General features: G+C 43.0%; 1 protein-coding gene across 2 annotated transcripts; it reads right to left on the minus strand.

Moving 5' to 3' along the window:
* Positions 1-23529: 23529 nt before the first annotated feature.
* Positions 23530-59918, minus strand: TAF4 (TATA-box binding protein associated factor 4). 2 transcript variants are annotated; one of them, XM_017815347.1, is made up of 16 exons: positions 59558-59918; positions 56536-57621; positions 38629-38795; positions 37776-37895; positions 35977-36096; positions 35122-35244; positions 34379-34468; positions 33029-33283; positions 32700-32844; positions 32072-32186; positions 31258-31427; positions 30488-30618; positions 29740-29865; positions 28285-28341; positions 28081-28200; positions 23530-24499 (listed from the first exon to the last, which is right to left on the minus strand). In XM_017815347.1, exons 1-16 carry the CDS (start codon positions 59871-59873, stop codon positions 24332-24334), a joined length of 3309 nt encoding a protein of 1102 aa, XP_017670836.1. In that variant the 5' UTR covers positions 59874-59918; the 3' UTR covers positions 23530-24331. The 2 variants fall into 2 exon arrangements, 1 of the variants encoding a protein (XP_017670836.1); XR_001874896.1 differs by lacking the exons at positions 23530-24499; positions 28081-28200; positions 28285-28341 and having other exon boundaries at positions 29759-29865; positions 30488-30616; positions 31255-31427.
* Positions 59919-72089: the final 12171 nt, after the last annotated feature.

Genomic DNA, 72089 nt, shown 5'->3' on the forward strand with positions numbered 1-72089 from the left:
AGGCTGGGTAATCCTGCCCAGGCAGTGCTCAGCTGTCTGCTCCAGGACAGCCTAATGCTGCTCCTTGCAGACAGAAGGTCTTTTGGACTGATTGCATTATAATTTAATCCATCCTTCAGCGATTTTAGTTCTCAAGATTGTTGTTATTTTACACCTCAGCAGAAGTTCATGAGGAACAAAATGAGGTTGCAATCCTCTAGGGGAAGCTGGCAAGAGTCATAAATCCATCTTTGTGGATACAGATTTAAGCTTAGGTCCAAATAATTAGTTCTTTACCCAGGCCTTAAGCTAAGGAGACAGTGAGTTCATCTGCAGAGGCTGTAGAATTGCTTCCTGGGAAGCTGCATAATGCTCACATTTCTTCTGCACACTCATTTATAAGGCAGAGGTTCCAAGCAAGGCTGGACGTGGCTCATGGTCAGGAGCCCCAACATGCTATGGGCAGGATGACCCAGTGCTTCTGCCTGCTTTGCCAGGAGGGACTTTCCACAGGGAGCAGAGAGACCCCCCGGGTCTATGTTGAAGCTCACTTGGCTAAAAAGCCTTTTTTCCTGCCTGTCTTCTCCGAGCAGCCTCGTGCTGCTGTAGCACTGACAATGTCCATGGCTGCTGGTTCATCTTCAGAAAGTCCAGCAGGAAGGGAGGTGGGAGGCTGCACCCACCAGGGAGGTCCTTGATCCAATCCTGCAGTGGTTCCCAGACCATGGCACTGATGCCACATCCAGTCTCACCTTAGAAACCTCCAGGGCTGATGAATCCACCACCTCCCTGGGCAGCCCATTCCAGTGGCTGATTACTCTCTCTGTAAAAAATTTCTTCCTAATATCCAACCTAAGTCTCCCCTGGCAGAACTTAAGACCGTGTCATCCACCCCATAGCTGGGGTGCCACCGGGAGGCATTAGGACACCCCGAGCCTCCGTTCTTCCAGCCAGGAGGAGAAGGAGCAGAGGCCACATGTCTTGGGGGCCACAGGGACACTGTGGGGACATATTTCTCATGCTACTGCTGCTGAAGCTGCACTGGGGAGGAGTGATGGCTCTGTCAGCCTCCCTCTGCCTGCCTGAGCCTTCCCTTATTTATTCCCCACTTTGAGCTGCGGCATGCAGCTGCCGAAGCATTTGGAAGTTTGTGTAAAGGTTTTATTGCTTCATTTTTAACCTCTGCACAAATGCCTACATCATTAGCTTGTTTTTTTTTTCACTCTGTATCACTCTCCCCTCCGCACTTTTCTCCTCCTGGGCATCCCTGTGCTCCTGCCCCCTGTCAGGCAGAGCAGGATGGGGACCTGAAGGGAGAGATTTATTAGTACTGAGGTTATTTTTCCGAGGGAGGGAGTTGGTCCAGAGTTTTTCAGTGCCATATACAGAGATGTGTACACACAAGGTCCAGTTCTCCACCACTCACTTATTCCCATGTCTTGACTCTTCAACTGCAAACAAACCCACCTCAGTTCCCCTCCCATAGCCCATGAGTTGTCATAGGGGCAGCAATGCAAAGGCATTAAACACACACAGCTGTCTCCAAAACCTGCCCACTGAGAAATACCTGGCACAGGCAGCCCCATTTCACCATGAAAGCACCAAAGCCTGGCCTGAAGAACCAAAACTGTGACCAAGATCGCAGCCATCATTTCCCTCACCCCCCTGGGACATCTGCTGGACAGCAGACTTGTGATGGACCATAGCTGAGTCCCAAGGCTAACAAACTGTGCATTACCACTTATTTGTGACACTGCTTTAAATTCCCTCCAGCATGAGCTTATCCACCACCCCATGCCACTTGGCTAATGATCATGATAAACCCTAGAAGAGCAGTGAGACTACCCTGGAGTTGGGCTGTCCCACCACTGAGGTGTCACCAACAGCCCTTCCCTGAGGAGGAGCTGTGGGAGGTGCAACTTCACCTTGGAAACAGGAACCCCTTCACCACCTTCATGCATTTCACATCTAAACCCGCCACAGCAAAACATCTGATCAATCCAGTGCAACCAAGGGGTTAAGAAAGCTCAGGTGCTGCAAAATTTATCGTGCCCTGGCATCCCTGTCTGATCTCCGTGCTCATCCGCAGGCGATAAAGAAGCAGCACAGATTTTATTTTTCTTTTTGAAGATGCACTCCTGCAGCCCTGGGTACACACATTTGCCGTTTCACCCTCGCCCTGACTGGGCTTGGCAACACTTTCTTATTATGAAAACGTGCCTTGTCCTTGCAGCATGTCTAACCCACAGCCGGGCACGCAGCACAGAGGGACACGACACACCTCACACCTCAGCACGCCAGCACTGGCTTGGCATTCCAATAAGCTCTTGACTCCTTGGACTTCAGAGGCCGGCTTGCTGCCACCAATGGCAAAAATCCCCCCCCCCAGGAACAGTGTGTTCAGCGTTTCCCATCATCTCGAACCATGTTTTCAAGGTGGGGGATAAGATATGCAGAGCTTCCAAAATAGGAATTGTGCCTCTGCAAATATTAGCGATGCAGGCATCGTCTGGGGGATTATCCACCGTCATGGCGTGTAGAGGGAAGATGGATTTCAAGATGATAATAGGAATGACACACGTTGCTTTTTCCCCTTTCTGCTGACACACAATTTAGCAGTCACTGCAGAATTTTCTCCCCATTTAAAATTTCCGTTTAATAGCCAAGGAGCTCATGTTAATTCAGATGATCTTTCCTGCAGCGCAATGAGGAGTGGTGCCTCTTCTAGAAGCTTTTTTTGAGTCTCAGTGGTTGTGTCTAATAAAAAAATATCTCCTGTGGCTTTGCAAAGGCCATGGAGTGTGTGTCTTTTACCACGCTATCAAACACCACTTGACCCAAGGTTGGGCAGAGTCAACAGCGTTTAAAAGAGACTCTCCTAACAGCATCTCCTCCTAGGAGGGATCTCCCAGAGCTTTTTTAATCCATATTCAGGACTGAAGGGGATTTAAGTGAGCATCCTCCTGCCTTCCATCCCATCCCTGAGGCAGGATCCCCATGGCAGGCAGGCCAGGCACCAGTGGCAGAATAGGGACAAGGGGCTGAAGGGCTGGAACACCAACAAGTGCCTCCAGCTCATGGGGGATGAACTCTCCCACCCTCCACTGCAAACCTCACCCTTGGAGGGCTGAGCAAGGCAGGGGATGTTTTAGATGTGCTTTTTGGTTTTATTCCAACTTTCAAATCTCGCCTTTACCTGAGTTTGCCCCAACCCAAAGCTTTGCTGACCGCTGGGTGTGGGCTAACCCTGCCCAGGCAGCAGCTGGCTCTGCCAGGAGGAGATGGGAACAGTGCTAAGGCCTTTCTGATCCCCACTTCTCCTCCATGTGCTCGTGAAGGCACTGTTTTGGCAGCTCACCCCAGCTGGGAGATCGCAGCTCGCTTTATTTATATATTTTTCCACCCAAATGTAGCTGGCGGTCAGGCAAACCCACGGAGTTAACTTCCCTCCTCACTTAAACAAACAGCAAAATCATTACAAAATTCTCTCCTGTGCATTCGAGTTGCATACATTCAGTTATCCTATGGAGCAGAAACATGGGGCATTGCTTAATTAAAGATGTGGGTGTAGAGGCTCCAGGAGCAGAGATTTTGCATGCAAATCTCCCGGCTGTGAGCACAGAGCCAGGATACATACAGAGCATATTAATGTTTTGTGCTTAAAAGCAGTGGTAAGACCCAGTCTGAGGGAAGGAGCTCCAGCACTGAGTAATCCTGGGCTCTCTCTGCTCTTACTGAACTTTATCTATATACCCCAAAGCACCCCACGGACAGAGCTAGAGAAGTGAGGGCACCTCCACACAAACCTCAGTGAACTCCAGCACCATCAAAACTCCCTCCCTCATTCCTCTCCCTGCCCTGAAATAACAATATAAACCCAGCATTTCCAACTTCCTTTTTTTTTTTTTTTTGTACGACATAATTCAGGTTATTGCCAAGAACTGCAAATTGTTTACCAGCCTCGTGCAAACAAAGGCTCTGATCAGCCGCAGAAGCACAGCCCTGGGGCTTTCCAGTGAGCCGGAATTCTTTAATTACTTAACAAAAGCTCACTCTTACCTTTTTTTTTTTTTTTTGGTCTAATTTTTTTTCTTTCCTTTGGCTGTTACCTTGGAAAACCACAATCCTGGATGTCTTCCACGCCGCACGCTGCTAAAAGCCTCGTTTAGCAATGATTTTGCCAAAGTAGTTTCCTAGTTGGGATTGAAGTGGGGCCGAAGCCGTGCTCCGCCAGGGAGAGCTGCCTGGCACCAGCAAAATGGCCTTGGCAGGAGCCTTCCTGCTGATAAAAGTTTCTCCCAAACACACATGTGTGCTCATGGACACACGTGTCAGAGAACGAGCATTTCCTACAAAGCCTGGCAGCTGCCCCTGGAGCACCCTCTAATTTCTCTCTAGTTTTATACCTGGAGCTTTTCTATGATCTGGTTTTGGCCACCAGGACCCAAAAAAGTGTTTTGGAGAGAAGCAGACAAGTGAGTTTTCACCAATGTGATGGGAAAGGAGAATGGGCTCTGGGAAAGCACAGGGTGGCTCTCACAGGCAAAACCCACCTCTCCTCCAACAGCAAAAGGAGGGAGAAAGGAATCACCATCCTTCAGCTCTCACCTAACACAGGCTCTCCACTGCCACCGTAGTCAGGGAACAAGGCACATGGAAGGTAGAGCTCACTAAAGTTTTTTAAGGTAGATTATTTCTTCCATCTCGGAAAAGCCTCGAGTCCCTTTCATTGAAAAAATAATCTGCACATTTGAAAAAAAAACAATCATTTTTTAATAAAGAGGCCAAATTTGCATTGCATTAACTGAGTAGCAGTTCAAGGTGCAGAATAATTCACTGTCAATCTCAGGAAGGCGCCTGTGGAGGGTAAATAAGGCTCGTGCACAGCCTGCTCGGTGTAAGCTGTCACTGCAGCCAATGCATCAGTCAGGAGAAAAACATAACGTTGGAGGATCTCTGAATACATAAATAAAACATGCTTACCACTTGCCATCAGCAAAAAAAAAATTTTAAAAAAATAAAAAAGCTGCCTTTCGAGCTCCCCCCTCGCCCCCCTTTATCTATACCACTTTGCCTTGTAGCATAAATTCAGTTTTCAACATCTCTGTTTTCAGACATCCAAATGGGCTCTGAGGAAAAGGGGGAGGGATGGAAAACAAACCCAAAAGTTTGGCAAAGCTGAGAAAATGCCAACTCAGCACAGAGAGAAAGCATCAGCCTCATTAGAGCCCCCGACAGTGATTCCCAGGGTTTGGGAAAAGCAGGATAGGCATGGCAGGGATGGGCTGAGCTCTCAGTACTCTGCAAGAGTCCCTGGTTTTCCAGCCCAGACCCTGGACAGACGTAATGCCGACGGTGGTGGCATCTCCCAGCCCTCCAGCAAATAACCCCTTCAATTCCCAATGAAATCCCTGGCAGAATGGATGTCACAGTCAAATGCAGTAAATTGATTTGCCATAAGTCATATTTACTGTCTCAGCCATAAATGTGTCAAACCCAATCTTTTTAACTGCAAATAATGCCAGAAATTCTCCTTTTTTTTAGAAGCCTCCACTACAAAACCTCCAGCAGAGAACAGGAAGTGCTGTATTAAAGTGTGGGGGTGTCAAGGCTGTGTTTACAAAAAGATCTGATCCAGACAAGTTTTGCTTCATCCTCTGGGATCCACCACGGATGGGGAAGCCAAGAGGGAGGCAGGATGGTGACAGCTGTGGGATAACCCTGGGCTGTGGGATAACCAGGGATAACCCTGCTGGAGGAAGGTGGAGGTGAGACCCCACACACGGCCCTCCCCAGCTCTCCCCAGCAAAGAGAGGAAGGTCAAAAGGGAGAGATGATATTAATTATCTTGCATAATGTTTATTTATCCTTCAGTTCCCAGGGGAATTGCACACCTATCAGCAATTAGCATGGAGCTATCAGCATCCACGAGCCCATAGATGTCTGATGCTTCATTTTGGGAGGATTCAATAAAGCACAAGGCCCTGAGAGGGAGCCTGCCACTGCCAGCCCTGCCTGCTCTGTCCCCACATGCTGAGTGCTGCCAGGCGTGACTTCCAGAGCTCCCTGTGGCTGTGTGGATCTCTGCCCCACAAACAGGGATTTGGGCACTGCATCACTAGCTGAGGCCACTGTATCCAGCATGTTCGGGTCTCAGTTCCCACTAAAACACCCGGAGCATCACCAAACCCAATGCACTGCCTCATATTCTGCTCTACATCACGTCTGCAAATCAAACACATCTGTCTCCAAAGTGCACTCCCCGGGCTGCTGCCAGACCAGGGAGAGACAGGACTGCAGTAATTGATGTCAAACTGCCCTTTCTGCCAGTGTTTCGGGGCTGATCTGACGGTACCAATGGAAATCACAGTTTAGGTTTAAGAGAAAGCTCTCTCTGAGAAGGAGCCCAAGCCCCCATCCTCCCTCTGCCGTTTTGAGCAGTGGTGGGAAACATCTCCCTCCACCCCCCTCACCTCCTCCCCATCTGTCAAGACCATCTCCATGATGCTTCTCACCTCCCCTCTCCTTTCTTTGCACTCTCTTTTCTTTCTGTCACTTTCCTGTCTCTTCTGACAGGATCAAAGCCCTCCACCAAAACCCATCTAATCACAGACAGTCATCCCCATTTCCATGGAATTACACAAGAAAATGAGGCACTGTGGCTGCAGGAGTGGTGTTTCCCTTCTGCACACAGGCAAGAGCACCATTCCCTTCCTCCAGCCCTTCCCAGCCTCTTCATGTCCCTCCACGGGCATCACAGGCCAAAACACCATGTCCAAATCCACCCAGACAAGTGAGACCCATGGCTGCAGGAAGGTGAGTTCTCTTCCAGTTCTCTGGAGCAGAAAGCTCAGCCCGTAGCAGAGGAACCCTCTACCTCCAGCCTCTGTGCAATACTGTTTTTCCCCAAAAATCAGCTTTGACACCCCCACCATGGTTTACCAGCTGAACCACCATCCATCTTTCAACCTCCCTGCCCAGATCTGGGTTTCCCTCGGTATTAAATTGCAGGATCTGCAGATGGGAGAAGTTCACACTGGAAATCAGAAAATAAGGGCATTGCTTTGTGAACTTCCAGCTCACTGACGCTCTCTCCGACCATTAAAGCAGGCATCCTTTCAAGATGAGCACAAATCTCCCACTAACCATGCTCCAAACCAGAAGGCACACAATGGAGGCAGCAATTATGAGCAATTGCTGCATAGACAGAAAAATAATTGGTCAGTATTCCTCTGGATGAGCCCAGTGCTGGGAAAGCAATTGAGCTGGGGTGGAACAGGCTCCCTGGCCATCCCTGTGATTTGGACATTTTTCAGTTTTATATTGGGATAGAGTTAAATAAAAAAGGATCTGTGTTAGGTTTTGTTTGCTAAATGTTGAAAGGTGGAAAAATCAGGAATCCTTGGGAAATGCTTACTCCAGGTGGGAAGGATGGAACGACTGTGCTGAGGACAGTTTCTGTGGGTACTACCTCTATAAATGCCACCTCCAAGCATCCAAAACACTGCTCCAGTGGAGCAAGCTGAGACCTGATGCAACATTTATTTACTTTTGTAGCAAGTTTTCCAATTTGTATCATGCCCAGCGTCTCCTGAGCTATCTGGGAGCCATCAGTGGCACAGGAACCCTGGGGTCTGGCCCTCCTGGTGGGCACCCACCAGCAGTGGATGTCCCTCACCACAGCAGGCTGGCCACACAAATTCGATGTTGCATATGCAACAGCACCAGTTTGCCTCCTGAACTCTAATTTACTCAGAGTCTCTATGGGATCCTAAAGGGACTTTGAGATATTTAATAAATGGATCATTAATATTCCCCTGGTTTTCCATGTTCAGCAGCATCAACATGTTTCTAATGCAAACCCTATGGCAGAGCTTCCCAAATGAGCCAGGTCCAGGGCTCCCACCTGTATCTCAGACTGAGCTTCCTACTTTCCTCTGCTGCATCAGAGCAAAGCCAGCCTGACACAGACAGGGACTGGATACGAAACCCCCCAAAAAGCTGATGCATTAGATCCTCCCAACAGCAAAGCCTTCCTCTAAATCAAATAAAGAAACAGCCCCTTGCTTCCATCAGCTAGCAAAGTTTGAACTCCAAGGATAATGTCTGCCACCAATTAAAAAGAAAAATGTGCTATGCCAAAGGATGCAGGGAGGAAATGGTGGTGGTGGATGTAACAGAGCAGTGAGGGAAGAGCGTGCCTGGATGCTTGATTTAATTTAGGCTGAGAATTACATGCTTATCTACACTTTTTCCAGGCTAATTGGAAATTTCACAGCTTTTCAGGAGTGGCTCATGGACGATTACTGAGGTACCTGCTTCCTCCGACCCCCACAGTGCTGTAGGCAGAGTGGCAGCAGGGCAAAGTGTGGGATTGCTCAATTCCAGTTCATCACGGACTCAGGGATGGTTCAGGCCACCATGGAGCCAGAGGGCAAGGACAAGGTCGGGTGGTCATCCTGCCTTGGTGTCACCTACCCGGAGGAAGAAGAGGAGAGCACAGCCCCTCCTGCATCCCCGCCTATCCCGTGCCTGGAACCAGTTGTACAGCTGAGAAACAGCCTAATGCAAACACTAATTACCCTAATTTTGATACAGTCTAAACTTCCCACGCTTGGCTTTGTAACAGTAGTGCTTCTTTTCCATCATCCGGTCGGGTGTGATTATATTTAGGAGGGAGGAAGCACAAGAAAGCTCAGCTGAGCCGTGCTGGAGCCACTGCACGTGTGAAGGAGTTAATGCATTAGAGGCTGCGTTCCTATTATCTCACACCTTAGTCACCATATAATCAGACATAAATCCAATATGCAAAAGAGGCACTGCACAAAAAAAAGCACTTGAAAGTTGCTTATGGTTTTGTTTCATACAGACAGCATTGATCTCCCAAAACATGGGCATTTCAAGGTGCAAATGAGCCTTTCCTGTCTCTTACAGGCTTTTCTAGCACTTCGGCTTTGTGTAAGTGAGGTTAAAGAAGGTGTGAGAGGCACTTAATTACAAGCACACCAAATTCCTTTGACAAGTCCAAATGAGAGTTTGCCTAAGCAAGAATCATTTCAGCCTCAGCGCAGAGCCACCACAGGCTCTGAACCATGCACGGGGAGGTGAAGGCAGAATAATTTAAGTTAGAGTCAGGGAAAACAAATCCTTTGACTGCAAAGTTCATCAAGGAGAGTTGCTGTTTTCCTACAAAGCTACCGATCTCAAGGGGGGAAGAGTTTGCAGATCCAGCGAGGGAAAAACACAGAAAATTTGCTCAGAAGTCCGAAACACAGACTAAAATTAATAGTGTGGGAGCTAACGCTTGGGTGAGTGCTGCAAGAAATAGCCACCGAATTCGGAGCCTGAATTTTTAAACGAACTCACCTCATTTAGGCTGTGCCTTTCCTCACATTCGCTTCCCATGAATATTCAAGCAGAGCAGAGAATTCGCTGGCAGGAATATTAGCGAGAGCAGTGCCAATATCAGAGCATATATTAGCTGGTACTGGAACGTATTCACAGGAAAGTGCATTTCAGAGCCGTAATTGCACTCGGCAGTGCCCGTTCAGTGGGGCCTGGCAGGGTCCTGCCAGCGCTGGAGCCGCTGCCAAGACAGAGCCAGGGCAGCCCCCATGGATGTGCTGGGGTCCAGCACCTCTGTACACACCGAGCACCATCCCCCCAAAACCTGAATCACCCATGGGGCTGGCAGCCCTGCTCAGGGATAGCCACAGCCAGAGGGTGAAAAAAACAAGGGGGATAGAAAGGACACTGGAAAACAGAACCTGGGAGGGCCTCACCTCTAAATGTCCCTTCCAACCCAAACTATTCTATGTTTCATCCCAGGATGGGACACTGGGAGAAGACCAGGACCCATGATTCCCCCCATGGTAACAGGGAATTGATGGTCCTGTTGAGTCTGTTAATATTAATGAAGATGAAACCTATCAGGTCTTTAGCAGATTCTATTCTGGTCAGATGGGAAAGGAGCACATATGCCCCCCCATGGCAGCAAAAATTTATTAATATGCCTTTTGCCCAACACACTCCAATTTCTTCATTCAGTTGAGTGTTTTTTAATGTGGAAATGAAAAACTGAAAGTCATGAAAAATCCCGAGTGGGACAGGGCTATACCAAGGGCACTGGGTATTAGCTGGGATGGGCACAGCAGGACTCAGAACCCAGCAAACCTGGGGGTCCAGCAAACACAGGGGGAGCAGGGAGCCAGGCAGAAGCACCTGCTCACCTTGGAGGGGTGGCAGAACCAGCTCTGTGGTGTGTCCATAAAGCTCTGAGTGGTGAGAGATGCAAAAAACTGCAGGGGTTTCCTACAAGAGGGAGGACCACCAGCACCAGCTGAAGGATTGTCCTTGCAGCATTCACAGAACGGGGTCTGCAGAGCAAAATTTAAGGGATTTGTCTATGTGTGGCATCTAGTGGACACCCTTCAAGCCCACTCTCATCCCCCTCCTCCCTAGCCAGCTGAAAGTGTGTTTCTGCTGAAGGGAAGAGAGCTTGTCCAGTGTTTCTTTTTTTGGCAAGGTCCATATATCTCAGGAAGCCTATAGCCAGTGAAATACATGACACACCGAGGGAAGTAGCACTGAACATATGGCTCTGTGGTGTAATATATTCAAAGAAGTTTGATTTAAAGGTAGCAGAGAGGTAGGTGCAGGTCCCACAATCTGTTTAGTGGGAGCAGTGCCTTTCAAAGGATTTTGAGGTTATTTGCACTGAAATCAGATGTGACACCAAGCCAAGCTCGATGACACCTGTGCTGAGAGTGTGGGGACGACATCAAAGAAAACTGCAGGAGATGCACCACTGTCCAGGTGTGTCTGGACTGGACTCACATGGGACTTTCCCACTTCTCAGAGGTCACATTATGGCAAGAGGCCCTGGTTCCACCCATGCTAAAAGTCTGGGTCGATGTCAAGCAGTTTCCAGGGCTTTTTTTTGAGCTCCCAAACCATAAAACCAGAAAAAAACATCACTAGAGACCATGTGCAACATCTCCACCTGTGCTGACTCCTGCCCAGGAGCAGGAGGGAGCTGATGCTGAGCCTCTGGCCTGCAGCAGGGAGCTGCTGGTCTGACAAAGGCTACTCCACACAAGGTTTAAAAGAAATAATTAGGCATAGCAGTTTAAAACACACACAGCAGCATTCTGCTGGTCGAATGACCTTAATTAGACTGTAAAGTGTGGAAAATGCTAATAGGAAACAGTGCCTGCCTGGAGATGATAAATAAAATGCATTGATCTCTAAGTACTGAGCTGGCAATTCTTTGTTTGGAGGAAAACATATGATTAAAAGTAATCCAGCAGTAAATACAGAGCAGCCCCTCTGTCATTTGCTGTGGGATGGCCAAGCATGTCTCTGCCTCCAGTGTGGGACCAGCTGCACTGAACTACAGGTCAGTTTTATATAGGAGCTTGTGATATAACTTTCCAGCCTGAAGCTGGGGTCTGTGCTGCCATCGTTGTGCTGTTAGTGAGGCAGAGGGAGATTTCCCTGGAAAATCCCACTTGAACTCACAGACAGCGAAATGGAGAGGTCTTTGCTCACCTGCCTGTATCACCTCCATCTCCCACCTTGTGTCAAGGGCAGTCCCTTGAGGCCTCATGTGGTTCCCTGACAGCACAAACACAGCCCCTGTTTCCTCAGTTCTTCTATTCAAGCAGCCTCAAAGCCCGGAGGGTCAGTGGACTGTGCCAACATGCTCCAGGGGCACCCGGGGCCAGGTGGAGCCAAGGATTTAACACCTGCTCCCTGCCAGCCTGGCTGTAAACCAGCTCTCTGCAGACCCAGGAGTTCATTACCAGAGTTGTTCAATACAATTACATTTTCTAGGGCTCGTCTGGGAGAATGAAGGTGAATCTCTGCAAGAGCAGGAGGAAGGAGGGTTTCAGTGCTCACCCATCCCAGGGCTCTGGGTGGTTTCCCTAGCAAGGGATGCTGGCAGCATATGTATCTTCTCCTTCACCCCACACTGCTTGGGAATGGATTTTACCCCCCACAAAGCCTCTTTTTTCCCTTTTAAAATAGATTCTCCAATGCTCCCCAGTGTTATTCCATCTGCAGTTAATGGGGCCACCAAGGCTGGCACATCCCCTCACCGCTGCCCCTCGCTTGGGGAACAGAGCGGGAAGCAAGCAGGGAATTTATTTTGTTGGTTTTGCCATTGAAGTAAAGCCCTTTTCATTTCCACACAGCTGGGGAGGTCAAAGACTCTTGGCAAAGGAGCCCCCAGCGAGCAGGGTTTCTTTAGCTGTTCAGTATTTCTCCTTTCCACCATTCCCACATCCACAGGGTGCTTTTCTGGCTCCTTCCCCTCTCATCTCTCAGTCTCCAGTGCTCCTGTGCCTGTCCTTTTCACCCCTATATCTCTCACAAAGCCAGAGGAAGCCTGGAATCATTCTGCATCTCTGTACCCCAGAGAACGTGCTGAGTGCCAAGAGATCAGCAAACACAGCACTGACATTGGATTTGGAGGCTACAGGCAAGAAACTTGGAGCAATGTGTCCAGACCAGTGTCCTTGTAATTGCTCCCATCCCTCCTTTTCACCCAGAAGTGCCTTCTCTGTGCAAACTGCAGATTGGTTTTACATGGCACGTGCTTGGTTTATGATGTCTTTTAAGGGACTTCTCTGCAGAACTGTGTATTAAATTCCTTTCCAATTCTTGCTTGTTTTGGTACCAGAAGTGTGTTATCATACACCAGATGGAGCTAAATAAAAATACCACGAGTGCTGCAGTATATTGATGTGATAGATATATAATAATTAGATGTGCTGTAAAGCTATTAAGGCTGCAAATCTGAAGTATCTATTATATTTTCTCCATTTCTATTTCTACAACATCCCTCATAGCACGGTGACAACTAGCAGTGTTAACATCCACATACATCTTTTTAAGGCACGCACAGGCTGTAATATCTGCAGGATTTACCTTGGTGTGACTCAGTCTATCTGATAATAACAGAATGAAAGCAAAGCCCTCTCCCTGCACAGGAGAACGCACCAGACCTAGATCCATTCCTCCCAGTCAGTAGGTGTGGGGGCAGCAGAACATCCGCGCTGCGAGGATGGGCAGGGACAGAGGGACAGGGGTCGGGGCGTCCAGGGACAGCGTTTCTGATGTGGAAGTGTCACCACGCAGCAGCCGAAGGTTTGCAGAGAAACCAGCGTGAGGACACTGCTCCCTGCCTGCAGGCAGCAGGAACACATGCTCCGTGCTGCTGCCTTGCATGGGATGCCAGCGGCTCCTCGGGGATTCCTCGGGATTGGAGGGCCCCACTGCACCAGCTCGGGGAGACTCAGTTTGAAGGGAGCGGAGACAAGGAGGAAAGAGCCTGTCTAAGACAGCATGGGTGAAGGAGTTACCTATCTCCAGCAGGTCCACTGGAAAAACATCCCAGAACAACATATCTCTCCCGTGTTTTCCCCTCCAGTATCCCCTAAGTTAAGGGACCAGCACCCCCAAGCTTTCTGATGCGGCAACAGCAGCTGAGCGTTCAGGGGGACAAGCTGCCAATTTACCCAACTTTTCTGGAGAGACAGCAGCTGGCAGGGGATGCCCTGGCTGAGGCATCAGCCCCAGAGAATCCCTGCAACGTGCTCCGGTGGAAACCCACCCACGGTTCCTGGTTCTCCTCTGCTCCCGCTCCACATCCCGCACACCCCCCTGGGCAGCCAAAGGCACCCGGACTCGCACTTCCCTGTGCCACAAATGCCATCACCTACTCCTCTGCCCCCACTCCCTGGCAGGGGGATGCAGTTTCCCAGCCCTGGACAGTGCCAGGCACCAGCTCCAGCACAGCCACCCACCCTTTAATCCATCGGCTTTTCCAACTGCCAGCGGGTTGTTGTGTTGGCGTTTCTCTCCTAAAACACTGGATTTTATAACTACCCTGCCATCTATGATGAGTGGGCTCTATTTAAAATCACTCTTTACGCTATTCAAAAAAACCCATTCCACTTGCAAAAAAAAAAACCATAATGAAAATCCCACAAAAAGCCATCTCAGGAGCCCTGTGCCAGCTCCACACAGCACAGCAGTGGGTGCATTCATAGAATCACAGAACCATTAAAATTGGAAAACAAACCATTAGGTCCAACCTTTGACTGAAAACCACCTTGCCCACTAAACCCTGTTGTGAAGTGCCACATCTACTCATTTTTTGAACACTTCCAGGGATGGTGGCTCCACCACTTCCCTGGGGAGCCTGTTCCAAGGCTTAACCAAATTCACCCTGTATGGACACCCAGGTGATGCCCAGGGGGGGGGCATGGCCTCTCTGCCCAGGTGCCTGTGCCCCACAGCCTCCCTCTGACCTGGGAAAATGACATTTTAAGGATTTTTTGAGCAGTTCACCCAGTCCTTCCCACCTTCCTGGATTGTTTTTCGCTGGCTGCACAGACAGAAAAGCCAGAGCCAAGCCCCTGGAGCCACAGCAATGCTCGAGAGCCACTGGGATTGGGCTGCAAGTGCCAGCTCAGTCCATCCACCACTGGAATCCCACAGAGGCACTGCTGGCCCCAGAGTCCTGCCCTCCAGCAGCAGCTCCCCCAGGACTGGGTTTCATCCTGCAAGGTCTGTACAGGGAGAGATGTGGTGAACTTTTTCCTTTGGACTAGGAAAAGGATGAGCCCATTCCCCTGCAGTATCAGTGGGATGCAGGAAAACCTTCACATGAGCAGGGTTGGCAGTGACCCTTGGGTTCCACAAGCAGAAGTTCTTTGATCCCTCTGCTCTGCATCCCAAACCCCTCCTGGGTTACCCCAACCCCACTGGATCCTCTGGAGCTTTGTCCCATAGGCAGGAGATATTGTGCCTGGGAAGGAATGCTGATGCTGCCTGTTCTGGAAGCGGTGGATGAAGGGGTTTTTCCTACCTGTTTAATTAAACATGTTACGAAACTGCAAGGGGGAGTTTATTGGTTCCCCCCCACACTTTCAATGCACTAGAGCTCATTAAAAAATAAAAGGGAGGGGGGTGTGTTTTCTGCAAACACAGCTTTCAAATAAGTCTTAATTTAAATAATTAAACAGGCAGCATTTATTTTTCGTGTCGTTTTTATTTTCCTACCAGCTTCCTTGTCAGTTCAGCTCAGATGTGAGGTGTTTTGCAGCGGTGGGCTGGGTGCATGCCTGTGTGATGCCATGGGCTCTGGACCCCAAAATATGCTTCAGGAGTTTGGCACGTCTTGCCAGGACCCCTGGGAATGGTCCCATCCTGCCTGTCTTGGATGATGTTTCTGCCCTGGCAGGACACAATGTCCCCCCTCGCTGTCAATCTGCAGGGGCTGTGTTGAACTCAGCAGCCATCCCTTTCCCCACAACTGCAGCCAAACCTCCAGAGCTTCTGCTTTCAGTTTTCAAAGAGCTTTGGGATACATTAGACAGGATAAAAATTTTATAAGGGAAACATTATACACTTTTATACGTATAGCCCTCATGTTTCAGGGTAAAAGGCACCTTCTAACTGCCTGGGATGAGGAGGAAACTCCTCCACAGGGTGCATTAGAGCCTAATTGTTTGTTATGGATGTCATGTGGTGCCCTGTAAGTTTTTAATAAAACCTCCAAACTTTCCTGAAAACACACACACTCAAAAAAAGTCTCACGGGACAGACTTGGCTCAGGGCAGTCATCAGCATCAGCCACAGCAGGGAGGGAACTGCCTGCCCGTGAGCCTGGGAAAGGGCCAAGACACTCATGTGGAGATGGGATGGGGAGCCAAGGAAGGGCTCAGACACAGCCCATCCCTGACATCCTGAGCAGGTGGGGTCCCCTCTGCTCCCCAGAGAAGCCCCTCTGCCAGCCCCTCTGAAACACGGCGTGTTTTTCCTGTCAGCAAACGCAGCCAACAGACGTGTTTGCATTTGAGTCGTGAACGCTTTCACATCCCCTAAGTGTCTTAAAGTAATACTTGATGATATTCTCTCCTTCAGTAAACATATTGATTAGATTACAAATAAGATTACCACTAAACACAGCCCTTCACAGAGCACGAGGCACCACCTCGGCTTCTTCCTGTCAAGTAGGTTCGAGTTCATTTGTTGCAGAAGCTCTTGATTATTGCGATTTAATGTGACTCTGCTCTTCCTCGCCCCCGGGGACACCAAACAATTAGTGGCTGCATTTTGGGGTGATTATAACACACCTTGGGGGTGTTCAGGAGGCAAAGAATTAAAGAGCAAAGGACTTAACGACCTAGAAACACAGCGATTCCCCAGCACGGCGCTGCCCGTGGGGTGGTGTGACCTGGAATCAATGCAGCATTTGGGGCTGGGACATGACAGTGCTGGCAACCAGGGCCAGGCCAGCCCTTGAGCCACAGGGTGACATCAGAGTGTGGCTTTGGGAGCATCTTGGAGGTCTGCAGTGACCTGGGAGAAGGGGCAGGCCAGCAGCAAGGATGGTTTGGAAGCAGGGTCATCCCACTGCCAACCCCACAGCCTGGCCTGCATCCGTCTTTCTCCATCACTGCATCCCTCAGTGATAGATAAGGGGAGAGAAATCCCACCAAAGCTCAGCTCAACACAAATTAATGGGGTTTAGGGCCAAGAGCCACAGGGATCCTGGCTGGATCCAGGCAGCTGGGAAATCCACACCAGCCCACTCCTCCACACGCAAGAATTGTCCTACAAAAGGCAGGAAGCAGCAGCAAACCCAACAGTGACAAGAGCCTGTTCCACAGCCCCCACTTCCATGGCCTGACAGCACTCCCAAAGCACATTACTGGGATATTTGGGATTTTTTACCTCCAGCAGCCACAGCTCCTGGCTCAGCTTATCTCCACCCTCTCCAAACACAGCTCACATGAAACCTTATAGGTTTGTAACTTGTAGGAATTGCAGCACTTGAAAGAAGGGAAATTAGGAGGCAGTGGTTAAATGTTGGTTCTATGTGTACCATGCTTTTTGACACTGATTTTCTCACATCTTGCCATCACCAGAAGTCCCCTTTGAACATCTCTGTCCTGTTTGTAAATGTTTCTAATTGGCAGCTTCACTTTCTTCTGCACCTCCACTAATTCCCCCTGCTTCTATCTGCCTTTGCACTGGTAAGCTCACTAACATCTGCTCCACTCAGCAACTGTGCCCTCCAAAAAGACTTAAATACATAAATAAGTAGTCCGGGGCAGCCATTCTGATCAAAGTCTTCCAAAACATACTGGGCTCTCCTCTTTCCTTTTTTTAAATTTATCGTTTTAATTGGAGGTTTGGGGTTTTTTCCTGCCGCATCATCCAAGCTACATCCCCTTCTCTCCCCTTCCCACATTCTATTATTTAACACTCAGCAAATCAATAATTTATACTTCGCATTAAACAAAAAGGCATGGCCCTTACCGCGGCCGGTGGTTTCGGCAGGGCTGTGTTTCCCTGAGGAGGGATGGAGCGGGGATGGAGCAGGGATGGAGCAGGGATGGAGGACTCTGTCGCGGCGTAACCGGGCTCAGAGCACCATCTGCTGCCTGCCGAGATGAGGCGACCGCCCGTGCGGGCTCCCAGCCCTTCCCTGAGCAGGGAGAAACAGATACGGTGCCTTATTAATGACATAACAGCAATTGCTGAGCGTCTCCCAGCTGAGGTTTTCCACGTGCTCCCTCAGCAGGAATTCAGCTGAGGCAGGGATGGGATGCAGTCGGTGTTAATCCCCTCTGATAGGTGAAGGCACGGGACAGCAAGAACCAGCTGCCTCCATGATCCCCCCTTTTTTCAACAGAAATTTCCCAGAAATCTTAATTTCCTTCTCCCTCAACCACAGGGCAGGGAGACCCCAGCACTGACCTCTTTACTCCCTCCCACCCAGCTCTGCACTGACCCCAGCTCTGCCATTAAACTCACGCTGAGTGTTGAACTACTTTGTCAACACTTTTATTGCTTGTTTTTCTCTCATCTTCTCACACTTCCTCTCCCAACTCCCTTTCCAAATCCAGCTACAAAATACTGTGCAACAGAAATGTTCACTGGATACGTGGGGGGGAAAACCAGGAGCTTTCCTCGAAGTAGCTATCAGCACCACCACCCTCGCAGTGAGCATCCCACTGCAGTTTCCACGCCCAGCACAAAACATCCGAGCGGGTTCCTACTGCCCAGTTACAAAACAATTCCCTCTTACACTTCTAAGGAGCACTGGGTGACACTTACACCCCCCAATTCTGCAAAATCAGCTTTTGTCAGGACCAGAAATACTGAAGATCTGGTGGGTCACAGAGCCGGCCCCACTACAGGCAGAAGGGAGTGTCCATGCAGAGGACACTTTATACATATAAAGCAGAGTTTTATAAATACCTATATGTGTATGATGTATTTATACACAAATATATATATATATTTATACAGACACATATATTACATATGTGCATGTGTCTGTCCATAAATTAGGTGGGCTGGGAGCAGGGGCAGTGCCTTGGGGCAGCCCACGCCATGAGGAGCCCCAGCACATCCTGACCTTCCTCCACACTTACAAAGCACCTTCCTAAAGTCACAGAAGAATCCAGCCAGGCCTATAAATCCCCCAAGACAGCAGTTCCCATCTCAGGAATGTGATATTGGCACTGGGGGGGATGAATCCTCTCCTCACCTCCTCCACAGCCACTGCCCACCCAGCTGACCCCACTCACCCATCACACACAACCTTCCTCACACTCCCTGCCTGCTTCTGTTGCCAAGGAGATGGGGGGTGCTCACACAGACCTGCTTTGTGTTGTGTAGGTACCTGGTTTAGCTATTTTTCTAGGGAATTTATTTATTTTTCAAATTTATGGGCAGCCTCGGGCACGTTCCCATGGAGTGAAGCCACTCAGAGCTTCCAGCTCACCCATCCCACGCTGCCTCACACCTCAGCTGCCCAAGTCTCTCATTCCCTCCTTGCCAGCCATCAGCTCCTGCCCTCACCCCTACCCAGAGGAGTTCTCAGTCATTTTGCAATTATGGAATTGAGTTTTGGGGAGTTTTTCTGGGATCAAGCAGCAGCAGAGCTGGCCACGCAGGGACAGGAGGGACAGCCCTCCTCTGGTGCCTGGGGAGAAGGGGGCCTGGGTGGGAATGGTGCCCACCTCCACTCAGCTCTGACAGCACAACTGGTTTAGGGCTGTGCTCCAAACAGGGACCCTGAAATACCTGCATCAAGAAGAAGCAAATATACACAAAACATATTCCCACCACTCAAGAATAATAAGGATGAAGAAAAACTACTGTATGGTGGAAAAAACGCACAACTTCAAATCACACATGGCTGCTGTGCATCAGTGAGAATATAGTTTTTTTAAGGAACTTAACTCTTATTTCTCAAATAGAAATGATGAATTCCATCAATTCCATCTCGAGGTGAAGGATCTTACCTGTAACTTGCCTAGGTTTTACTCTTGTCCCTCTCAAAGTGGAACAAAGGAGTCAAGGTGCTAAACAGTGACACACTCGACAAGACAGTAGGATTTTCATTTTCACTTAAAGAGGCTGTGCCTAAACATCAGCACGTTGCTCCCCTGGGAAATTAGATATATTGTTCTTCATATTCCAATCTGCCATAATTGGGCAACACTCCAACACGTTTGCTTGAAATTAGAGCACCAAATGCATCACAGCAAACTAGAAAGCACTCGCGACTTTTTTTTCCTTTGGCAACCTAATTTTGTTATTGGATTGAAAAAGTACATAAGTGCTGAAGTAAAACCATACAGCACTTTTACAGTGCAGTAAAAGCCAGATTTGTTATGCATTTATTCAGCACTTCCACGGCAGCGTGGTACATATCACAGCCCGAACGCTGCTCGCATTGTTTGTACAAGTCGTCTATTGACTTCGGAACAGGGAAACTCCCAGGAGGAAACCAAACAGGGTGCAACCCAGCTGCTTACAGAGAGTAACAGTAAATAAGCCGAGCAGGAAAACAAAGGGAAAATATACTGTTTCCCAAGGAAAGCTATTTCTGAAGGAGCAGAACAAAGTAAGATCAGGCAGCGGCTACGAAGCCGCCCCGCAGTGCCCTCGGAGCTCCTGCTCGCTCTCCCACATCTGAGGCAGCACAGGGCAAGCCTCGCTCAGGTGCCACAGGAAAACAAGGAACGTGACTGAACGCCTAAAAGCAAGTTTTAAAGAATATATTTATTCCCTTCCTCACAGGCATTGGATGTAACACTACCACACAAAATAAAGGAGTCCTGGCTTGTCCTGGTCTCTGGCGCAACCCATTCCCAGGACACCCACTGTAGTGCAGGGTTTGGTCACTTCAACTTTGCAGGCGGAGGACAGATCTGTGCAATTAAAATGCAGTTTTAATCCCCCAGAGTTCAGCCAGGGGGATATCGTAACAGGGAGGGCTTTTGTGTTGGGCAAATGAAAGGCAGGTCAGCAGCACATGCTGCCCTCCTGATTCACCCCTTCAACAATCTCCCAAATTTGCCAGCCTGGCAATTTTCACAAGCAGGGAAGTGTCACTTGCTAAAAAAACCTTCCCAGATACTAAGGAGCAAGCTTTACACATGGGGCTGCTTACATGACATTCCCAAAAACCTAAAGATTAGGATCAACCCATACTACTGCAACGTTTTCCTCTTGGCACTTTATAGCACATTTTAACATAACAGGTTGGCCTGTACTTGCCTAAAGCCCTGATGGGCAAAAGTCTTGGCACAAGCACTGGAAGTCTTTAGAGAAGGGGCCTTCCCACCTTGCACAAGCACAGGGCTCTGCACACTTACCTGGGCATGTGGGTCCACACTCAAGCACTGCAGGGAAATGTCACTGCTGAAATGCCATCGCCCCGTGTACCCAGCCAAGCTGCCACCCCACCCAACATACCTTCAAAGCTTAAGACTCTTCTCTGCATCTTCTCTGCAGATGGACAAATAACTGTAAATGTAAGACACTGGTTAGAATTATCATTTGCAATATAGAAAATCTCAGAAATGTGGGAAAATTTGAAAACCTCCAACAAAATCTTAATTACTGTGAATTTAATGGCATTTATCAGGGCACTCAAGCATGTGTCTCTCACTACATATTTCAACAGGTTTCCTGTTTCTATTTAATTATAAATCTGTGAAATAAGCAAAACAAGCTGAATTCAGAATGACTTATTGTAACCTATTTGTTCTGTTCAATTTTTGTGCTAGAAGAACGGTATCAATAGTTCAGGAACTTTACAGTTATGCACTACCTAATCAAAGCTGTTAAAAAAAGAGAGATACCAAGACTTCTGTAAAACAGGGTAGAGAGCCCACCACAAGTCATATACAGGCAAGAGAGAAGCAACCTGTCCCTGGCATGGAGCTGAAAGTGAGATAAAATAAAAGCACAATAAACCTTCACAGACTTGCACATGGAGAGAATGTCCCAGCTGTGGCAAACTTCAGTTTTGGGGGTGCTACAGGGAAGCTGCATCATTCTTTGTACAATGAAGATGAAGGGACAGTAAATTCCCTCACACATTAACCCTCTGGTGGAACTGCACAAGCTTTGGGGCCAGGAAAGAGTCACAATTTCTCTCTTTACAGGTCACCAACACAGAAGAGAAGTGATGTTGTACACGTGCGTTGCCCTGTAAATGCCACCTCTGCTCAGTCATGACTTTGCTTTGAAATGTAAAACTTCTGAGCAGCTTCAGAAATAGTTACCAGTTCTATCATTATAAAAAAACAATAAATCAACAAAAATCTGCAACTGCTCTGCCATGAGAACCTCTCACAAGTGCCAGTGGCTGCACGAAGCAGTGTTCGCTCCAGTACTGACAATAAAGTTAGGTGCCAATTTCCCAGTCCAAAATTACATGAATTGGAACTACTGGAAGGAGATGGATGCTCCCAGCTTTTCAGGCTAAAAGAACAGGAACTTTTAAAAGCTGAGAAAAATTGTAAAGAGTAAAGGGCTGACTGTGCACTTAAAACTCATGTTACAACAAAACCAAGAGCCCCAGTTTTACAGATCTCTCCTTCCTCCCTTGGCCTCTCCAGGGTATTTCTAAGCTACTACTGAACAGGGAGTGCAAAGTACAGCACACCATGTCTTAACTTTAACTTTTCAAACGTGTCTTACCCCCAGTTTTCTGTTGCAAGCAACACCAGAAGGTCAGTTTCTTCCCCACTTACCTCTGCAGACGCTGTGCCAGTGGTGATTAACAATTACATTCACACTCTTGCTACAATTAAATGAAGGCTCTGAGACAGCCTTTTGGCCAAAAGCCAAGGTATTTGTCTCCCCTTAATAACATGGCACAATTTGAAAGACAGTTCGGAGTTTACAAACAATGAAAGTTCTCAGGTCAGTGTTGAACAGGGTGTCAGGTGAGTCCATCCCTTTAGGAGCTAATCCGCTTTCCCAGAGACACTGATCTCCCGAGGGCCGAGTGCCAGATCCACAGCAGGGTGCTGGGGGCAGCAGCCTGTGGGCAGATTTGTCTGTGTGCAAGGAATAATCATCAAATTAATGTATTAGCAGGATTAGGCTCTCACAATTGTGGGTTAAGTCGCCCATGAGAGGAGGAATTAAAGAAAACCAACCCAAAAGCTAAATTTTCAGTACCGAGCGTCAGAAATACTTCTCAGATTTTCATGCTGATAATCAAAAGTGTCCCTGATTATATTCTTTTATAACTGTGCTCTAAATTGTGTTTTATGTCCCATCTTCTTCTGCAAACCATTGTAGTTAATTGTGTTTGAGGAGTGGGTTGCCCTCAAGGAGAGTGTGTTTTATTAAACCTTCGCTAGACAAACCCAAAATATTTCAGAACTCTTCAGACACCTTCCCTGCTTAAAAAACAACCAAACCCACTATCCACTGATCTCAGTCCAAGACCCCTAAGACAGTAATTGAATGTCAAGATTCATAAAGTCACATACCTCCAAAACACTGCCAAAACAAAGCAATATAAAAACACCCCAAAGTGCATCTTTAGGAAACAGCATCCCCTCAGGTAGACTCATCTTTTACTTTACCAAGAAAAATAAATCCAAGTGGAGAAAAGATTTAGAGAGAAAAATACATTAGCAAATACAGATAAATTTGTTTTTAATAAAGGAGTTAATTTTCTTTCAATCCTATATAAAACAATAGCAATTAAAAACTTCATTTTTGAAAGTAAAATATTTACATATGAACAAGTAACTGTGCAAAATTTACATGAAAAAAAAATGGAAAGACAGGATTTCCTAAAAGACAAAATAAAAGGGGTGTAACAGTTGTCAGGTGTTGATAAAAATACTGATCAGCATTCAGTTTACACGCAAGAGAGTTAAATTCTACCATGAGAGTTCACACAAAGAAAGCCAAAGTATTTACAGTCATAAAAGTACTATCAATAGACAATTTAATACAATAACCTCTGAAAATATAAAGAACCAATTAGTATATTTGTAATAAAAAAATAGGTACAAAGAAGGGACTTTGCTCTGGACATCTTTAAAGTAGGCCCACAGCTTGCATACAGTCTTTTAGCAAAATAATTATAGTTTACATAGCCATTTTTATGTTATGTGCCAAAAATTATGTACAATTACTGACAAAATACACCAACCATTTTTCGACACTTGATTCACACTGAGAAACAGTCTTTTGATGATTCCTCTCAACTTTTGATTTTATTTAATCTAAGCTTTCACTTTAGCTAAAAAACACAGTGCAAGTAAAATATATTTATGCTGAAAAGGTTTCTCTTTTTTTCCTTTTTTTCCTTTTTTAACTTTACAGCTTTACAAACTATAGCAAATAAAATGCATTTTTACAGATGCTGCTATAACATTCAGAAGTAACCCTCCTTTATGGGATTTCAGGGCCTCTAATAAGCAATAATGTGATTAAAATTGAGGTTATGTTTAAAATTAACTGTATATCCCTCTAGATTTTGAGCATTTTGGGGAAAGATAAATATTCTTTAAAAATCAGTTTGCTTTGCTAACTGACTGTTTTAAAAAAAAAAAAAAAGCTAAATGAAATGAGGTCATCTGCTGTAGACATATGCCTATATCATGGATTTAGTTGAATAAAACTGAACTAAAATGAACAATTAATGTTGAAACTGCTACAGGGCTGACAAAGGGTAGCTAGTTATTTGCTAAACGATTCCATCAGTCTTTATATATGGCTTGTTTGGCAAGAAGGCCACTCAATCAAGAGATGAGTTAAAATTTAATTGTCCTTTTATAGTATCCACAGGCCTTGTAAGTATCCTCACTGTTACAGAAATGTATTTCTCTCATACTGAAGAGTTTATTTATAAACAGGAATATAAAACTGTTCCATGTAAAGAGGTGGTTGTTTTTTAAACAATATCCCATTTGCTTGTTACAAAAAGGCGTAATTTGCAAATATATTAAAAAATGTCCTCAGGCGTCTCTCCGTCAAAAATACCTTGATCTTTTCCATTTTACTTAAGGAATGCTTTGTATAGCAATAGTGAATGGCTTGTCTCTCGCTCATTTTCTAAACAAAATATGAGGTCCCTGAGGTTCACCCGCGTTATCCTTTGTCGCGTAAACTGTCTGGTTGTTCCAACTCCAGAGCTGCCTGGGACTGCTGCACTTGAACCAGATCCCTGGAAGTGAGAAGAACAAGGAAATCAGTCCATGCTCCCAGGTATTCCCAAACTTTTCAGAGAAAATGTGTGAGGTAAGAACTCAGTGACTACGTACAGGAAGCTTTATGCTACCAGATTAGAGATTTTCTATTTAATCCTTATTTATAAACAACAGTTGAACAATTAGAAGTTTTCGGTGATATTTAATACAGACAAGAAAAAAAACCAACACAAAGCACAGCTTGTATTTTCAGGAAGGCACTAAGGACAGGCAATCCCAACAACCAACCCAAACAAAAGGGACAGAATTCTTCACAACATCAGCATAGAGATCCCAAAGGCAGCCCTGGAGTTCTGGACGACCTGGGGAAGAGTCCTATTCCCTGGACTGGGAGGCCTTGAGTAATGTCCTAGATCCCCCCAGTCTCCATGGCAGGGTGCCATGAGCTCTCCTTTTGGTGACTACAGCTGTAACCAAGCTCGGGACTATGTTTAGAAGCAACTTCCCTGACATTCTCTAATGATGTCTGAATGCTTCTCCATCATTCAGCATCACTCATCCCTCTGCTACACACTGGCAGTTTCCCACACAAAGTGGCAAGATAAACAAGTAGTATATTATTATATTTGTCACTTAAAAAAAGGAGAAAAAAAAACAGAAGGGAAAAAATTGTTTGCTATCTTTAGAGATACCCACATCCTTCAGCTCTTCAGATGCACTCTGTGTAATGCAAGTGAGGTGTAAAGCAAGTCTGCTGGGGCAAACTCCAAGGCAATCTCACTTGCAGAAAACACAGTTCTGATAGGATAGGTGTGATTAATGCAACTCTTGTCTAAAACTAAGGAGCAGGAAGGGCAGGGAAGGAGCGGCCCGGCAAGGACCGGGATCAGGGACTGCCGCTCCCGGCTCAGGCTGCAGTACCGCCCAGGGACCGGCAGGTGGCGCGCGCAGACCGAAATCCAGGCTTTTCCCTCAATTTTAAAGCCGGGAATATTTCGGGCAGCCGCCTGTTGCTGACGGGTTATTTACACCTGCGTAATGGATTCTTTTGGGAACAGGTTACAATTCTGTGGCTCGTGTATAGGTTCTTTTTTCCCTCCAATTTAATTTACTAGAATGATTTTCCCTTTTCTTTTTTTTTAATGGACCTTTGGCACAGTGACAAACAGGTCTAAACACACTCCACTACTAAGAAAGGATTTACCTGCCTGAGAGCTTGGATAATTTTAAAAAACTTTTCTGAACAAGAATACCCCAGACTTAAAAAAGTCAAAATTTAGATTAATGCATGAGCCACGTGAATCAGGTGCTGAGGCTCACACTTAACACGTGAAAATAATGTATTTAAGATCAGTGTAAATTATTAGGAAACCAACCTAAACTTACACTAGAAATGATCACTCTAGGTTAGCAGAACACTGTGTTCAGTGCAGGTGAAGTTGCTTCACCACACTGCCAGCAGTGAAGTCAGAGTCTTGATTCTCAAGCAAGTTACCTGTTGGCCCAGCAAACATCAAATCACCAAAATCCTGTACTGAGAACTGCTCAAAGGCTGGATGTTCAAAGGGATATTTTAAGGCACCTGCACAACTTAGGTCCCTAATTTCCACCAACTTCAATGGAAATTAGAAGATGCAGGAGAGCAGTGGATGCTAACTAGATTTTCTCAAATCCATACATATGATTACTGGACAATAGAAAGAATGGCAGTAAGGGGTTTATTTTTGGTTTTCAAATATCCTTTAGTAGAAACTGAAGCCTGATTTTATTCTGTAGACCATTATACTTTAAATGCAAAGGTAAAATTTCAGGAGTCTTTAAAGACTATGCTACTCCTACAAGGCATGGAGTAAGTTAAGAAGCTTTTTGGTAACTTCCAGTAAAATCAATCATATGGACATAAAACTCTAAAACTGACAGCAAACTGATTTGTTGAATTTGGAAACAAAACAGTGCAACTACTACTTAGAAGTGATTTTACATGTAATTAAGATTCAGTATTCCTAGACATCAAAAGCTTGCATTTACAAATCTGTGCCTAAGTAATGACAAACCTTATTTTCCACACTTCTTGTAATATGCCTTAACCACAAACTGCATACAAATGGTGACAAGTGGAGCCCAATTTAAAAATGTCAAGTGACACAGCAGCAAAAGCACAGCTGTGAGTATCAGATCAAAGGCAGCTGGTTCTTAATTAAACAGACAAAAAGATTAGATTTCCAGGGAACCTGTAGTTAATTGGTTAACCAGTAAGTGATTAATCCAGGATAACTAAATTAGTCAGATTTAGATGAAATACAAACAAGTGTTCACAGTAGATGTAAAATACATCCCATAACCTAAGTGACATTAACAGATCATTAAGGTGGCACAGCTGAGCATGCAGGAGGAAGCAATGCCAACATTAACTCTGCATGAGGTACTTCAGCATATTCCTCTGAGACAACTTCATTTGTGTACACATCTATCTTTGTAAAGTGCCCCATTCGGCAATTTTCATAATTTTAAGCCACATTTATAAACCTTTAATACAGTTATTTGTCAGCTTATATAAAAATAAGTCTTATTATCAGTCACAGACACTTTAGGATATTTCAAAACTTAAAATTACTTTAAAAGATGCTCAAGAGGCTTGATTTCTTTACAAACAAAAGTAACATTTACTAGTATTCAGATTGTTCCCTAACATTTTATATCAAGCACATGTAAATTATTGCTTCTAGAAATTCAGCATAAACCAAGGTAAACTCTTTTGAGGCTTTTCTACAGTATAAATGCTGTAGCACTGAAAATTCAGAATGCTCAAGGAATAATAAACAGAATTATTAAACTATTACTATCCTGTCACTTGCCATCAGGCAAAAAGCCCCACAGGGAAAAATTCTCAAATTATGAAGAGAGCTTTCGGCCCAACAAATGACAATTTTCAAGAATATTTGTTCTTTTTAAACAGTGGAGAAATCCCACATCGAATCTCACGCAGAAAGCAATTTTATATCATTTCATGTTTATTCATTTGTTTAGAAATACAGTAGGTAGTCCTCTGCCAGAATGTAAATTAATATTAAACGAATCAGACACTGAGCATTCTGATATTTAATCTGCAGAGAAATGTTTGAAAAGCCAGATTCAACAGTACAATACACCAAGGATATGCAAGAACACCATAATCAGATGGAAGTGGTCAAACTGATCTGCTGTGAAGACACTAAAACTAAGGCAACTCAACTGCTGAAGAAAGAAATTAGGCAAGTTCTACAACTTGAAGTTCCTGCTGTCAAACTTAGCAGTGATTCAATTCTATCACCCCACCTACCTCAGCAGCATTACTCTGCACTCTTAGATTGGCTACAACCATAAAAACATCTTCACAAAAACTATGGAGGTCCAAAACACAGAGACTTGTGACTACTCAGATTTTATTCCCGATGCCACTCCGCAGATGCTAAAAACCAATCCCAGCCTTGGAGTGAGCAAATCTGAACTCAAAATACACCTGTGCTGCTCAGGGAGCTTCCACAAAACCCGGGAAAAAGCTCTGAACAGAGAGGTTTGCACAGAGGCAGCAAAACCAGAGATGACCATGATACTGTACCTCTGTCCCTGATCCAGATCCCGGTGAGTCTACTTTCCTTTTCTTCCTGGGGCCGATGGCAGCTAACGCAGTCAGGTTGGCGTCCCTCTGCCTCATCTGGGCGAGCTCCTGCTGCTGCATCTGCATCATTTGCCACAACAAGAACAGTTCGTTACTTTCCTCTCAATTTTCAAAATAAAAGTTCCTGTTAAGGTGAACACTCACCTCCTTGGCCTTCTGTTTCAACCTAAGCTGTTCCGGATCTTCTTGTCGAGATCGAGACTGTGTTGACAAAGGATGAACATGAAATGGTTGGAGGAAAAGAAAGAAAAATTAATTCAGTTACGTAAGTAGTTGAAGGTTGTAAGTTTTACACAGCATACGAAAGCTTTTCCTAAACTCCAGCAGGAAGTGGGGAATACCTACCACTCCCTGAGAGGGCAACAGGGGAAAGCAATTTTTAAAAATTAAAAGAAGTTTTCCTGTTTCTTATGGTTTTTTTAAAAAGCACCCCCTTTTTCTGCTTTGTTAAAGATAGCAAAGGAATAGCCAGGCATTCATATCTTAAACAAAACCATTACAAGAGACAAATTACACAGATCTGGGTACAGACACTTTGCATATGAAAAGAGGAATAAGACCTGTACTTTTTGGAAAAATTCTTCCCCTTGCTGTGTAATTATGCATTTATTCAGAATAGATCGTTCTGCTACACCTACACATACAAGTCAGGCTCCTGTGTGAACAACTGCAGCTGACTGACCCACAGACCATTTACATCAGCAACTGCCCATTTCACTGGGCACCTGCAATTCCTTGTGTGCGTCATACTTTTAGAATCACTGAATTGCTTAGGTTAGAAAAGACCTGTAAGAACATCAAGTCCAGCCATTTCCCCAGCACTGCCAAGCCCACCACTAAACCATGTCCCCAAGTGGCACATGTACATGTTTTTTAAATACTTCAGGGATGGTGACTCAACCACTGCCCTGGGCAGCCTGTTCCAGGGCTTGACAACCCCTTTGGTGATGAAACTGTTCCCAATATCCAATCTAAACCTCCCCTGACGCAACTTGAGGCCATTTCCTCTTGTCCTATCAAATCCTGACTCTTGTTAATCCCACCCATTCTTTAGACCAACACCAAAATAAATTTGAATTTTGACATTATCAATTCATACTGGATCATGAAATCAACAGAAGCCTTAGGTTGTTTTGTGAATTATTCTAGGGCGCTCTTATCTAATCATATTCATTCTATATTCACTGAGTAAAACCCACAGTTTAATGTCTACATCAACTGCTTCTTATTTATTGCATTTCTCCAACTTGTAAAAATCTTTCTGAGTTCTATTTCTAGTCTCCAAAACACCTATAACCTCTCTACTGCATTTAAGAGTACCAAGCTATAAATTCATCTTTTTCACAATGCAAAATGCAAAAACTAACTTTTAAGGCCTACTTTAATTTGGGACCGTGCAATGGGACTGCTAAAGAAGCTGTTTCATGTGCTTTACCACGAAAAGCAAAACTGAGTTCTAGTTAAGAACACATTCATCAAGTCCCATCTTTGAAGATTAGTCTTTCCCTTCACCGCAAGTGTTTTAGAAGGAAAAGAAACTCTGCTGTTTTGATGTCAAAAATGACACTTTGTGACCACGTGTGGAATCCAAGCACTTGCCTTTGCCGCGCGCATTAAAATTTCCCTTTCTTGTTCATCTTTACGCTGCTTTTCTATTTGATCAAGCTGTTCAAAGAACTTGAGCTGTGCCCGAACGTCACTCGCTTGTTCGTATCTTTCATCATCCTGAAAACACAGCAAATATGTTTCTCATTACTTTCTTAAAAACAAAGCTGTTAACTTGTACTGTACTGGGGGAGAACATATACATTCAAAGCTCCAGTGTTCACGGTGTCCTTTTCAGACAAATAGCAGGTGTATATTTACACCAGTCAAACCAGCTAGAACTCTTAAAAGCGTTTTGTTCTAGTCCATGAATCATCAGATTTTGACTTCTAAACTAATTCCATCACAGCTTTAACCTCTCAAACATATTTCACAGAGCTGTGTGGCTTTTTTAAACGCTGCTCAGGCATTTGCATCTATTAAGAACACACATCTGTCACATAACAGTCTCTTGAGAATTCAAAGTAGTGCTTTTATCTGTCTGTCTGATTGTACAATCACTCAGACTCCAAACATTTGACACAATGAATAAAGGGGAGGGGCACAGTTTCTCAGCATTTGTCTTAAAACCATTTTGTATATGCAAGTTGAAAAGTTCTAGTCACCCATGTGTATTAATAACTTAATGGCAGATGAATCAGTCAAAGAGAATAAACAACACCTGAACTCCTGCATTACAGCCAGCACGACAGCCTGCTGAATTCCTGCAATTTTGTCACTTTGTGCAATAAAATACAGTTACCTTGTAAGAAATATTCCTTTGTTGAGCAGTCTCTGATAACTTTTCCACGAGGTTTTGTAGTCTTTGTTGTGTAGCATGCGATACGTAGCTAACTACATCAGGATGGATTTCTGTTATTCCGTGTTTTTTACCTACAATCAGGACAGAAGTCAGTTGTAAATAAATATGTTACAACAGAGCTAAATGTGAGGTCATTCTCAGTCATGGAAGTTCAAATGCCTTTTTCAAAATAATGCTTTTGGGTATTGCTCAGACAAGCATCAAATAGAAAATGGCATACATGTGAAAATTTACACTAGTTTAACAAAAGTTACTGTATATTAACAAATGCTTAACATTTGTTAACATAAAGTTACCATATATTAACAAATATTACAGTATAACAAATAATTGAAGACTGCTTTTTGTTTCACCATCAACTCTAAATTTCTAAGTAAACATAATAAAAGTGTTTCTGAGTTTATTTCATTGTTTATGTCATGTTTGTTACACTGTATCAATTTATACAGTCAGAATTTTAACCAGGTCAAGTAGTTTTGTGGTGATTGCCATCAGTTTAGAAGACAATTCTATAGGTTTGCTACCTCTTGACACTATTCTACTTACATAAGCCAAGTGATTGCCCACAAGCATCAGAATATACCAGAAAATATCAGAAGGTAACAACTCCAGCTTTAAACCATTCAAATCAATTTCCATGGAAAATGCTTTGAATTAAACCCAAGAGTAGTAAAATTTGGTTTATTAATGTTCAAGATAAAACAACATACCTATTTCTAATATCCTTCTTTGTAAAGGTGCTGGGAAAAGGAAGGTTTCATCTTTACAGGACCTTGTTAATGTGCCCACCAGCTCAGAGTTTGTTGCCAATATCCGAGCACTTTCTTCTGACAGGTTGACTCCAGCCATTGATGCAACATCATTAATGTCATCATCATCCCTTAAAGAAAGGAAAACTTATTATAATACTGTATTATAATATTTAGTGCCTATCTGTGCACACTGCTACAATACCACAGTTGCATAGAATGAATTCCACAATTCCTGAGCAACTCCACAAAATCAGAATATTTTTATTTTTGCATTTGATTTGCTTTTCTTACATGATAAAACTAATTTAATTGCAAATGAGAAATTACTCCTTTCATTTCAAAGAGCACTAATTTTGTAGTTCCTGCTTTTTCAAGATCCCTGCTTATGAATTGTTTCAACACCTTAAGAAACAAGAGACCAGACAAATCACTACCACAAAACAATAATAATCTGCCCTCATCACTTAGACAGGTTGTACATCCAAATAATTCAAGCAGAGCTGAGAGAAGCGAAGGAATGAATTCCATTAGCTTGTCTGGGCAGGAATTGTTTATGAGGTTTAGTGCCAGCTAAATGCTAAAACCAGTCTGGCACAAATATGTCCAGCATTGTCTGTTGAAGTCTTTAATGAAGAAGCAAACCTGCCCTCAGAAAATCCACCTCTAGGTTACTGTGAGTTTCCCCAGTTGGATTCAGCACCACTGCAGCACCCAGGAAAGGCCCAGAGTTCAGCTGCCCAGGCAGCACAAGGACAAACATCCAGTGCCTCACCTAAAAGAGCCTCCCCCAGGTTCTTTCAGTTTATTCTTCTGAGCAGCAGCTACTTGTGTTGAAACAGTGGCAATAGCTTTGTTTCCAGGTAATACTGCTGGTTTTACCACAGGTACTGCAAGACAGACAAGATTTGTACTACATCAGTAAGAGTTCGGATTTACAAGCCAGTCGCAGGTAGTTATGGCAATAGATCTGGTACAAAGACTTTACCTCAATAGCTTCTGACAGCATTTCATCTAAAAAGCAGGACCCTCCCACACAATTCCAGCACCCACAACAATTTCTGACTGTAAATAATGCCCTGAGGAATGTGTATCCCCAGCCACTACGGCACTACACACTGAAGATTTTAGCAGTAGTACAAAAGCCATCACCCAGCTCCAGGGCATTTAAGAACTGACATTCATAGAATCACAGAATGGTTTGGGTTGGAAGGGACCTTAAAGATCATCTAGTTCCAGAACCTTGACACCTTCCACTAGACCAGATTGCTCCCAGCCTCATTCAGCCTGGCCTTGAACACTTCCAGGGATGGGATGCCAATTTCTCTGGACAAGCAATCCCAAAACTACACTTCAGGTAATGCCATCAAATAGGGCATTTACCAGGTATCTTGACCTCTTACCTGTTTGAAGTTGATTCAGTTGAATTTGAGGAGTTGTGAGCATAATACGACTGTGTGGCTGCCGCAGTGCTACCATGGGTGTCTGTGTCAACGTTACTTGGGGGGGCCTTATCAATGCCCCTGCTTTCTGAGACTGTTGGATAACCTGCAAGTAACAAGGAAAAAAAGCACTGTCAATAATCTGACAATCAAGTGGGAAGAACAAACCCTAAGAGCACTTTAATCAAGATGGATTTTAAACTACACTTTTTTTCCTAGTAGCTAGTTTCTCTGAAGAGCTCAAAGATCTTTGAGCTAAACCACTTCAGGCTGCACTTCAGCTCACGTACCAGTGGCGTGGTCTGGCCTTGTTTACTAACACCAACTTGTGTGGGCTGAGTGAGGCTGATGACAGGTTGCTGGAGGGTGCTTGTGACAGTGGCAGTCGCCTTCCCCGCCACCGAGCGCTGCGTGGAGCTGAGCAGCACGGCCGCCGCTGACGGGATCGTGGCTATCGTCGCCTGCGTCGTCGGCTGCTGCTGCTGGCTCTGCTGAATGAAAGCTGCAGAGTCTGGTGTTAACTGTCTCAAGGCAGGTAAACTCCTCTGGAAGAGAGGAAAGAATTTCGTTGGGTTTTTTTTTTTTTTTTAGTCCTCACACAAGGAAATATGAATTGGAGAAAAACCACTGCGTTTCATTTCAATCTGTTGGATCGGTCCGTGTGCACCTGAGAAAAGATGGCAAGTGAGCAGGCAGGAATACCAGGCTGCTCACATTTCATAAGCAGGACAGAGGGACAATGCCTTTTGGATATCAAGGGCATCTAGGTTATGCAGCCTACCTGGAACCCTGGTACATACTTAACAACCCAAGCCCATGCTGCCCTCCTTGACTGTGCTTCTCCACACACTCCCAGCTACATGTGAAGGCTTAAAAGACATACTGGAACACCAAGGAGGATTTCAGAATAGCTCAGAGACCACAGTGTTTTACTGGATTCTTAAATTAGCTGTTTTCTTATGGCAATAATTTCCATCCTCAGGAACAGCTCAAGGTTGAACAAGCATTTAAGAACCCAGAAATGTCAACACACACCTACAACTATATCCCTTAATCATACATTAGTCAAGCAGTTACACTCTTACTATTCAATGCTGTCGTACTTTCTATGATTTTCTGATGGTAAATGTTTTGGAATAAACACTAATTTAAGATGTGTCCAATTACTACAAAATTTAAGACAAATGTGATTTATTATTAAGAGGTGGTAAATTTCTTGCTTATCCATACAAAGAGTTATATAGCCCAGGGAAAAGACTTGCCCAGAAGGTACAGTTTTCTGTATAATTCAATCCCTTGTTTTCTTTCCAGGACTAAAAAGAGAATAATAAATCAATTCATATGTTTGCTGGTCTAAGTCAGAGAAAGAAAACCTTTCAGATTTCTCAAAAGAGCTGTGATGTGACACTGGTAGAAATTACATTACCTACTGACTGTGCCAAAGAATCACACCAACAAACTGTTGGAACTCAGGCGAGGTAAAAATACTTTTTAAGGGAGCAAAAGTCAAATCAGGCACCATTTAAAACTTCCCTTTACATCATTTTGGAATTCTATCTACACTGGTAAAGGATGTGCTTGTGTTCATTGCTGCTGATATGTAAGCACAGAAATAAAGAAAAGCAGTGCATACAAGTTACCTTCAGGAAAGGCACAAGGTAAGGTTGAGGTGAAGAATTAAGTTCTCTGTACAGCCTACTGGTAAAGTCTTCTGGTTCAATTTTTCCATCCTTTAAAACAGAAAAACCAAATGAACAAACATTCAATACAAAAAAAAAATAAATGTAACAATTTATTGGAAATAAGTGGCTTCATAATCCTTCACTATTTTTAGTCACCAATAGCTTTATGGTAGTAACTAATTTTACTATTAATTCCAACTAGGAAGACCTACAGACCTCTAATTACCACATAACATCTGGAATATACAGCTCTACCTTGCACTAAAGGTTGCTAACAATGAGGCTAAGCAATACTAGTACTCATTCCATAAATATTAACTATATCAAAGCTTTACATCTGAATCATATAACATTAGGGTTTTTTTCCTAAAAATCTGTGATTTTGTACAGTCAGCTATTGCACTGGCTGTAGTGTCTTGTCTCAAGTACATAATAAATCTTTTTATTCACCATTTTCTCAAAATATAGAATTTAAAGAGCCATTATTCACATTACAGTTCAATTTAATTCATGTTCTCATGCATAAATATAAGTAGTAATACCTCATTTACAAACTCAAAGGAAAATTTATGCATCTATTTTAATTCAGAAGAAGCAAAGTTAATTTATCTCAGATTTTATAAACTCCCTCCTCTGAAGAAAAATAATTCAGACTCAGTTTTGAGTCTGAATTTGCCCAGATACTTTTCAACTTTTCTTACCAGCAGGTTCTGTACTAATTCTTTCACATTGGCCGCAGTCTCTGAAGACTGTTTTCCAGATGATGCCAGTTTTATTAATGTGGACAGGAAGTTTTTGCATTTCTTCACATTTTCCATAGTTTCCTTAGGAGGAAGAGTAGAAGGGAAACAGGGAAATGAAGATAAACTCTTTCATATGTGATCTGACCATATACTTTGAGAAATAAAGTTCATAACTGCAGACTATTATTTACAGATTTATGTTCCTCAATGATGAAGATATAATCAGACTGAAATTATGATTTTGCTTCATACATATCTATGTATTGTACATTTTTGTTATCAAAATGTAAGAAAGTATGATTCTTCATGAAGTTAGGAAATGCCAGTGATTTTAATAATGGCACATTGTGTATGAGAAAATGAGTGTTTTAGCAGGACAACAAATAGTAAAGCTTTTCTTTCACAGTGCGTGGATTCTCCCTGTTCTGCAGTCCTGGAAACATGGAGCTTGAATGAATCAGTGCCAACTTCTTATCCCTTGTCATACTGATTCTATTCTGCAGTACTGAACAATTCACTGTTCTATAAAATACATTTAATATGTTTTAAAAAAATGAGTGCTTTAAAACTGTTACAGAAATAAAAATTAATACTTTGACACTTTTCAAAATTTAAGAGACCTGTATCCACACGTTTTAGTTATATGGTTCTACTAAAGTTTACTTTTTCAACACCAATGGCTCACAAAATTCCTGCATGTTCACTGCTCTCCACTCTCTCTGTATTTACATTTTTGTGTGTATATATATATACATACATGCACATATGTATATGTGAATACACAAAGAGATGTTAAATTTATCAGTGTCTTACTGTGGCAGCAGTGGAGGTGGCCGTTGTTCCTTGCACTGTTCTCTGAGGAGTTCCAGTTTGTACAGCTGTTGCTGTCCCCAGCGTGGTTGTTTGTGCAGTACCACCCAGAACAATCTGAGGCTGCAGAGAATACAAACACAAGATTATTTTACTTGTAAGATATCAAAAAGCTGTTTTCCTGAGTCATCAAAACAGAAAACAAGCTCTGGGACAGTAGAACACCTTTCTCAGCTACTATAAATAAGTTACTAATGCGTGGTCGGTTGCAGTGAACAGAAAGAGCCACCAGATGGCACTAAACACATTCCAAACGGGAATCCCAAAAGTTGAAAAATTGCGCGATTTTTGGTCACTGAATAAAATACCATAAATATATCTTCAGCCACTGTGGTTTAAAAACACAGCTTGAATAAGTGCTGAATTCCTGTGAATGCAATAGCTTTTTCTACCTGTTTTGTTAAATGCCACTTCCAAAGGGAGGAATTTCTAAAAAGGCACAATGACAAAAGCTCGGATCTTCTCGAGGTCTTTGTGATGAACAATGGGACAAAACACTGTGCTAGTTTTGTAGACAGATCGGCAGCTCAAAGCAGGAACATCACCTCTAAAGAATCACCATTATAAACAAGAACTTCTCACGTACACAGCTCATTCATGGACTTCCAACACAGTCTAATTATTAACAACAACCCCGGGACAGCAATTCCTATCAAGTTACAGCTGACACTCAGAATTTTAACAAATCATTTGTAAACTTGCTCTTTATATAAAGGTGCACAAGAAAAGAGGCTCCAGTGCTGCCAAAGCTAACTTTCATTGGTATTTTGAGAGAAACTGAAGGAGACAAGGGTTTCATTTGTCTCATTTTTTTGAAATCAGGATAAACGAAGTCCATGGTGTGCTCATTACAGCATAAAATATGCAGATGGAATGATCTTTATTTTTTTTTGTCCAGTATAACAGCAGTGCAAATTAAGGGGACTCAGTTAGGTAAATTAACTCTTAGATCTGGAAAGATCACGGGCATAGGCAAAGGCTCTCTGAGGGAAAAAAGGTTAACTGGATGCATAGCAAAACCTGCATGTTTTAAATTAAAACTCTCTAATCCTGTCTACTCAAAGGATGAAGAAAGCACAATGAGACAGATTAGGCGACAGCAATCATATTGTACCAGTGCTGCCTGGAAGCCATGTGGAGAATTTCACACTCTTGCACTGTTTTTTAAACTCACACCACCATCTCTCAAAAAGCATTTCCACACAAGCCCATGATTACCAGAGGCCAGGCTATGAGAGGAGAGGACAGCCCAGACTGACACCACTGCCTGTCCTTCAGTTATCAGTCTCTAGAAGGACACAGACCAAAGCAGAGACCTGTGTGAGAGGGAGAAGGCTTGGGGAAGAGAAGGCTGCCAGTGCAGTTGTCTTTGCAATTGTAAATTTTGCTGCAGAATTCAGAGGACTGCAGATCCATCATAGGAATAACACCACAGCTCCAAATCCAAAGGGAATTCCTGTCACTTTCTTGAGGCAGAAGACATAAAGGTATTTTGTTTTAGTCAGCTCTGTGGCGATACAAACTACTAACAGGATACCTTTAAACAGAGATGCATATCAGTATAATATGAAATAATAATAACACAGATATAAAAAATTATACCCGTACATCCAAAATATACATTGAGAGCTGCCAGTGTTTTAGAAAGGATAATCCAGGAGGCATTTCTTCCCTGCACTTAGCAACTGCATTTCCTGTCTGTCTGGCAGTCTCATTTATACATTACTTTCCTACACACTCACTTGCACAACCGGGGGACGCTGTAGCGTTGTCGTGGGTTGCACTGTTGTTTGAGCCTGAGACACTTGCTTGATAATAGTAGTTGGTGTCACCTGTCGTGCAATAATGGGTGTTCCTGGAGCCTGGGGAAGAGGAAAAAAACCAAACACATCAGTACCCGTAGTTAAATATCCTCTACCTTATCTAGTATTTTGTCCCCGGACAGTTAATATTGCTACAGATACCAAAGAATGCATCGAAACCACTAGAAAACTGTGAGAAGGAATTTTAGACCTGAACCTAATGCAACTGTGTATATATACTCAGTGTATATATACCCATATCCACATTTTTCTTTTAGTCTTACACTTTCTCTGGGGAAAAGAGTTGTACACATCAACCATATGAGGTCTTCTCTGTATCAAAATTTTGAACTTAATGAGATCCAGATAGGTAAAAATATTTTTGATGAGTAACAGCCAAGCTGTAACAGAATTAGGACCAAAATACATCACCTTTACCATGTGGAAAGTAGATTTAGAGCAGATATTAGGAACAAATTCTTTACTATAAGGGTGGTGAGGCACTGGCACAGGCTGCCCAGAGAAGTGGACTCCCCATCCCTGAAGTGTTCAAGGCCAGGCTGGATGGGGCTTGGAGCAACCTGGGCTGGTGGCAGGGGAGCTGGAACGAGATGAGCTTTGAGGTCCCTTCCAACCCAAACCATTCCATGAATCTATGAAAAGCCTGTATAGCCCCAGTTAGATCTATGGTTTCTTCAATCCCTAACACCATACCTTCCTTACTTTTTGGCGTATTCCTCACAGGAAGAAAATAGATCTTACAGTTTTTAGCCCTACAAATCACTGAGCTGACCTGCACTGTCGATATCTGCACTGGGGGTGCACTGGTCGGTGTAGCAGGACGAGGAGTCAGAGTATTCTGAGGCTGGGACTGGGCGTGTGCCTGTGCTTGCATCTGTGCCAAGGCTTGTTGGGGGATCATCAGCAACTGCCCGTTCTCACTGCGCACAAGGACCATGCCTGGAAAACAGATACTGGTCAAGCAACACACATCCTTTCCAAACATGAAAGAACATCTTTTTCTGATCTTTTTATCCAAGTTGGATGCATATGGAATTAATGTCCTGCTGAAGGACTAAGCAACTAACAAAAGAGGTTTAGAATAAAATCAAAATACCCGGCTGCATTATGACATTTTGTGTAGAATAGCTTAATATCAGAAATACTCCTTCTCTATCTAAATGCTCAGTATATTGTGCATCAGAACACAGTGAGGTGTATTTGCCCCAACAAAAAATATTCCATGTGACTCAACATTAAAATTAGCAACATGTAAAAATACTACCTGCTGTTTACTAAGAAATTTGTTTTAGGAAACACTACAAATAAAAGAAAATCCTGCCATTAGGCAAGATTCCTGTTAAGAGGGGAAGAAAAATAATCAAACATAAGCTTTAGCATCAACAGGAACACAATTGTCTAAGTTCTAAATTAATTTCCCATAACCAATTCAGTAATGAAAGTGGCTATAAAATCATAATCTCTCTCATGTGCATCAGCAACAGGCTGCATTGTGCCGTGTTACACCCCAAAAGAAAAATAAAACAGAGAGGGAAATGAGGCCGTCATTCCCTGCTCAGTCACTCAGATCAATACACTTAACCCCACTGGGCAGCTGGAGGGAAACAGCTTTTAACAGGCAGATTTTCAGATGAGACTCTCTCTTCCTTGAAGATGCAAACAGGATCTGGACAATATGAACTGTTTTCCAAGAGCTCCTTCATTCCTCATGCCTCAGTCAGCCCAGGAGAGCCTCAGACCTCATCAGCTTTGAAAAAGCCACCTAAGGAAACAAACTGGGCACTCAGTTGGCTTTTGTGAGCAACTACAGGAGAAACCTTCACCATGAAAATCAAGAGGCACTACTGAAATCAGAAAGTTTTTCTGAAGTGTTGTTCAGTGAATCAAAAGCTCCCCAACAATATCTGGAGATCTGGTCTATGCCATCGCAGAGCATGACTACTTCAAAAGAGTCAAGCTTTTATTTGCTTTTCTATTCAGGTGAAGTGCCAAAATGTTTACAGACAATGCCTTAAACAGTTTTCTTGGACTGTTTGAAAGTTAAACTGCAAAAATCCATATACTTATTTCTATAAAAACGCGTTCAAAAGAAAAGCCTTAGTTGATTTGCCCCTAATGTTTCCATACATTCTCTACATTAACCCTCTTTTAATGAAGCAGTCATATAGAGACATTAAACTAGTTTACATCCAAAAGGTGATTTTCTATTGCAACTTAATTAGAAATGTTAAGGAGGGACCCACAATGTGCTATAGACAAGAGTTACATCTAGAAACAAATATTCTCAGACTGGTTTTCTGTAGGAAAGGGGGGGGAACTTATTTATAGTCTTGCAGACTACAGAAATAAATGCTCTTTGTTCAGCTGTCAAGTCCAAAAAACTATTTTCCAAGCCATTCCAAACAGTAATGTATTTTCTCCTGTAACTTATGTAAGAAGAAGTATTTTCCTTAAAACAGCAAGGGCACACACACCATCACCACAGCTTATGAGAACCTTAAAAGCCTTAATAGTGAACACAGAGCTTGATCCTGTCAGCTGCTCATCAGAACCATCACTACTTTATCTCCATCAGCCTCATGCTACAGGGAGGGGGCTACTGACAAAAAAAAAAAAAAAGAGAAATTCAACATTTTAAAGACTAAAGAGTGACCTACTACTACATCAAGCTCATTCCTGCACGAAAAGAACCTGCCATCCTCTTCCAATGTGCAAACAAAATCCTGAGAAATGAACTCACATTGCCCATTTTTGTCATTCCTCATAATAATCAGCTGAAGTAGATAAACACTGAATCAATGCAAATCTTCAATACTGTTATAACTGAAAGCATCAGTACAGTGAAAATCTGATTAGAGGAGCTATTTTCAAGTCAACATCAAATATTAAGGCTTGTTGGGTACTATTTAGTTTCTAGCAATGGAAAAGGCCCAATGCAACTACCTATGACTGTGCCTTCATCAAGTCCTTAAACATCACAGAATTATACTGACATCCCACAGAAAACTCTTTTTCTTAAAACTCACCATTTTTGGGGTTCCCTAGGATATTCTAAGGTTAATGTACCATACAAATTCTTTAAAGCTATATATTTTTTCCTTACAGAAGCAACATAAGAGACACTAACTGTAGTTTGGGAAGAGGGGATTGTTTTTTAAACTTCTCTCTCAGTGAAATGTGACTAAAATTATTTGAAAGCACCAAGTCAAAACCCCTCACCTGCATATGAGAAACTTTTATAGCATCAGAGCTCTGTGATAACTGCTCCTGTCTCCAGTTCAACACACACATCAGTCTCAGGAATGGGTGTGCACCACCCACTAATGCCCTGCAACATCACAACTACCCTTCGGCACAGCAGTCCTGCCAACTAACTGGTTTTCTCCCCAAAATATGAATGAGAAGAGAGAAAAGAGGGGAAATAACCACGAAATGAAGGTTGGATACCCATAGAGTGCAAGCACAATGTCTGAACAATGAAATATTCTCCCTGAGCTACATGCAAAATTAGAACATGCCTACACATTAACATAGCACAACTGCTCAAACAGACAGTTGAAAAGCACAGTAATATGAGCTTTAGAAAACATATCAAGAAAGTTCAATTTCTGGCAGCAGACAGATAAAACAATCATTTGTAATTCAAACCCTGACTTTAAGTACTACCCTGCTAGATTTCTAACTATGGGAAGTCTGAACTTTCCGTCAAGTATTGAAGTCATAATAAAAAAGTAACTCATACAAAGCTACATTTGAACAGTTCTTTCATTCCCACTCAAATTTGATACACAGTTATTTTCAACTTAGAGAGTTTCTAAGGTGTCATTAACTCAGGGTCTACCCCTGATAAATTCCTGTGCACACATACTGGGCTATATACAAACATAAAGACAATTACTAATATCTGACTAGTCTTGCATAAACTTTAATCATGGTATGATGATATGAGACATTTTACCTGCTTGGAATGTTGGTGTATGAGTGATTTAGGACAAGGTGTAAAAATTCAGATTGTGATGAACCTGGTTACTGAAATTTCTGTGCAGCAATTCACCAGTACTACAGTCTGCAGGCAAGTAAGTTTTGACTGAACAAACACATAACACCCCTCAAGCCTTGTTGAGAATTCTTTAAAAAGGGAGGGGGAGCTGCTCTCTCAGCTTCTCTCCCCCCAGCCCAACTACAGACTCTTTTCCAACCCAATTAGCTAAAAAAGGAAGTCACTAACCCAAAACTACACCCAGGTTGGCACTAAGTGGATTTTCAGTGAAGTTCAGAAGGCTCATTGGTGCTAACTCGATTAAGAATTAAAAAGAAAGTCCCATTTATCTCCTCCTTCTAAACAACGTCAGTGTAGGACTGTAACAGCCCCCTCTCAGTGTAGGACTGTAACAGCCCCCTCTCTCCATCCATACGTGAATCTCAGTTGATCCATTTGTGGCAGTAGAACAGAGGAAGGGCTGACAGACACATGTGTAGGAAAACAAATTTCTTTCTCCTACGTTCCAAAACTTATATTTTAAATATTTAAGTACAGGTGAGTATCATAACCTCAAACTCCAGTGCATAAGGCTGGAAATGCTGAATGAACCAGGTCAGAACTGACCACCAGGTACTAGTAGATAGCTGGTATTTTATAAGGTATCTCACTGTTTCAATTAAATTTAGCAACATATTTAAAGTAGGATGAAAAAGGATGAAAAAGATCTTTCTGTTTCAAGTTTATCATCCAGGGGTTTGTTCCACAAATGGATAAATTACTATTTAAGCTCAAACAGCTAATAAAGATAATTGGAAATGTTCAATTATAAAAAGGTGACAATAAAACTTGTTCATTTTAAATATCTCTCTGCCTTATTTTTCCTAGACAGTCTGATCACGTGTACTGTAAAATCATACTCAATATTAAAAATGCAAATATTCAAGCATTCTTTCCAAGTCTCTCATTAAAAAACTAATTAAAATTAAAATTAATTACCATTTTTGTTAGAAGTCAGAGGCTTAAGAGAATCCTGAAATAGGCTCATATTTTAGTTTGAATTAAACAATTCATCACGGCTCCAAATGAAGGATTAACAAAACTGAGTTGGATTGCTCCTTAAGCCAAAGGGACTTGTGCTCTTGACCAGTACAATGGTCATCCCACGTGTTCTTGTTGTGGAGATCTTCCCAGATCTCTCCTGTTTACCAGAGTGTTTGGAAGGGAAAATGTCATTATTATAGGATGTAGCTGCATGATTCTACAGTGTCATCTTTGCCTCTTGCTTATTTGTGTTTCCATTTGCTATCGGCATTGCCATTTACAAAGTGCTGTGCTTTGGGGGTTTGTTTCTTTGTTGGTGTTTTTTTTTCTTTTAATTAATAAAACTTGTGAAATTACGCACTGGAATCAAAAGTGAAGAGCTCTGGCCATAGGACATGTCAGAAAAACACAAACCAGGCTTTTTTCAAATGTCTCCCTCTTCCTTATTTCTTTGAAACATGGTTTGGCTTAGCAAAGACTAAAGAAAAAAAAATAACAGAATAATAAAGAAGACTAATAAAATATTGTGCAGCCTTTGCAGACCACTCTGATTATCTGTCTAATTCTCAAGACATTCTTGCTAGAGAACCTCTACATCCAAAAAGAAAAAAAAACCACACAAGTTTCCTGTTTTGTTACCAGTTTTTGCTGGTAAATCTTAATTAATAATATGTATAGGAGCTGGACTTCTCAAGGAGAGAGTTAAAACTTGCTGCAGGTATAGCAGGCACCTTCAGATCAATGTTCTGAGGAAATCCCCAGTCCAGCAGACTGTCCCCTCTCACTGCCATACCAGCAGGAGTATCTGGGTGTCACCTCCCAGGACAAATGCTCCGTGTTTCAGGGACTGCATCCATACCACAGGTGACACGCTGAAGGACTTCACCTACAGTTAGCAGGCACGTAACAAGAGGACCACAAAAAGGTGTGCCCATGCTTGTCTCATACCAGTGTGCAAGGACAAAACTTCTGCCTATCTGTGAAATACAAACCCTAGACAGGATCCTATCAGATCCCAAGGGACAACATCTCTCTTCCTAATGCAGACACTGAACAGAAGAACAGAAGGTTCAAACTTACAGATTTTGCTCATTACCCACAGTGTAGCTCATGGTCTAATCCAGATCAATTCAGAACTATTACTAAGAACCTAGACTTTTAATAGGTTGGTTTTTTCAGTAGCTGAGACATGACAGAAGAATTAATGGGTGTATGATCTTGAAAGTGCATGAAGAATATCCTTTTCCAGTCTCCTGAGGAAATTCTCTTCTTAAAAGTAGAAAGGTAACTGAACTTTATTTGCCAAGAAAAAACAGTTGGGGTCAGGTTAGGCAGCAAAGAATCAATACACACACATGCTGGTGTTCAGAAAGAATGTCCAAGCCTGAAAGAATAACTAGAGGATTGATGCTTCTGGTGTAGGAAATCAAAGTCCTTACGAACACCTCTAGAAAATAAAGTCATTGATCATACAGTCCACTGACATCTGACAAATCTTCAAATCCTAACTAGATTTGCCAGGGAAGTTCACTATGAGGTTATCTCCACGTCAAAGCATTTGGGCCTTAAGCTCTCAAGCGCACACTCATTTGTGGCAAGATGCTGCAAACATTTGACATGGCAGAAAATTCTGACAGTAATCCTATGTGGGCTGTGCCATATTAGCAGGAGAAAGCTTTATGAGAGTATCCCTACGGAATTGTCAGAAGAGATTCTGTTGCAACAAAACGGAAAGCAAATGTCTGTAAGGTTATGCAAGTTGTTGCCATACACACCACAAAAACCATCTAAAGCAAAGGGGACGAGTCCAGGCTCTGCAGGTGGTTGGACCAGGTAAAACAGGGACCATGAGATGAAAGAAGTTTTATAAAAGCACAAAGTTTCTACGATTTTTCCAATACAAAAAAGTTGGAATACTGTAGAGAGCTGGAGAAAAAGACAGCTGCCTGTACAAACTACAGGAACAGCTTTAGCAGAAGTGATGTATGTCCCTTATTCCAGAAAAAGAAATGGATAACCTGGTACTGACATCAACGCTGTCCAACTATGCCTTCTCTCACAGTAACTGACCCACCTGGGAAAGTTCTAACTCTACAGGAATGAAAGGCCAGGAAAAGCAGAAAGAACCTATTGAAGTCTGCTGATCCACTGCAGCTCCATGAAAACCTGGGTAATTAAGGGAATCTTTCCTAACACCAGACAACTTCTAGCACACTTACAATTATTTGCATGTGTCAAAAAGCAGCATCTGTAACACACATGTGTAGCAGATCATGAAGGACAATCTATACACCAGATCATGAGAAACAGGGATTACAAATCAAGATGAGTAACACAGAACTGTAAATGGTAACACAGCTGTGGATTAGATGTCACTGAAGACACACTATTTCACACCCCATGAGAGGTGTGCACCAGCTGCATTAGGTGTTCTGGTTTAAGTTTAGGTGCTTAGAACCTCAGGTGACCTGTGCTGCACAAGAAATCCAGAAAAAGCTTTTACTTGAGCTTGCTGAAGCTTTCGACACCATCAGAGATCCGAGCTCTCGAGTTTCATCAAACGTGGTTGTTTCGTGACTTCTATAAAGGCATCTCAGCTCCACAAGGACAAACACAGTGCTGACAGAGAAGTCTCCACAGTGCAGGTATCAGGTCCTGCAAACCAGCCAGCTCAAAATGAACACTACGTGTGACTTGAGCTGCTCCAGAAGTGCCTCCCCTGTGCTGGCACGACGAGGTCAGGCTGTACAAACACGAGTTAGCAGCAGATACGTTCCCTGCTCAGCTGCAGGTCTGCAGGCCATAAAACTGCCAGCAGAGCTAGAGCTGTCCAGCACACTGGAGCAACCTGAGAGTGTGTACCAGATTCCCTCACGGCTTGTTTCAGAGGAATGGGCACCCCAAAGCCATGAAGATGAGGTTCTGCACAGCTGCACTGAGCACACAGTGCACACTTGCCCACACATCTGAAAGGCACCTGCTGTGCTGAAGGTGAGCTACAACTTAGCATGAAAAAACATGCCATGACTGTCAGGGGTTGCTTCAGAACATCTCTAACACAAAACACTTGGAGTCTCTCCCAACAGGCACTAAACATTACACATAGTGCAGACTGGCACAGCACAGAGTGTTGGACAAGAACTACAAAAGCACATAACTTGGTTTACTTTTCAACTCCTGCCACTCTGGAATAAAGTAAAATTCTACCCAGATCCAATGCCTAGAACTTTTAGTACAGCATCAGTTTACTACAGCACTCCACTGTTTGTCATCAACCCTTTCTGCACACGCCCAACCTGCACACACAGATCACAACTAATCCTTATGGTCTCGGAAACGCTGATTCTTTAACAGCTGATTTATGATTATTGCCAAGGTGGGTGAAAGATACATTTGCAAATATCCTCAAGAATCCTGACTGCAGTGCCCAGACCAAGTACACAAGTTTCTATTATGAAAAACTGCTTCTTTTTTCTTACTAAAGAGTCAACAGACAAAAAAATTCAACCTCACTTTAAAAGCTTTCGCTTACTCTTACTATGTAAGAACTCAGTTTCAAATTACAGAACTCAGTTGTACTGTCTAAAAGGTGAAGAAGTGAATCATTTGTAAAGTATTGATTCACAGGTTGTCTAAGAATATGGTTAAAGGAATAACGTCATGCTGGAGTGCCAAAAAGCCACTGAATTTAACAGTGATCCCAGGTGGAAAAAATCTTACCTGCTCAGTTGAAAAGGTGTGTAAGAATTGTTCTGGGAAATACAACAATTTATATAGCAACGATTGACAAACGCTTCAACAACAATGTGATTTGAAACTATTCTGACTTCTCTGGAAAGCTATATTCCTTGAAAGTGTGTTAACATTCCTTTCTAGTCAAGCATACAAAGCCAAAACACCAGAGCGCTCTGTTAAATTGCAACCCAATCATCACACAAATCTGTCTTTAGTCTGATGTAGAAAGAGCTAAGAAAAACACTATCAAGAGCTAAACCAATTGCTTTAATTATTGATCTCCAAGTGATTCAGATTTAGCTCTGCCATTAGTTTCAATATACTTACATCATACAATAACGCAGTTACACCGAAATCAGATTTGGTTTTCAGAAAGGAAGACACAAAATTAAGTGTCACTAATTCTTTTCCTCTGTTATTTTAAATAGATTTTAAAACTCAGCTAGTCTTCATTTGTGACAAACAGTTTGTCTAAACCAAGGCATATCAAGGTTGGTGCTGAATGGGAATGGCCAATCTACTTTGCATTTATCACAGTCTGCGCACACATACTTAATGAGGAGTAATGCCTTAAATGCTTTAAATTATTGTTTTCTTCCTTCAAAAAGCAACACCCTACAACAACTAAGTGCATGAAACCCCACAAAAAATGAATTTCTTAAATTTGTCCCCACTGTGAATGCCCTACTCTAGGTATACACCCTTTGTAATTTTAGCAGTGAGAAAACCCTTTGCTGATGTCACCTTTTCACCCAGAGCTGTGGAGACCTGACACTGGACAATTCCACTGACTGACAGCTCCCCAGGGCAGCCTCAGTGGAAAGGTTCTCTCCACATCCTCCTCTGGGATTTCATGCCTCTCTCACTGCCCATACAGAAATTATTCTGCTTTGAGAATATGCCAAACACTACGCCTGCAAGTTCAATACAAACTATCAAGGGGACATGATATTACATGTCATTTGGCTGATAGCAACATTTATTAAATAGCTCTGCTTTTTCAGTTAGTCTGCACACAGAAACAGAATTATTTTCACACCTGTAAGCTTGAATTCAGAAAGCTTTTAAACAAAATCAGGTCTCGTTTTGATTTTTACCAACCATCAAATGCACAGTCCTGAGTAGTGACTAAGCTTAATGACTGGGTATGACTAACACTTATAAATAATTAGTGCCTTCTCTCCCCCTCCCCCATGGAGGACAGGGAAGGAAAGAAATCCAGATGATACACTGGAAAAAAGGAAGAAAGAAAGGAAATAAGAGGTTGAAGCTCAGGGCATGAACACTTGTATCTTCTCCCAATCCACCCTTAATACCACTGCAAACACAACTGCACATATGTCTATTAAAAACCAACAACTCCTCACGCCTGTCTATTAACTTCCACACAGTTCAGTCACTCTCAGACTCCCTGCTCCAGATCTCTTCTCCTGACATCCCTCACTGATCCCTCAGCAAACACTCTTCTGGTCACCTCCATCAACTCTTTTGCCACCAGTGCTGCAATTCCTCAGTGTAACTCCTCAGAGTTGGTACTTCTGACTCACGTGAGCACAACTGGTCCCTCTCGCCACACCACCACTTCGGCTGAGTGCACCTGATGTTATTTTACATTCGGAGAGAGGTTCTCAATCTAACCCTCCCTCACAGAAATATCTGGTTAATAAACTGAAGGAAGGTGTGCAGACAACTTACTACAGCCTTGCTGCCCCCTCAAACCATTTCAGAAAGGCTCGAGCACGGCACCACACCTCGTTGTTTGGTTTTGTTTATACCCTGGTATCTAGAGCGCACATTTTTCAACTATACTGGTTGTCAGCACAGTCTATCCAGCACGTGCTTTATTCTGCACAAAAGCACTGTCATAGCTTTTAACAGTTCAGCTATTCTCAGAAGCGTATATTAATCAAGTTATAATCATAAGTTAGACCATTCTTACTAGAGAGGCTTACTTGATTCAATAGAAGTCATAGAACAGTCATGCCAGTCATGTAAAATAACATTACACACTGCTGCGAGTTTTATGTTACTCGTTGTCTAGGTACTGTTTACAACACATTACTGAAAAACTTATTCTAGTAATGCATTTTAAAGAAAAATGCACCAAAAGGCATACATGATTCATAACTTACAGCTCCAATTTATAGAGCTCTGCAATGGCAAAAAGTTACTTAATTTTTATCAATATACTTTTCCAAATCCCGCAAAAAGAGCTTGATATCCCAGTCAGACCTTGCACTAAATCCTGTATAAATATACAGCAAAAGCACCACCCCTGGGTACAAGGATTCATAACCTACTTATGCACTTTGCTGAGAATCAACCTTTGATATTCAAGTTGTAACTTTCTGATCATGGTAATATAAGTACAGAAACTCATATTTTTATTTCTAGCCTTCCGACAGTTACAGACAAAAGATTAGCTACATTTGTACAATGCCTTAAGACAGTTCTACTGAGGTACTGAACAGATCTCACTGCAGGAAGAGGACACAGGTGTATCAATTCCTTATGATTATCACCTCCTTCTTGACTATTGATAACCTATACCGTTACATAGTGATGATAATCAGGGTTTTGTTCCCATTAAAAAATATTCTACAGTTTAAAAAAATCCTTAAAGGCATAAATAAGGCTTCAAGGACAATTTCATTTCACATTAAGTACTATGCTAAAGACACCTGAAGAAAATTACTCCAAGATAGGAGGCTTTGTGGTAAAAAACTGGCTCTCAGTTCCTTGAGATACCCACACCTCCAGAAGACAACCAGCATTTCTGGAAAGAAATTACCACAGAACGGAACTGGGGTAAAAATTTTCAGAGTAAGCTGAGGTAAAACTGTCCTAAAAGGTTTAAAACCACCAACAAGCTCCATTTGTGCATCCATAGCCTCAATGAAAAACAAAGCCTCATCTAATCTGAAGTATGAGTGATCACACAGTCTTTACACCTGCTTAATTACAGCCTGGTCTGTGCACAGTTTTTATGCTTCTCTCAACATCTGAGCTGGATATTTCGCCACACTAATTTAGTTTTAAAATCTCCAGTGTGAACACAACTGTGCCCTTGTAGAAGTAGCTTATTGTATGAGCTATTTTGCTTCTCTTATGAGGAACCAGATGCAAGAGGGCTGATACAGCAAAAACTGGATTCAAACAAGAAAGCTTTTACAACTTTGAAGAAACCTTTATCAGTACAAATACACAACTTCTCGCATTTAGGCAAGATCTTAATTAGTTTCAAAACAAATTAAAGTTAATGGATTAACAACCTGTAAGAGCACAAAAACAAAGCCTGAACATCCCCACAGTCACCAGCTCTTTACAACAACTGTGTGCAACCTGTCAATGGGACAGGGGCACCCCGAGGGTCCGGTCCTAGGAGTGCACCAGGGAACCTTCAGCAACATTCAAGGATCACACAACTCTCTGTACACAGGAACATCCCTGTGGCCATGCACGGAGCTTTACAGTTCATAATACACTTGAAATAACTGTCTGTTACCTACGACTAAATCTGCTTTCTATCATTGCCTTTGGTTCTTGTATTTTCAAAATTATTTTCTTCATGCCACTACCTTTTCAAATCTTCTTTCAGGAGAGATAACATTGCCTAATAAAGCTAAACTTGCTAAGTCTTCCAACTAGCAAAAGCCTTTTTTTTCTGACATAAAGCAATGGCATCAAATTCAAGGAGCGGAGTCAGACAGATAAATGAGGTTATAAACATTCAAAAAGTTTCAGCACGAAGAATAACCTTGACAACAGTAGCTATTTTCAGGTAAAAATGCTGATTTTGAGTATTTCTGACAAAAACTGCCTATAGTAACAAAAAGTGTTTAATGTGTAAAGTGACTTCTATATCCAGTTCCTTCTGAGCAGACTCACTTTTTGATCATGCAGTTTTTATGAGAACAGAAAGCAACCTTTCCACACACCAGCACCTCCTCTTCGCTCAAAACCCGGGTAGTTTAAATATCAGTATTTTCAACTGTGTTCTTGAACTACTTCATAAATTTTTTTAGAGTTCTATTTATAGCCTATTTCCAAAAACAGGGAAGACAAACAATAGCAAGAGTTTTCATACACCAAAGCATTTAATTTGAAGACAGTTTGTGATACCTACTAATTTGTGACTTATCAGTGCCCAAAATGCATTTTCACCTCAGTTCACTAACCTTGCTGCAGCATCCTGTGTTAGTAAGGCATTCAAGTCCTGGGCAGCATCCAAACTTGAGGTTCTCAAACTAAGAAGCTGCATTTTATAAGTAACCTGGCGGATTTCAGAGATGGAAAACACCTAACTTCTTGCAGAGTGTGAAACAGCTCTAAAGAAATAAATCACTCACTTCTGGTCATTGACCAACAACCTTTATCATAAGCCTAGTGATACCCAAAAAACCCGGAAGACCACAATTTGAAGTGTATACAGACATATCCATACATGCTCTTCCAAAGGCTGTTGGGAGCAAGAGTGTTTTCCATAACAGAAGTGAACAACATGTAGTCAAAGTCAGTAGCTTTCACAGCTTAACAGAATCACAATTATATTCCCATTAGATCCCATCACTTAACGAGCCACTCCTATCAGATGTGCAAAACACTGAGACACTTTTTAACAGAGCCAAAAAACCCTACTGCACAGCTCTCTGAGCCTTGGGTCCTTTGGGGTACAAAGCCAAGGACGCAGGATTCCTCAGTTATGGAAGTTGCAATGCGAACAAACACAACTTTCAGTCTGGTGACATATGGCAGATCTGATGTAGCAGATTCCAAATAAAGCAGAATGTTCCTTTTGCTGATGCATGATCTGAACATAAAATCCACCCCTCACCCAGAAGAGTTCTGCAGAGGAGATCCAGAGTTATCCTTCAGAAAGGGAGATACCACTTTCTGCGCCAAGTGTAGGACTCCCAAGTTCTAGTCCTGGCAAAATATCGATTCCTGCATGGCCTTGGGCAAGTCAGAACTTCTCGAAGTTGCTCTTTCCCCCAGCTCTAAAGCAGAGTTCATACTACTTTATTTACCAACCACATAGGCATGTCGCAAGGATTAAGTTTTGTAAAATGCTTTGAAAGTAAAACATCCTATAAGTACTTTAAGGAGCTCCTATTGTCATGGTGCATTACAGACATTATTTTTAACAAAATCAAGCCATGCCAACACGGTTAACAGGCATAATATTGGCAGCACATGCAACACACAGGGAAACTATAATGAGGATATGTTTCAACTTGCTTACTAGTCAGTGAGAAATAGAAACAACCACATTCCACTACTTCATAGTATTTCTATCATTCCTTTCTGTAATTCTTACATTAGGGAAGTCTGACGATTTCCTCATCTATCCACATCCTAGTTACTCTGGGCACTTCTGGGGTACATGTTTCAAGTACAAAGTTACCCAAGGAATGAGGAGTTCAGTATGAAAAAGTAACACAAATTGTTTGTTTCTTTCTTCTCAGCTGCCACTTCTCTCCATTTTTATACACTCTCCTTTGCCCAATCACCCACCACCCCAACTCCCAACTGAAAGAAATGGAACTACTCCTGCACAAGTTATTTTTCAGTTACTCCAGCTCCAAAATGTATGACTGGCTCAAGCCAAAACAACCTGAACCCATGCTTTCCCATCCTAAAGCCACTATAACCAAGGCCTAAATCCAAATCCTTCTTGGATAGTGAACACAAGCTAAAAACTGATTGGTTTCTACAAAAGAAGCTCCTGTTTAACACCAAGTGAAGTTTTGAGCCTCTAAGGCCATGAAGAAAACCTTGAGGGTGCATATTCACATAGTACATCTTCCAGGATCTGCAGAGGTACAGCACCAATGCTCCTCCGGGTACCCTTCGCTTCTGGAAAGCATCAATGGTGAGTTTTAACCACTGGCAACGTTCAGAGCTCTGGAACGTTCCACGTTAAAGGGGCCCCAGCAGTTTTTCAGTCTAGAAAGGGCCCATCCTGAACTCAGCCAGAAATGGCCCATGAGATGCCCTCCAACGAAGAAGTCTTGTCTCATTCCCTGTCTTCAGCTACTGGCAGATCCAACTGAGTTTTGGGAAAGTAATAAAGATGGTTTTTTTTAGATACAAAACAAAACAACTCTGTGACAACAGTTCTACTACAGCTGCACTACTGCCAGCGGGAACACTGGTCATGATTGCAGAAGTAAAAAAAAACCACAAGGACAACCCATCCTACCTGCTCTCTTCAAACAGGACTGTCACAGAATTGTATTTATTTAGGAAAAAAAAGACTTAGTCTTTACGATCAAGCCACCAAATTTCTGTAAGTACGAACAATCACTCAGTAGGTAAAATAAAAGAGGGGAAAAGAGGAAGTGAAAGTTTCTAGATTTCAATTCTACTTAAGCTAGTAGAGAAAACTGTCCATACCCACCTGCACTATACTGTTCTTACTATATACCCACAGCACTCGCCAATCTGCTCCTCTCTCTAAGCAGGCACCTTAAAAACTCACTATGAGATGCTTGTACAGAAAGATAAAGCAGCAGAGTAACAACACTGCAAGAAGAGAAACCAAATCTTTGAACCCCAAATTGACAGTAGTGCTGAAGTAGGCACAACCTCATAGTGCTGGGTTTGTACTACAGCACTGGCTGGACAAGATGGTATTTTCAAAAGTGATTTTAAAGTACACAAGTTTTGCCATTTTACAAGATGATTCTACTCTGTGTCAGCAGTGACCTCTAAACACTTTACAAACTCTCACAATGCAAAAGATAAATTTTGGGGCATAATCCCAGTCATACTTTTCTGCAGGCTTTTCTAAGCACCTGTAAAAGCTGAACACTGACTTACTGCTTTAACAAACTGATTTTCCTACTTCTTACCATATTATTGTACAAAACATGTTTCACATTACTGAAGTACTTGGAAACAACAAACTTCATCCAATTTATTTTCAGTCACAGTTTCAGTAGATGTTGCATCCTTAAGGCAGTATTGCATAAAGAGAAACTTCTGTTCCTGCCCCCTACAAAATCACCTCACGATATTTCCATGTCTTTGCTAAGAAGATATAAATAAGGTTATTTTGGGACCTTCATTACCCAAATCTGTCCAATTGGACCACAAAGTTTCAAACACAGGCTCCTGAAGAAAAGACTAAATGCAAGAGTCCTCTTCCTCAAAAATGTCAGTAGTGGAAAACCACTACTAATGCATGGATACTCTCAACAGTCCAGTTGCTTAGAGAATCAATACACCAAAATCCAGCAAGGTCACCACAACTATGGCCCATTGGCTCTTCAAACATCTCCAGTTTGTCAGTTGAGGTTTGTTGCACATTTGCCTTGATGCCATACAAAGCATTATTCTAAAAGTCCTGTGTTTTAAAGACCATTGAATGAGCTTATTTCCCACATGCTCTTTTTAAGAAAACATTTGAAACCTTGAAAGGTTTCCAGTTTTCAAGTCCCAGGTTAATAACACTTACTGACATCTTATATTCTGCTTCCCATACATGTGACACTGTATTTTGGAGAGCTAGAAACAGTGATTCTGGGTACGAAAATAACTGTAAAATGTGCTGCTTATTGGTCAAACTTTCTATCAGAACTTGCTTTCTAAGTGTTTGTAATTCTTGGTGTAAAAAGCTGTGTGTGCAGTACATGATTTCAAGCACTAAGTCTTAGAAATTCTTACTAGCACACATTACTAACTTTTAAAAACAAACTTGTGAATGCAAATGTGATGCATACAGTAGGTGCACAGCACACAGGCACTGCAGCTGCACCTTCATCCTACCAAACTGCCTCCAAAAATCTTGGCTGTGATGCTGCCATTTGAAATACAATTTCAAAAGCACAGCCACCTATTCTCCTTTCAGTAGGAAAGTTCTAAAGTTCTGCTAAAGTTCTCAGCAGTTGCATGTGGCCAGACTTGCAGAGGTGCTTGGCCCTTGCACCTGTGAGAGATTTGTAAGAGCTCAGCATCCACCAATTCTTAAGTGTTTTGAAAGAAATGTTTTTGCAAAACATTTTCAAAGTTGGCTACTTTGGAAAGTATAACAAACAAGCCAAAGCAATTTAAAAGAAAAATAATCTGTTTCACCAAAAAAAAAAAAAAATTGTTTTTCAATATTAAGACTGTCTTGTCATGCAAGAACCCAATTTCCAATTTCTGTGTATCCAGTCGCATAACGCTCACTTATTTTAAGAGTCATGCTTATTCTTTTGAAGTTATAAATATTTCTTAAAGTGTAGGACAGAGAAGAAAAGTGTTTAATAAAAACCCAAGCGCTTAGAACTTATATTGTTTTCCTTAAATCTATCGAGAACTCCAAAGAAGCAAATTTATAGTCCAATTTTGCTTAAGAACTGGCAACATTGCTTCTAAGAGTAACACATTTCAGTACGTTGTGGCAGTTTGAAAACATCAGTCACCTAAAAAAAAGGTCCCACTGGACTCCAAAAAAGTATTTTTCCCCATAATCAGGTTTATAATGCAGTATTAACAAAAACGTAGGTATACATGGCAACAGACTGTAAACCTGAACAATCCTTTGATACGTTATGGCAACAAATAAGGATTTTCCAGCCTATCAATTTACAAGCTTCAAATGAAGCACTGGGATTTCAAGATCTGAGTTTTACTCCTATTTCTTTAAATTAGCAACATTGTCATTCAAATTACTCATATATGGAATAATCTTCTATACAAAAAAAAAAAAAAAAAAGGAGAAATATTTATGCCATTTAGAACTTGGATATCCAGAACGTTTGACAGATTTCATCAAACTACATGGCATCATATACCACTGATAGTATATTACACAAAAAGACAGTGTGTAGTAACATGGTACAGTTCCTGATCTACTTTATGTGACAGGTGCATTGCTCTGAGGTTGGTCAGGAGCTCCAAGAGATGTATTTTTACCAAGACCACTTGAAATAGATGATACACAACCACCACTGACTTCACTCGGTATTAGTAGCAAAAGTTAATTAGCTGTTCTTAGTATACTGCCCTGAAAACACTGAAGAGTAAGAATACAGCTGTTGTATGTATTATTAGGAAGACAGGAAGCAACATGTAGGTTCACACAAGTATTTTCAGTCAAAAAGCAAAGCAGATAAAAGTAACAAGCCTGGCTCAAAATAATAGCAAATATATAACCTTAAATCTCTAAATCTAAGATATTTAAGGAGAGACACAACAGTTCTCAGCAAAGAAATGCTTCTCATCTTGCTTTTTACTCACCCACTGAGTTCAGGACTAGATTCCTTGTCCAGAGATGCTCAGCACTAAGCACGAGACTAGCTACTACAAACGCTGCAGCCCTAGACACAACAGGGTGAGGTAAGGACATAGGAAGTCTGCCTTTTGTATCAGAATGCCAGTGACTAAAAAGATGATAATAAGCTTCAAATCTGTGAGTTTTTAAGTCAGACTTTGAAGGTATTTAAAGCAAAAAGAAGGTAGTTAGTTTTCTCGTGCTGTATCTGCTGCTTCTCTATTCACCAGAGCTCTGTGGTACTGAGGGCATGCAGGGACAGAGAGGGAACTGAGCAGCACGTGAAGGTTACAAGCTACTGACAAAACAGCCTGAAAAGTCAAAATGCCTTTCTTGAAAATGAAATATCAACATTTCATTGCATAATATTCCATTGTCACACTTTGGCAGTTTGCAGCTTCATCTACACTCACACTGGAACAAAGATACCAGGCAGAATTATTTTCAAATTATTACTGCTGAAAACACTTTCTGGTCACCCAAAGTCATACTCTGAGCAGTGGAATGCTACTATGCTACTACTCAACACCAGATGATTCTCATTGTTACATGTAATGCCTTTTCCACAATTGACAATTAAACAGCAAGGAATCTTGCTTGGAACCTCTCCTCCCTGCAAGAAATACGCTCCCAAAACAAAATCCCTCAATCCTCTCACTTACCTGGTGGTAACTGAAAGTTCTGAATGTTAGTCGGATTCTGAGGTGGCTGAGGCAAACGAGGTGCTAAAACTGTAGGAGTCAAAGTTGCTCTGATTCCACTCGTGGTTGGTGTTGGAGTCCTTGGCAGACTTTGTGCCACCGTATTGGCAGTGCCTTTAGCCATTCCTGTGGGGGTGCCAGGAGCCGCGGGAGGTATCCCACCAGGATTGGGAGCAACATTTGAGAGCCCAGCTTGCATAGTTTGCCCAATAATCATGTTACCCCCTGTAGTACTGGGCTGGCCACCAGTAGCCAGCGTCTGCTGTTGGGACACGGCCTGGACTATAGTTTTAGGAGACTCAGATTTGATGACCTGTGTGGCAGGAGCTGCTGCCACAGTGGAACCAGACTGGCTGTTCACCAGCGATGTCTGGAGGGAAACTCCAGATCCCACAGTGGCTGTGGCAACAGCAGGAAAACTCCCCACACTGATGGTTGAATTGATCACAGTATTGCTCCCATTCTGAGTGGCTGCACCAGCTGCAGCTACCGTGGGTCCTGCTGTGTGGATCGGGGGCCTCACGAGCGTCACCGTGGGCGCTCCGGTCCCGACGCTCGGCGGTGGCTGTGAGGAGATAACTGTGGGTGAGGAGGAAGATGCAGAGGACACAGCAGTGTTAAGGAAAGAAGTCTGGATGACAGTGTTGGAAGCTGACGGCAAAACAGCATTAACAGCGTTTCCTTTCCCCACGGATCCAGGTCCATTGTTAACGAGAGGGGCAACAGCAGGTGCGGGAGTGGGGTTGGCAGTCACAGGAGTCCCAGAGAAAGCAGCACTTCCTGTGTGGTGAGAGTTCATCACCACGTTACTCCCATTCAAAGTCTGCACTGTTGTGGTCCCAATCTTGCCATTCCTGGTGGACAAGGCAGTTGCCATGGTGCTGATAACCACCGATTTACCCTGACTGAGGGTCCCTGGAGCAGCAGTGACTTCAGATCCTCCTGCTGCTGCAGTGGTGGTGCTGGTGCTCGTTGTGGTGGCTCCATCCAGAGCTGAAGTCTGGGACCTGGTGTTATGATTAATAACACCCCCCTGCACTCCTGCTCCTGCAAAACAACAATAAGGGTAAACAGACAGAATGAGCAAGAAGAGAAGACAGAATGTTCTCCCTCATCACCAGGTCTTCTCCATCTTCCAAGCTGCCTGCCTGGAGCCAGGAAAACAGGACAGAGTACAAACTGAATATGGCTTTGAAGACATTATCTTGAAGCCTCCAATTTCCCACCAAACTCTGGCAGATTCAATATTAAGTGTAACGCTCCTGCTTTTGACACTACAGTAAGACAAAACAGGGAAAACATTTAATATGAACCAAGGGAAGGGAGGAAAATCATCTTAGACCTCTTCCCCACTCTATAGCCTGATATCACATTTAGCAAAAGGACTGCAACTGCAAGGAGAGAAAATGGCCATGGAAGACACATTATTAAGACATATTCCCTACATCCAGCACATATTACCCTCTAATCCTGTCATCACCTACAGAGTAAGTAAGTCAGATCAGGAGGTTCAACAACAGTAAAATATGAAAAGTGAAAGGAAAGCAAAACATTGGCCTGGCAAGATAAGAGGTACTGCAGGACCTCGAGTAGGTTGCTAGAAGATCCCTTCTCTTTATTATAGAATTTGCTCTTACGGACCTGAAGTTCCCACAGCCAGAGACAATTAAAAATAAATAAATAAAAAGCAAAGCTGGCTTTCAGAAAGGACAAGATGATGTAGCTTCTTGTCCTGAATAATCCTCATGCCCCTTGATGAGGCCTGGTGTTATCACAAGTACAATCACACACAGTCCAGGTCCTGGCCCTAAGGAGATAGAAATGGGAAAAGAATAGTGACAGAGAGACACTGAGATGCACGTTATAAGGGTCAAGGAGATCCTCCTAGAAGAGCTTCATCAATCATAACACAGGGTCTGTAGTATCTTCTTACACTTCAGCAAGTAGAAAGCAAAAAAAAAAAGGGGGGGAGGGGAGGAATTGCAGAGAGATTCTGGGGAGACATTTCTCCCAATCCCCCTGAAAAAACAGCTTCCCTCCATTCCCACGTAGTGAGCCCTCAGTCCCAGTCTTCACATTGCCTCCCTACAACCCTCCCAGCACGAAGGGGGGAATATTCCCAGGCAGCTCCGGGGGTGGGCGGGTGGGAAAAGGCGCTGTGCAAGGTGGGGTGTTGTGGCCTGAATTCCCCCCCTTGCTGGGACCCGGCGTTGTGACAACCCCCCCTTGAGGGCAGAGGAGGAACGGGAGTGTTGGATGCCCCCTCCAAGCCCCTGGAACAAGAGAAGGGGTGCGGGGGGGAATATCAAGTCAGGCAGATATGGGGGGGGGAAGCATTTTGAGGGACTTCCTCCCCTTGAAATCCCCCCTCGCTTCCTCCTCTACAGGAAATAGGTGTCATGATTAATAACACCCCCTTCCACTTCAGCAACAGCGAAGGGGGAGGGGAAGGAGCATTTACACAGACAGCTAAGGCGGCATTATCGAGAGGGAATCCCCCCCATAACCTCCACCCCTGGAGAGGGAAGGGGAGCAGTCACAGGCGGCACAGGAGGCACAGCCATGACCGAGGGGGTGGGCTCTGCCTCCCCTCAGCCCCCGGGATTAACAGAGCCCTTTTACACTCCAGCAACAAGGACAGGAAAAGCAGAGGGGACCGGCGGAGTCACGGACGGGCACTGCCGGCTCCTTCTGCGGGGCGGCTGCCCCCACACATGATCCAACACCCTCGAGTAAGCACGGGCGAGGAGGGAAAATAAAGGGGAGGGAGCAAGGCGCGGATACACACCGAGGGGGCATGATGAGGGGAGGCTCTCCCCCGTATGATCGATACCACCCTTTGCACTCCCGCTCCTGCCACAACGAGAAGGAGGAGAGAGGGAAAAGGGGGGAAAGCAGAGAGGGAAGGAGGCAGCGGGAGCTGGGGAGTGGGGGGAGGGGAGGGCCCCTCTCCCTCAGAGCCCCCCACCCCTGCCCACGTTACCTGCTTTTGTGATCTCTGGGGCACTCAGTCCCATCTTGCTGCCGCTGCCGCTCTCTGTTTGGGCATTAGCATTGCCTCCTACTACTACTCCTCCAGGGCTGGGGCTTGGGCTGCTGCTGCTACTGCTGCCGCTCACAACATGGTTCCCCAGCAGCCCCCCAGCGGCCCTCAGGGGCTCCTGCGCCTTGTGGTGCTGGTGGTGGTGGCCGGAGGCCGCCAGCTGGGACTCCAGGGAGCCCACCAGGTCGCTCACCACCTTCTCATCCACCTCCGTGTTCAGGAAAACCTCATCCAGCAGATCCGAGCCCGCCGCCATCTTTTTTTCGGAGGGTTCCTGTGAGCGCTCCCTCCTCCCCCCCCTCCCCTTTCACTCCTCCCTCCTCCCCCCGCCCCGCTCGCACCCGCTCCCCCCGCACCAACCGCGCACGCGCGCGCGCCCGGCCCTCACATCACCGGGCCGGGCAGGGATTCCGCCCGCCGCTGATTGGCCGGCGCCCGCGCTATAAAAGGCCGTGCAAATGGCTGCGAACGCTTAGTTAGGAGTCGGGCGGCGGCGGCGGCGGCTCCGCGCGGGCCGCGGGGCGGGCGGGGGCTGCGGCCCCCTCGGTGCGGCCGCGCCGCGGGCGCGGGTTGGTGCGGGGGGCCCGTGCGGGGCAGGGCGGGGGGGCGGCCGCGGCCGCCGGCGGCTCTTTGTCTGCCTCGGCCCAAAATGGCTGCATGTTTTTCCCTGCTGCTCCCTGCGTCCGGGTCTCCCCCGCCGGCGCGAGTCTGAAGGGCGCCCCGCACCTGTGCCAGCTGCGTGTAACTGATCCACCGGCGGGGCGGGCGGGGTGCACGCCCAGCCCCGGGCGGGGGCAGCGGGCGAGGAGGAGCCCCTGTGCCTGCCTCCCTCCCTCCCTCCGCCGCTGGCGGGGCGACCCGGGGGCCGCAGCCCCTCGGCGCGGCCGGGCCGCGGGGGCGGGTGCCGGGCGCGGTCTGACTCAGCACGGCCGGGGAAAGCGCTGCGAGCCCGGGCGCCGCGGAGGGAAAAGGGAGAGGAGAGAGGGGAGGCGGGGGGGAGAAGAGAAGGAGGGAGACGGCGATTTTGAACGGTCCAGTCGCAGCTGCGAGCCGGCACGGCGGGGCGATCCCCGCCCGTGTGTCAGCCCGCGTTACACCCCCGGCGCCGCTTAACCCTTGTGGGGGAGCCGCGCTCCGCGCAGCGCCCGGCGGGCAGCGCTGACCCCCGAGGGTCGGCCCGCGGGCATCGGGCCGGGCGCTGCCGGCAGGTGGGACACGGTCGCGTATACGGGAGGCGGCTGCACTTTGACCTTGTTGTGCAACCATCATAAAGGAAGTAAATAACGTAAAAAAAAAAAAAAGAAGGCACAACCCGCCTTTCAATAAGCGCGCTCTTCTTGCCGAGCGCTGTTTCCCCGGAAAAGCTGGATTGCTGGAACAATATTGCCAGATGCTACGATTTATCTTTCGGGGAATAAAAATCATAGAATCGTCAAGGTTGGGAGAGACCTTTAAGATAAAGTCCAAGCATAAACCCAGCACTACCATTGTAACCCCTGAGCTACTAAACCACATCATCCAGCGCCAGGTCCAGATGCCCCTTAAACACCTCCACCACCTCCCTGGCAACCTATTCCAGTGCCTGATTCAACTTAACTTTCAATTAAGTTTTAAGGGGCAACAAGCTTAAAATAGCATCTCTTATATCAGTATTTTAAAATAAGCTTTGCTCTTATGTTTTGGGAATGGGTGGCATTAGAGGCTGGAACTCTGCTGTTAGTGGGATGGGCTCAGCACCTGCTGGTTGGTGATGCCCAGAATTGACTGGCCTGAAAGCTGCTGCCTGAAGGCTGATGGAGACCTGGAAGAACAAGAGCTATGAGTTATCTGTGAGAAGGGGGTTGCTCTAAACAGGTCAGAGTATTGTCTGCTTAGGATTGCCCAAATGTGGGTGTCAATGCTTTCCCCGTGGCATATTTGTGATGATCACTTTCCTTGTAATGCTGTGACATTAAATAAATTGATCTGCTTGGCAGTTGACCCTGTGAGCAATGGGAACAGTGCTGAAGTACTGTCCATGTCTTACCCTGCCCCCAAATATGCAAATGTACCTTAAAAAGCTCACACGAAAAACCATAAAAACTGATGGGTATTTGTTCTTAGCACATAGGCCCCAAATAATAGTATAAGTATCTTTAAATCAAAAATCTTAGAAATTCAGTTCATAGTAAATAATACCGCTCTTTTAGTTTCTATGTCCTCCTCTAACCTGCAGTAAACTTTGGCTGGTGACTAAAAATTACAACACTGAGCCTTTCCCAAGGCTCCACTCACTTCACCAGGTGGCATGACTAGGAGGGACTGCCTAAGTCCTCTGAGAAGTTATATATTAATCTTTTATTCTTGTACTCAAATACTTTTCTCAGTCATCATTTGAAACTCAAGGAGAGAAACTGCCCTTCCCATCACTATGATTTTTAACTTCCATTTTATCGATTTTTGACAAATTACAGTGCTGCAAAGTAGCTGTGATTTTACAGACATCGCCGTAGGTCACATTGCCCATTTCTTACGAGACAGGAATGCTGCTTCAAGCAGGACAGTCCCAACCTCTGCTGCTGCCACAGTCGTGCACGTTGCTAGTTTTAGCTATGGTGAAATTCTATAAGCAACATACCAAAGAACTCTCTGGAACAGAAGCCTTGTCACATTCCCTAACCAGCAGAAGAGTTAATCTACATCAGCTGCTCAAATGATTTATTAAGGGTGAAAAAGCTCGACTTTAAGCTAAACCAGCCCAAAGGTGCAGAGTGGCTGAAAGCCTTTGATGGCATCTAACCAGGGTACAGCCCTGTGCTGGGACACAGTGCCTGAGGGAAGAGAGAGGGACAGGAAGAGATGGAGGATGTTATCAAGTGGCAGCAGCAGCAGCCAGCATCAAGGGGCAGAGCAGCCTATATTCTTCCTCTGCTCGCATTCTAGGACAGCTTGAATGTAGTTTACAGATGCCTACAAAACTAGAAATAAAAACCTCGAAATCTTCACGTCCTCATTCTAACACTCTCTTTAGTGTACCATATGGCACATCTACCATATTAGGTAAACAACTTCACAAAATTACAAGAGCAACTGAGATTCATTACAACTTGTGCATTATAAGTGTGTAGGATTCATTACCGAATAATTTATCTTTTCATACTCTCTGTCTGTTGTTTGACACTCGAAGTAAGTTTCTGCACTGAATTCTTCAGGACAAGAGTTCCAGCTCCTCTGTGCTGTACTGCTAATATTTTAAATTATATAAAAGAGCAATTTGCATAAGAATTCTAATAATAGGTTACAGGTAATTATCGATGTTGGTGTACAGATAATCAGATTAAATATACAATGAATGAATGCTGTGGACTTCACCCATCAGCAATTACATCAAAAGGTCTTGAATATCACAAGCACATATGGATTCTCCATGTGTCAAAAGAGCAGAACTTAGCAGGAGCTATACAGTAAAACCAGAGAGCTGTCATTTGTTTCAAACTGCTCCCTTTAGGATATTCTTATTTAAATCCTTATTTTTTTTTCCCCTAGAACCAACCTATGTAGATCATGGCCCAGAGACTGTGTCTCAGGTTATGGTAATGCCATTCTTTTTCTTTTTGTTTTCTAAAATGTAGTTAGCCTAGAACTCATTACAGGAATATCTGACAGAGGTATGGATTGGGGTGATAAGGGACAGAGCAGAGAAGCCTGCAGATGGTTTTAGTCTTAACTGACCTTCGGAAGACTAAGGGCCCATCAATAAATAGACGAAAAACTGATAGTGATAGTTCTGACTGGTGATTTTTTTGCTCACGTTTCCTGCCCTTTTCTCTGCTCCTCACCCAGCCACTGATCCTTTCAAATGCTGAAAGGTGGAATTTAACTGGTAGTTCCTTGATTCCACATGTTCAGTCAAACAAGATGATGAAATTAACACAAATTTTGGGTTTATTAGAAAGCATCACTGTTCTTGTAGCCAGTGCCAGTCTCCTCTAATAAGTGTTCAGCAAAACCATCAAGACTTCATATGCATCTGGAATACAAACGTTTGACAATCCATAGGAAAAATATTCCTGTTTTTTTACTTTGAAATAAGGGGCAAATGCAGTCTTACTACATACATATACCTGGAAATAAATAAAACAACTTAAGTACCTCTTTGCACTTTATGCACTTGACTGTCCTCTCTCTGGAAGCTCAAAACACTGTTAAAGTCTTGGTCTTCAAATCATCCCACGTACTTCAGTTGTCCTTAAGTGAATCCCTGAAGAAGTCTAATACTCCTAATAGGGATTAATATTCAAAATTAAGTATGGTATGCTCCAGGAAAAAGTCTTAACCCTTGCAGAGTAAAATAACAAGAGATGAACAGTAGATTTGGAAAGGAAGTGTGAAGTCCCCTTTTATTTTGTGATAATCATACTTCTCTACACTCCTATTTCCACTTAAGGACAGTGTCTGCTCTCATGAGTACTGAACTGTTTCTGCAAGCTACAGAAGCACCACTTTAGACAGCAAATCAGTGTTCTGGACTGAACACCTCTCTAGGGAAGAGGAATGGCAAAAGCATCCACTTTTTTAAACGTTTATATCTACATAACAGTTACTGGAACTCCAGAAGTAGAGCAGAAAAAAACCAGCTCTTCTTTTCATAAAATATATTTGCATGACAGCGTGAGGGGTTGTCCTCTTTTTAAACACAAGAGGTATTTAACAATACCTAGTTATTAAGTGGGAAATACATAGAAAATACCTGTTAGAGAGAAATTAGCTGTGAGCTTGATTTTCAAAATGAAAAGTTAGCTGAGCACACAACTGCCTTGGCAATGTCCCCTAGTGTTTATGGGACAGAAGACTGTGTCACTATTACATGCTACATGCAACTCACACAGGAGTTATTTCAGTAGGGCTGTCCCGAGGCATTCCAAAGTCTGTGCAACTCAACATCCTGTGCCCAAAAGAAGATGCCCAGAGAATATACTGTAAAATAAACTATTATTGTTTAAAACCCTTCAAGGCTTTACAGTATAAAAGAGCTGTGGAATACTATTTTTCCTTCCCAACTGCTCTTCATCTAACCCGTCACGCTTGTTACTGCCTGCCAAGATAGGAAGTATCAATATCCAGGCTCATCTGTGCGGGAATTCCTGGGGAACTTTACTAAGAAAAAGGAGCACTTGTATAAGAAGATGGGAGTTTCTAACCACACACCCCAGCAGCTGGCAGAGATTTTTCAAGCAAATCCTCTGAATGGAGATTACTAGTAAATGTCCAGAATTTTATCCACAGAGGAGGGAAGCAGCGGGCATGTCAACAAAGATTTGCGTTTTATCTGTTCTGAAAAATTTCTTGTGCAAGTCTACAGGATTCATGGGGAAAAAATATTATTAGAAGATTAGAGGTCCTTCTGGTAACTACAACCAGCTTCAGTAATTTCACATATTTTGAATTTAGCAAATTATTAGAACTGACCGGGCAAAATGAAAGTGCTTTCCTCTCCAAGCAAATTAAAAACTTTTGGAAAATTGAATCACTATTTCCAAGACAGAATATGTCAAGAAAATGTGCCTACTGATGGGTCTCATTACTGGAAATCCAATTTGCACATTTTACAGTCAGGATTTGTTAGAATATGTTTGAAATATTTCTTTTTAGTGAGTGCTGACTTTGGCAGGTTTTGCTTCTATTGTTCTGGGATCCTTTGTGGGCAAAGTATGACCCTGCGAGGGATGTTTTATCAACAATATACCCTCAGACAACCTAAATGGTACGTGATACCATGGATATTCCAGTTCTGGACTCTTGTGCTCTCTTAGTTCAGAACTGTTCTAATTCTTCTCTGAGCTTTCCAGCATCATCCAACACTGAACATTTACTCCACCAGTTCTCCTGTTTGCTTAAAGAACTGAAGACTGATGGATTTTTTCCAGTCAATACCATGATACAGCTTTCTTAGATCACTGCCTTTTTGCCCCATCAAAAAGAGTTTTTACTGGACACATTTAACAGTTGACCAGTTATGGCAATCAGTGTTATCATCCCTCCTTCTTTATATGCTTCTCTCCACTTACCTTCAAAAATACATAAATAAAGATAAATGAAAGAACTTAAGATGAATCTTCATTTTGTTTGCTCTTGGTCACTGCCAATAACAGGTACAGGCAGTTCCTCAGTTCTGAAACAGCAGTTGCTGTAGTTGAAAACATTTGTCCTATGGAATTTGATATCACAATGCCTGGAGACTGTAAGTTACAGGAGCAGAGCTGGACACATTCTTTGTCCCTGTGCCCCTATTTAAATCATTCAGTGGCCCCATGGCACCCCTTTTTTAAGATAAAGGAATTATTTAAAAAGTGGATTGTGTGCCTGAATACACATTTTTTAGCTCATTAATAGTATCAAATGACTTACAGGCTAAAAAGTTGGTAAAACTTTCAGCATATGTTCAATACGCAGGACAAAATCTTATGTAGACAGAAGAGATATGGAAACATCATAATTTTAAAGAAAAAATGAAAACAATCTAGTAAAGGAGGTTTGTTTTGGTTGTAATGAAATGAGATTTTATCTAAATGTTTTGTGGATTTGGAATGCAAAAAGTATGTAAGGAAGATTTTGCCGAGTTTTGGTTTTGTTTTGGGTTGGTTTTTTTTAATGACTTCTCTGTAATAACTGATTAGAATAAATCATGCTGTAGCTTCTTTATTGAGCTGCCTCAGATTTAATAAAAACACAGCTAGAAAGGCTATTAGACAGGTTTGGGTTTTTTTCTGGAATCTCCAGCAGTCTAGTTAGGGATGTGTTTCCAGACTATAGGTTATTTTCTTACACTACCTAAAATATATTCTCACTATCAGAGTTCAAGGACTTGCCCCTATTCCTTTAATAAGCTTTTGCCCATTTTGGAAACTGCAAACAAATCTAATAAGTCAGTTAAATATGGGATGTGTTCCCACAGTTGCCTGAAGAAACTAGTACATGTTTTGAAGCAAGTCAGACAAAAGATTTTATCTCTCAAATATAAGATGGGCAAAACTTCCAACCCAAAGGAAACAACACACCCAGATAAATGGCCAAGGGGTTTATGTTAAGTTGTTCCTTACTGTCAATTTTGTCTGTATGGGGTACCTTCCAATATTCTTCCATCACCACAGAAGTATAACAAAATTGCTGTCACTATCATTTAAGTTGCTAGCTAGGACAGTAACCCCCTCTGTCTGTGTACAAAACCCATGTATTAATGACCAGACTAAATGGCAGGCAACAAATGTACCTTCTTGATTAGGCAAGATGATTAGCTGGGGTAGCAATAGACAATTTGTATGTTCTTGTGTAAGGCAGTCAAATTGTTTTTATGAAACTATAAAACTTGTTTCTCTTAATTATTTTCAGCAGAGCAAAAGAGAGAGGTATTTTTGCTGCTCTGTGAAGTTCAGTGGGCCAGTAAGTTTACTCATTTGTTACTGTTCCTTGCCATGAAGCTGTGCAAGCAGAATTGTATGACTTGGCAGGCTGAAGCCATCCCTGCTCAGGCTCATCCCCAGCAAGAACCCATCAAAGGTAACATCCCTGTGACTTCCAAAGTTATGTGAAGTTGGAGACTGGTACATATGTTGGTGTGATCATACAACAAGCTGGCTCTTACCCCTGGACTGTTACCAGCATTTCCACTGACTCAAAGAGAAAATAGAAAGCCTGTACAGTGCCAGGTTGTCCCCTTCTTAAAGCTTTCCTGTCATGGGAAGAGATTCATGGAAAACAGAACCCTCACACCTTCTCTTACAGTTTGACCACTTTTAAGTGTTCTGAAATTCAACCTTTTCAATTCAGAGGGATCGTCTCCCTTCAGGAATCAGACCATCCTCTTCTATAACTGGGTGGAGCAGTGAGGCACCTGCAACCCAGAGCCTGAATCACTGACTCCTGCCCCATAAAGGCCAGAATGAGTTATTATCCTATTGCAGCTCAGATCCTTGAAAAGTTGTGCACTACTACATCACTTTGGGCTCCCAGTTCATTCTCTTACAGATGCAAATATCAAATTTCTTTCAGTTTGGAATAAATACAATCATTTTTTTTCTAACTCACAACCTCACCCTCAGCTCTACTTGTGGTTCTTTCTGCTTCATCAGCAACAATTAAGATCCTTCAGACCAGTTCATGCTCTGAGTTAAACTTGCACAAACCTTTTGCCTTCAAAATGTCCTCCCAGATAGCCTTTAGAAAGTTGGCACAGGGGATGTCATGGGCAGAGTAAATGTTGAGGATGCTGCTGAGTAAAATGCAGAGTCCAAGACGAAGCTGTGGGACTCTGGAAAAAAAAAATAAGCATAATTTAAGAATTAAGTGAGAAAATTGAAATGCCAAATCTCAAATGTTTTGGTTACTGTACAGAACAAAAAGGTGGCTTATAAAAGTACACTATTAAACCCCTTGTCGTACATCAAGTAATAGAGAAATGAGGTATAAAGTACAAATATTGTAAAGGCTTTGGAACAGTAAATGTCAGAATCTTCATGGCTATGTGAAAAGTGCGTACACAAATACTGCAACAGTAAGGAGAAGTATGAGTTAGAACTCACCATCCAGAGAGACCCTTCTGTCTTCTGTGAAGATCGATTTACAGTTTAGCTTCTAAAATGTGGAGATTAAATGCCAGTTTATTGTCATACTAAAATAAATTACTTTCTGAAACAGCACTACAATCCTATTGCTATGAATTACTTTACCATTCTTGGTATCTTTATCCTAAACCTGAATTAAAACCTGTAACCTTTAAATTCCAAAGCCTATTTAGTCTTATTTTAAAAAGGAAAATAAGGAAGATAAATGAAGAACACCCTAGAAGATAAAACAATGACTAATAATTCACGTCCTCGAAGACATTTCTGAAACATGCCTTTTCAAACAAGTCCAGGAACAGTTCAAGCCATGAAAACTGCAGCAGATGTTATGCAGGGAAAGAACAGCTCACTGCCAAGGCTGGGTAAAATGATACGTTACCTCACTGAACAGAAAGAAGCCGAATCTACAAGTCATTTGTAAAACAGGTAAGAGAGGGAGACTCATTTCTTTGGCTGAAGAACAGAGTCCACTGTAAAGAATTAATGCAAATGAGGTCTCTAAACCAAAGCATCTAATAAAGCAGCTCTTTCCTCTGTGTTCTCAGCCCAGTGATGTACGTTGTCCTATGATTTGATTTGCACGAGCAAGAGCTGTGCAGCAGTCTTGGTTCAACCCCACTCAGGTCTCAGTGCCAAAGAAACAGTGCTCAGTACTGATGGCTGGAATGTGTTCAATAATTTGTAGGGAGAGAAAGAAGTACAGAGAGAGAAGGAGGAGCTCTTAAAGAAACACTGCTGTCGAGCTTTCTGGAATTTTAGCCAAACCCAGCTAGTGAAGCCAGATTTCTGTACAGGGAATGGTGACATTTGCTTGTCTGCAACATCCAGGGGTGTGAAGTGAACATAACTTGTATTACTGCACTGAATATAACTTGTACTCTCCATCTGATTTTGTTCAGAAAAGACTGGTCACAGAGTGATGCATCAGGCTGTACTCCCATCTGCTTCTTGGTCTCTCCACTGAGACATTGTCAAGTGTACCAAGTAGGTCAGTTGTGACAGTCTAGCTGTACCTTGGGCTCTTTTCAGCCTACAAGTGGATTTAGATCATTGGTTATCACTGCAGCTCTTCAACCTCTAGGAAAGCTGGGCACGAGACTACATGTACAGATTCTGATTCTCCCAGTTAATGCATAAATGTGAACCTCTACAAAATCTTTACCTGCAGATTAATCTTCTGCAGCATTTCATCCCTAAAAGACAATTTTTTGCTTCCTTTCTCCTTTTATTATCTCCTATTTTTCTTTCAGTGTGCTCTTCACCTTTTGCTCACTTCATGCCTTAAAGAACTTTATGAAATCCTACTCTCATCACATGCCCTCACATCAGTGCATCTATGAGAAGGATACACGTGTAGTTGACTTCAGTGCATATTATCCAAGGAAAGCAGCCTATGCAACAAAAAAAAAAAAAAAAAAAAAAAAAAAAAAAACCAGTCAGAATTTTTCCTAATGGAACTTCGTATCTCAGGCTACATTCAGTGCTCCCTCCTGTCCTAGACAGACAATTATCTCTCTTTATGCCCTAATTATTTCTAAACTTAAGTCTGAATCCTCTTGCTCTTTTGAATGGGAGATAGGTGCATAAACACCTGTTTAAGAATCTAGGCCTGGCTTATAAGTCTTCATCTTTCAATTTTTTTGTGACCAAACTGCAAACTTCAGCTTTGTCAACCTTTTATGTATCACAAACATTATCCATTTACTTTAAGAAATAAAAGGTTCTCTTAAAATTATCTCCAGCTTCCATATCCATGAATAAATCACCTCCTGGTCAGCGATGGTAACTTCATCTTGCCATTTGTGATCCAGAAAGCCTCAATATAAAAGGTAATTGCACTTCCTTAACAGTTCCATTCCCCTCTGTGCTTCAGTGATGCAATGAACTCCAACAGGAGGCAGGATTTTTGAGTTATGTTCTTTGTACTACGTCTAGTACCAAGTGTAGATTTTTAGTCTTCTTTCCATGAAGCAGACACTGGAGTAGTGGTGTGAGTGTAGAAAGTCTGCAACAGCAGTTTGTGTTCATTCTAATAAAAGATTTTAGGCATGTCCAAGATATTTCAGTTTTATAAAAATAAGTAAATGTATGTTCCCTCCTTACTCTGTTGTACCAAAGGTATCCCAATGGCTTCTAACCTCGATAGGCTCAGGCAGTCAGACACAACTTTTATAAGTAGACTCATGAAGTGCCAACAGCAAAGACTGGGCAGGTCAGAAAAGCACTGTTGGCTTATCCCATACATTTAGTGGACATATTGAACCTATCTCAAAAAAACAAAGAGTTTACAAGTCAGACGGGTAATTTGAATCTTCCACATGGAAGTGCTACACAAACAAAACAATTCTTCAGCATGTCTTTGTCATTTTACCATTGGATTTCCACAAGCACAAAAGAAATTATTATTTTGTATTAGAGCAAGGGACTATCTTTATCTTTAGAAAATGGTTGATTTATCAAGGAAAAGAGTAACTGACTACAATATGAAAAGTGGGATTGAATGCATACACGGAACAAGAAAGTAAAAATGTATCATTTTAACGTGAGCGAGTTTATAATAAAGCTGGTTAAACAGTGTAGATTTAGAGCCTGTTTACTCTAGTAATAACATAAAATGCTACTTATTTAATCTCTATAGGTAAAGACTTAGATACTGACACCATACCTTATAAACACTGTGTATCTGTACAAAACAGTGTTTGTTTTCAGCCAAACTCATGCAAGCATTTCCTCCTTTTATGTTTGTATTTCGTACAGCTGGAGTGTTCAAATAAACAACAGTGCCCACAGTGTGGTCTTGCTTTCACACTCACAAACTTTGTGGGTCTGGATAAGATGTTTAATCTCTCTGCCATCTCCTCCTTACTGGTAACATATATTTTGTCTTGACTGTGCTTTACAGTCCCTTGGACTACTGAGAAGTGCAATGGAATAATGCAGATTTATGCCAGTGCCACTGAGTACACAGTCGAGGTACTAATTAAGAGAACCAAACCCACGCAAGACTAAAACTAAGACATTTTATAAAATATTTCATTTAAAACCAGGATTTAAACTGACTTTAAATTTGATATATGGGGGTGGAATGAAAGATGTCAAAATTGAAGTGCTTGAGGCATAGACTCAAAACTGAGAAGAAGAGAAAGAGAGGAAGGGGAGAGAGGACAGATCAGCATTACAGCTATTACAGTCTCTGTATTTATTTATGAAATAAAGAAACCCCAACACCTATTGTTTGATGGATTTTTTTTTTCAGAAGAGAGGCCCCTTTTGCTGAGATGTAAGACAAATTAACATGATGAAACACTATTTCCTACATACATCATTGTATCACTTTTTCTTAGACTGTTGGGAAATATAAAAACTAATTGTATTAACCCCACATTGTCTAAATAAAGATTACCAAGTTTTCTATTTTTTCTATTTATTCATATTTCCATTTTTTTTCCCTTATTCCGTTCACCTTCCCTCTCTCTTACCTTTATTTTAGTTTCCTTCAGTTGATTTTACATGCCTTTTTCTTTATTCTAGTTCCTCTGCATTTCTTTATTTAGAATAAAAAACACTTATAAGGGTGGACTTTTTTTTTCTTCTCATCTTTCCTGAATCTTTTCAGTTTCTCCACCTTGTTCTAGTCCCTCCTTCATTCCTGGTATCTTTTCTTCTACCCATTTCCCACACTACTACAGAAACTGTGTTCTGTACTTGGTGACCTTCCCTTCCTTCCCGCAGCTACCACAATTTTTCTTTGAAACTGCTGCTCTGTTTCTAACTTTTTCTCCCTCTAGGGCTCTCTCATTTCTCCCTTCCTTTGTATCATTTGTTTTGTTTGCCGTACCCCAGCTCGAATCTCTGTTCCACTTTAACTTCCT

Source organism: Lepidothrix coronata, unplaced genomic scaffold (assembly GCF_001604755.1).
Source record: "Lepidothrix coronata isolate B3197 unplaced genomic scaffold, Lepidothrix_coronata-1.0 Scaffold49, whole genome shotgun sequence".
Taxonomy (NCBI): domain Eukaryota; kingdom Metazoa; phylum Chordata; class Aves; order Passeriformes; family Pipridae; genus Lepidothrix; species Lepidothrix coronata.

Coding starts and splice junctions, on each gene's coding strand:
- TAF4 (XM_017815347.1), bottom strand. CDS start 59,873: ATGGCGGCGGGCTCGGATCTGCTGGATGAGGTTTTCCTGAACACGGAG. Junction 34,469..35,121: donor AATTAGTACAGAACCTGCTG/GTAAGAAAAGTT, acceptor TCTGTTTTAAAG/GATGGAAAAATTGAACCAGA. Junction 24,500..28,080: donor GATCTGGATCAGGGACAGAG/GTACAGTATCAT, acceptor TCTCACTTCCAG/GGATCTGGTTCAAGTGCAGC.